General features: G+C 37.7%; 2 protein-coding genes and 1 long non-coding RNA gene across 5 annotated transcripts in view; all 3 read right to left on the bottom strand.

Annotated features, from left to right (window-relative positions):
- Positions 1-3,722, bottom strand: part of LOC132841151 (uncharacterized) — an 89,834-nt gene extending 86,112 nt beyond the window's left edge. The window contains exon 1 of the long non-coding RNA XR_009647866.1: positions 3,358-3,722. This is a non-coding gene — a long non-coding RNA (uncharacterized LOC132841151). The remainder of the gene's footprint in view (positions 1-3,357) is intronic.
- Positions 3,723-16,319: 12,597 nt separating this feature from the next.
- ubash3ba (ubiquitin associated and SH3 domain containing Ba) lies at positions 16,320-61,450 on the bottom strand. 2 transcript variants are annotated; one of them, XM_060862633.1, is made up of 15 exons: positions 60,975-61,450; positions 32,922-32,975; positions 31,237-31,423; positions 29,667-29,865; positions 29,281-29,331; positions 27,544-27,713; positions 25,571-25,779; positions 25,315-25,465; positions 24,813-24,933; positions 23,735-23,857; positions 22,955-23,047; positions 22,655-22,799; positions 22,199-22,305; positions 21,851-21,960; positions 16,320-21,077 (listed from the first exon to the last, which is right to left on the bottom strand). In XM_060862633.1, the coding sequence occupies exons 1-15, from the start codon at positions 61,103-61,105 to the stop codon at positions 20,940-20,942; spliced, it is 1,989 nt and encodes a 662-aa protein (XP_060718616.1). In that variant the 5' UTR covers positions 61,106-61,450; the 3' UTR covers positions 16,320-20,939. The 2 variants fall into 2 exon arrangements, with proteins under 2 accessions (XP_060718616.1, XP_060718617.1); XM_060862634.1 differs by lacking the exon at positions 29,281-29,331.
- Positions 61,451-65,927: 4,477 nt separating this feature from the next.
- Positions 65,928-72,089, bottom strand: part of f11r.1 (F11 receptor, tandem duplicate 1) — a 9,066-nt gene continuing 2,904 nt past the window's right edge. The window contains exons 2-10 of one of the 2 annotated variants that reach the window (XM_060863141.1): positions 71,926-71,985; positions 71,415-71,531; positions 71,097-71,237; positions 70,043-70,245; positions 69,796-69,898; positions 69,595-69,702; positions 69,472-69,484; positions 69,315-69,372; positions 65,928-66,885 (exon numbers count right to left, since the gene is read on the bottom strand). In XM_060863141.1, coding sequence (XP_060719124.1) covers positions 66,850-66,885; positions 69,315-69,372; positions 69,472-69,484; positions 69,595-69,702; positions 69,796-69,898; positions 70,043-70,245; positions 71,097-71,237; positions 71,415-71,531; positions 71,926-71,985 — 839 coding nt within the window. In that variant the 3' untranslated portion in view covers positions 65,928-66,849. The other variant, XM_060863142.1, reaches the window with a different exon arrangement.

The following is a 72,089-nucleotide window of genomic DNA, read 5'->3' as shown; positions in this document are numbered from 1 at the left end:
GATGTTGAAGTAGTTGTAGTAGTTCAAAAATTCAGTAGTTTTCTCAGTGCCAGCACTTACCCACTGGCAAAGAAAGTCTACCAGTTTGACCAGCTTGGTGTTTTGGTGGATGGTAGCTCTTCAGACTTCAGATATTTCAGCAGGTTGACCGAATGATAGTGCCAAATCTAATCTCATCTCATTCACAGACTGAATACATGCCAACTAATTCCAGGGAAAAACACCTCATTTTCTAAATTGCTTTTTTGCACATTGTGTACTTTTTAACTAAAAGAGATTTATTCTCTGTCTTTGTTTATACATTAAGAGATTTTTTGTAAAAGAAGATGATAAAATTTAGCTAACAACTAAAGCTAACTAACTACACTTTGAGCTGAAAAGAGCTCAATAACAGTTTCAATCACTTCCAAATGTTAATTAAAACAGCTGCCTGACATTTTATCAGTATATTTATGTAGACAATCTGGTCTTTTTAGTAGACTCATTCAGTTGAGAGGATTTTTTACTATCCAACTATTAAAGAAGCAGCTTTAACATACATTTATTCACTGATTAATTCATCTTCAGTACAGTCTTGCTAAAATTGTATTAGCAACTGCCCTGGATACCGATCACTGATCCTATTTCTTTTCCAAAGACCAATCACTGATCTCCATTCTCCCAACCTCCAAAAAAATCGTTGATATTCACCTTCACCCCCCAAAAAATAACTGATACTCATTATTTCCCAAACACCAATCACTGATCCCCATTCTTCCAAACAGAAATAAAAAATCACTGATCCCCATCCCCCAAAAAATCACTGATCCCCATTGTTTCCCAAACACCAATAACTGATCCCCATTCTTTCTATAAAAAAAAAGAAGAAGAAAAGATAATTACTGATCAACATTCTTCTCCAAAGATTAATCACTTATCCTCATTCTTTCCCCAAGCACCAATCACTGATCCCCTTCTGTTCCCAAAGACTAATCACTGAGCCTCACTATTGTCCCACTTGCATGAATAAGCAGATTTCTAGTGACCATTTGAGAACGCATTAGCTACTTTCTTAATTTCTAAGTGAACTATATTTTATCTTGATAATTAATCGGAGCCTGTGCCATCCAACAACTACTGGAATTAATAGAATAAAATATATTTTGTGTAAATTATAAAAACTATACTCCATTACTCAGTGTATAAAGTTCTAAAACTAATCCTAAACTAATCTGTATAAAACTAGCAACTGAAAAGGTCATTAGTTAGACTAGCTGAACAACAGCTTTGCTGCTCCAATGTTCAGATGTAGCTAAGCCAAACTCTGGCACACATAATCTCTGGTTTTGTGTCAGCTTTCTCAAATGTCAGTTTTCAACACTGACAGTTTCATAAATGCAAAGCTGATTCTGTGAAAATCTCAGCACAGCTACAGTATTTACTTTTTTTCTGGTTTAACAGGGCGGTAAAAGGGGTGGGTTTTGTAGGGCTGGAGACATTTCTGAAGTGTATATTTCTAAAATTTGTATGAGGTAAAAACTCTAGGTATTTCTAATCCATTGTCTATTCTCTAAATAACATTTATTTGTAGACCTATCACTTATTATAGAAATATAAACCATGACCTTTAAAGCAAGTTTTTGTGATATAAAAAAAATTAAACCAATATAAATCATTTCACCCTTAATGTGAAGTTACAACCTATACGAATGAAGTGAAAAACAATCAGAAACTATTTTAGGGAAAAATAAGGGGTACCATAACCTAGTTGTATAAGTATGCACACCCCTAAACTAATACTTTGTTTTAGCACTGTTTTAATTTTATTACACCAATATTAAATTGCCATTATTTTCCATCTCTTTCTAAAGATCCATCAAATATTAAGGATGTCTATTGTTCACAGCCTGCTTCATGTCAGCCCACAGATTTTTGGTTGGATTTAGGTGTGGGCTGTGGCTAGGATTTTTAAAACTATTTCATATTATGCTTTGGGTCATTGTCATGCTGAAAGATGAACAGACATCGGAAGGATTTGCACTAAAATCTTTGTTATTTAAAATTTACTTTTTGTAGCTGTTTGTGATTCTTAGTATTTCACCTTGGTAGAAGCCCCAGTTCTGGCTTAAGAAAAGCAGCCGTAAAGCACGATGCTGCCACCACCATGCTACAGTGGGTCTGGTGTTCTTTTGGTGTTAACTTGTGGAATTATGGAATTATTATATATTATACATGCAACAAGGCTTGGGGTGATTTATTTAAGCTTTGATGTTTTCTATGAGAAGGGCTTCCATCCAGCCACCCTACCCCATAGCCTAGACATGTGAAGAATATGAGAGATTGTTATCATCTCTACAGAGTAATCAGTACTTGTCAGATATGACTGCAGCTCCTTTAATGTTGAAGTAGGTCTCTTGGCAGCCTCCCTGATAAGTTTTTGGCTTGTACTTTTATCAATTTTGGAGATCCATCCTGTTCCTGGTGATGTCACTGTAGTGCTCCATTTGTTGAAAATGGCCTTTACAATGTTTCATGGCACATCAAATTCTTTTACACTCCTTTCCTGATCGATACATTTCAACAAGTCAGATACCATGCATGCTTTGTAAGCTCTTTGTAGAGAGAATCTCACAGAAATGCCTGATTGTTATTCAAGGGAAATCAGAATAATTTCATTGATGATAGCTTTATGATAATTACTATTGAACATGAGATTGAATGTCACGTCCCCAATAATACCAGGGTTGGCTCAGTTTTCTAACCTCTAATGTACCTTCTAATGTTTTTCTTTGTTATTTAAATAGAAAATGGAAAAAATTCTGATATGATTTATTTGCTTTCATTTTTTTTACATTACAAAAACCTGCCATTTCAACATTGGTGTGTAGACTTTTTATATTCACTGTACATACACATTCTTTTGATGGCTGGGACAAGCTGACTCTTGGGACTTTGCTTTTGTATCATTATCCTGTTCAGACTAATCCCTCTTTCACATCTATTTGAATGCTCTGCCCCAATATGCCCAGACAAATGTAGTTATTCATATAATCTGGCATGACTGCATATCTTTGTTAGGTTAGCTGTAGATTTAAACACTTGTAGACATGAATTAATAATGACAAATATTGCAAATCATTCAACTTAAATAGACATTCACTCGGTCAACGAGTTTATAATGAGCAGGAACATTAACACTTTCATTACGTCTAACTTTAGAAGCTCTGATTGCCCAATAATAAAGTGAAAAGCTGTTCTTAGAAAAAGCGTCCTGATGTTAGTCTCAGCTTCCATCTCATACACACACACATACACACACACAGTTAGAGTTTGACTTCAACCGACACTCACCCTCAGGACTTTAAAATTTTCACTCACCTTCTTCTTTCTTCCCAACAAAGTTGCCTCTCCATGTTCATTTTTTTCCTCTGCACTTTTTGGGCACACCCACAGACATATGTTAAGCTCCACACCTTCTCATTGTTTCTTCAGCTTCTTGCTTATTTTTTATTACTTTCTGAGTTGAGTTTGTCAGCCTTATCCTGTTCCTGTTTCTGTCACATCAGCCACCTTCTCACAGAATCAGCCATTTGAAAGAACAAAAGAAGGAGAAGGAGAAAAAAGAGAGAGAAGAGTGAGGAGAGAAACAGCCTGCCACTTTTCCACACACACATACACACACGCTCTCTCCTGGTGCAGGACTCCTTCTACTTTCACCCTTTCTCACTCCCCTCCTCTCTCTCTCTCTCTCTCTCTCTCTCTCTCTCTCTCTCTCTCTCTCTCTCTTCCTGCCCTCCCCTTAGTCAGTCAGCCTGCTCCGTCCAAAGTCTAACTAATGCTTGCATTTTGTGTGTGTGTGTGGGAAGAAAAACAATCAAACACAGGATTGTACAAACTAGATTTATATACGTGTGTGTGTGTGTGTGTGTGTCTTTAAAGGAATGAGGTCTTGCTACTAAGCAGCTTTCTTTGTTGTAATGAGTCCATAATGTAGTATCCATGAGAATTTGAGCAGAATTTAAAACCTGTAACAGACAGGAAGTGTTTGTGCGAATTACTTATACCTTTTTCATCACTTAAAAAACTCCAAGAATTTGAACTGCTCTCTCTCTCCATAAGGTAGACTGGAGACTTGTTTCATAACCCTTAGAAGTCTAAACATAGTTCATATATTCATTCATTTTCTCTCTCTCTCTCTCTCTCTCTCTCTCTCTCTCTCTCTCTCTCTCTCTCTCTCTCTCTCTCTCTCTCTCTCTCTCTCCAATTTAGCAAATTAATATGCCTTTTTTCCGAGACCACAAACTCTAGACAGCTGCGTCATCCTCATCCACGGAGCGAGATTATTTTGGTTATGAATAAATCTCTTAATCTTCTCCCATAACTAATGCATCCCACACATAATCTCCTCACATACCCTCACGTATATTACACAACATCACAACGTTTTAGAAATATAAAAATGCTTAGAATTCATCAGCAGTGTGTTTAGAGTTTGGGAGAACTGTGAGAATATCTTCATGCTAGTAATAAGATTTTTAGAAAAGACTATGCCTCCATATTACGTAAGTCAAAGACAGATTTCACAGCATCACACAGAATATCAGTTTAATTCCATAGTGAAAAAGAAACAGTCATCAGTCCTCTATTGTGTCATACTGTAGTTCCATATCTGCCTTAGGTAAAATTTATAATTTACATCCTGAATGTACTGTATATATTCCTGTAACTCTGCTTATGGGCAATTTTCATTGTTACAGTAAAAGTGTTCTACATATAAAATTGAATGCACTGGAATTTCATTCAGAAAGAGAAGAGAAAAAAAAAATAAAGAAATAAAGATGAAAAGAAAGAGATTTCTTCTAGACAGGTATGGAGAGATTTATTTTAAGTGTGATCACACCCTTTCTGTTTATCTGTCACTCTTTATCTGATCTTCAGTAAGATTTGGCCGTAAAGACGTTTACCGTTTGAACAGTTTAGACTTATGAACCGCCTGGAAATTCCCATCATTTCCTATTTGCGTCTATCATTTACTGACACTTGCTTTTGCTGTTTAGAATTATATCATAATCATGCACACAATCTTTTATCCATGACATCTTGAGATGTTTCTCAAGCTATTTCTGTCTGTCCTGGTTGTACATTTAAAAAAAAATAATACTTGCCTATTTGTTTGCTTGCTGTAAGTTCAGATTAACTCCACTGATGGACCCTTAACCTTCAGCTCTACGCTTAATCATCCTGCTTCACTTATAAGCTGATTTTGATTAAAGACTCTATAAAATAAGATTGTGTAAACACTCAGTCTGTGGTTTTTCACTGCTTCTCATAAGAAAACAATTCCGTCAGTCTCTAAATACTGATAAAATTGGGTTTCGAATAGCTTGGAATATTTTTTCACATAAAGAATTATTGTGCTGTTCTGAATTCAAACTTCTTGCATATCCCAAAAAAAATACTGTACAGTCGGCTCATCTCCATCGTGACAAATTGTTTACTATTAATCTGAGTTTTGGAAATGGACTGACAGGCGATTTGTTCATGCTTAAACCTCCATCAAAAAAAAAAAAAAAGATGGATGATTATCGTGAATTTCCATTAAAAAAAGTCATTGTAGTTGAATGCATTTTTTATCTAATCATTATGTTGAATCTTTTGAAATTGTAAGACGTTTACCATTTGACCTTCAATATCTATTCCAGATTAAAACCCCTTCATACCTTGCACAAATATATGGTTTCTGTGTTCCATGTCTCTTTACTTTTCTGCTTTTTTTTTTTTGCACACCTATTAATATTTTATATATTGTGTATATTTTATAAGCCTCACTGTAATGTTCTGTATATATGTTTTCTCCAGCACTGAGCATACTTGGCAATAAGGCACATTCTGAGCCTCTGTTCTGAGCCGTGCTGGGGTTAGAAAATCGGGAAGGATAAAACTACCTGTTTCTGATTATATATATAAATGATATTTGTGATATAGAAGGTGTTGCAGATAAGCTGCAGGTTTCTGTTTTGTTTGTTGCTGACTGGGAGACTGGATTGAAACAGTCACACTTGTGGGATATACTGTAGATGAACTATGATGAGCTATAATGGCTCTCCCTGGTGAACGTATTGACCCGTTAACTGCTATTTTATGTAACAGTTAAATGAGAACACCGTGTGTGTGTGTGTGTGTGTGTGTGTGTGTGTGTGTGTGTGATGTGAAATGTTTTCTGATGCATGTCCTAGAAATCCCTCAGTCTAATACATGCAGCAACATCAACACACAGATAGGAGAGAGCTCTGCATATAATCTCTTCTTTTTTTCTGACCCAGATTTTCTCTCTCTCTCTCTCTCTCTCTCTCTCTCTCTCTCTTTCTCTCTCCCTCTCTCTCTTTCTCATACACAAGGATTTATTCTAAAAGCATATGACCCATGGTGCTTACTTCTGAATGCCAAAATTGTATAACAATTTCTGTATTTCAGAATGCAATGATTTTATTTATTTGTTTGTTTGTTTGTTTGTTTGTTTGTTTGTTTGACCAACAATAAAACCAACAAACCCATACATATAACTAGATCTGCACCACATAGCCACCTCTGTCTTTACTTTATAGCGCATATGCTACAGGCGGTCAGTGTGCACATGCTGGGCACAGCTGTCTCCAGAGGGTAAAAGAGAGAAAGACCAAGTTCTGCAAATAGCTCTACTAATCCAGAAAGCAGACAGAACGTTCTATTTTCTTGCTTCACACTGAAGCGGCTTTGCCGTTTTGTAATAATGATCAATGCCTGGGAATGACACAGTAAGACTTAATGTAAAATATAATCCCAACATCAATTTAACTTTGTTTGATTTATTAGCAGTCAATTAAATGGATTTGAGGCTTCTTTGGCTTCTTGTGTACTATATACTTTAAGAGACAGAAGCGAATAGTGATACTGTTGACTCTATACTGTTATAAACCAGCCATGTATAATTCTTGTCCAGTATATTATTATTATTATTATTATTATTATTATTATTATTATTATTATTATTATTATTATTATTATTAATAGTAGTAGTCTGTTATTCCAGGAATACTTTATAGTTACAGCCCACTCTGATACTATTGGAACCACAAGGCAAATTCAATTGCTTTTGTGTAGACTGTAGATCAAAAGATGAATAGGAAAAGAGAGCTTAAAATTTCAATATATAGGTGTGTTAAACATAACAACATTTTGTACCAGACTACCCAGTTTTTAGGCAACCAAAATTTTTGGAATATGTGACTGGCAGGTGGTTCTTGTTCCCCAAGATTGTGTCATTTAATCTAAAATGACACAATCTTGGTTTTGTTTAAACAATAAAAAGCTTTCAATATGTACTCGTGGATTTAGCCTTCAGTTTCATCTGTTAGGACTGAATTTGAGATTAAAAGGATAAGCCATGATGAAGATCGGGGAATCTTTCTATGGGAGAAATGTAAGCCGTTCTGAAGCTGAGAATAGACAGAACATTTATTAGAGGCATTGCAAAAACAGTGAGCATAAACAGTACAACAACTTGAAATGTCCTGAAAAAGAAAGAAACCACTGCTGTACTGAGCAACAGACACCAAACATTTTGGCCAAGGAACACGACAACAGCAAATTGAACAGATGCATCACAAACATCCTTCATTGGGCCAGAGTGAAGAGATCACAGCCTATCATTCGAAGAAGATATAGAGAGCAGATATATACAGTACCACAAGCTGCAAAACAATCATCTGTAATAACAATCAGAAGGCCAAGGAGTAATTTACAGTGAAATACAGAGATGAGCCAGAAAAGTTCTGGAACAAAGATTAACAAAGTGAAGGAAAGGCCAAAGTGTGGAGAAAGAAAGGATTTGCTCATGATCCAACACATACAAGCTCATCTGTCAAGCATGCTGAAGGTAGTGTCATGGATTAGGATTGCATGGCTGCTTCTGGAACAGACTCACTAATCTTTATTGATGATGGAACTCATGATGGTAGAAACAAAATGACTTCAGAAGTAATAAACGACAACTGAAAGAAACTGTGCTGAAAGCCTGGGAAAGCATCACAAAACACAAAACCAACAATTGAATATTGTCAGTGAGTCACAGGCTGATATGCAACCAAATATTAAACATTATTTACATTAAATGACTTCAAGATTCATATACTTTTTGCTTGCCTAAAATTAAGGGGGTCTGATATGAATGTTTTATGTTGTTTAACACAAGTGGATGTCTTTGGTGAAATGGTCTTGTTGTTTCGATAGTTTTGGTCAGGGACTGAATGTTAAATATAGTCATCACGTAGTTGTCACTTTGTCTTTGTCCGACTACGTGGACGCCTGCAACAACATATCAAGCTGTGGGCCACAGAGGGACTGATATCTTTTGTATTCTTTTCTCTTCGTATGCTTCAGGATCTCCAGGGTTGCCGCTTGTACTTTACTTATTTTTATATTCTTGTAGTGGAAAACAAGATGTTAGAAACAGGATGATCTGTACCATGTCAGTCAAATTGCCTGTCAAAATACATCAAGCACTCTAAATTTTGGATCTGCAGGATCTTCCCATCCTGCTTCAGTCACTCCACCCTGACTCTGTTATATCTCACTTGAATTACCAACCAATACTTTTCTCTCCGCTTCATTCATTGTCCACCTCTGCCTTTTCTCTTCTACACCGGGGCTCACTGGGTTTTTATTAAACATACACAAGCTTTGCTTCTGTTGCAGTGTTGCTCAAACACTATTATTAATGTAAATTATACAATCAAAGGCAACTCATTGACCCGACTCTAGCTGAGAAAGGGAAGATTTTTCACAGGTTTTTATTTTATGTTGTTTATGATTTTTAGAAAGAAAAAAAAAAGACAGAATGTTTAACACCAAAAGAACAAAGAAGTAAGTGTTTCATTCTGTGTAAAAAAAATTCAAAACAGATTTATGGCCCTAATCCAGAGTGATCTTGTGTGTGCTTTGCTCTTTGACTACCAGATGTGCTACACAGCATTCAAAAAGGATTAAGAGCAAGCTGAGAGAAAGTGCAGAATATCACAACTTGATGATCTTCTCCACTCTACTGCTGGCTTTTCTACACTCTAATTCTTTTTCCTCTGACATGAATGCTGCCAAGAAATCTAGAATGAACTTCCCTTCATCTTCCACTGATGCAAACTCGATTATGTCTCGAGCCGCCCCCGAATCCTCCTCCCTAACTGTTGATGGCTTTGCCACCGTATCTGAAGAGAAAATTAACAGGGCCCACCAATCTTTCCCTTCCACCTCTATTAATACCATTCATTCTCTATCTCGCATTCTCATTTCATTAAATATCATTTTGTCTCTTTCCAGAGGTTATAAAATTTACCGTCTGTCTGCTGGATCCTACCCCATCCTGTAAAAGCCTGCACTAGAGACCACGGAGATCAGTCATTTTCTGTTTGCCTTAAAATTACCCCAACCCAATCAGTGCTCGTGGCTGTTACTGAGCATCTCGCTACTAGATCAGCGAAACTGTCATTGATCCTTCTTGACCTTTCAGTGGCCTTTCAGTTGCCCAATCACAAGACTCTAGTGTTCCAGGTTAAAAGTGCTAAGCTTGCTAAGTGGAAAAACTGTCATATCAGGTGACCTCCACATCTGCTGCATGCAAACACTCAAGAGTCTCACAATGAGTGCTTGGTCCTCTTTCTATTCTTTATCCTCTATACAAACTATATTCATGAAATAATATCGTCACCCGGTTTTTCAACATCTATCACTGTTATGCAGATGACACAGAACTCATGATGCTGATGCTTCTGCAGTGGATCTCACCAATCCGTGGCGGCATCTCAGCATGGATGACAGCTCATCAGCTGAAACTAAATCCTGTCTATGATCACACCATCTGTCGAGAAACAAAAACCTGGGTGTAATTCTGGACAACCCGCTATCATTCTCTGCTTGTGGTGCAAACTTGTCACAATCATGAAGGTTTCTCTTCCACAATAACCAAGAAGATCTAGGCTTTCCAGGCTGCAGAGTCTCTTGTCGTATGAAGACTGGATAACTACCTGCCCCTGGCATTTTTTCCTCTGTGTGCCATTGGACTGTTAATTCGATTTCCCACATTATCCCATTGCTTCATTCCCTCCACCGGCTCCTTATAGCTGATTGAGTCAAATTTAAAAGACAAATGAATGACTAAAAATCCTTCATGAATTATGAAAGATTCTACTGAACACACAAATTGGTCAGTGAATCACATTCATCGTGGGAGACACAGTTACTATATTGTAGATTGTAGTTTGACATCAGAGAATTGCACAGGTTTGTGGAGTGTAGTGAAGCAGCTTCAGGTAATGTGCTTTCTTTAATCTAAAATGGGCAGTTGAAGATACAAATCCATAGGTCTGTGCCTATGAGTCTTGATCTTGACTGGAACGTGATGTGGGCTTCTGCTGTTGTCGTCCATCTGCCTCAAGTTTCGATGTGTCATGTAAGTTCTGAGAAGCTTTTATTCTCACCATGGTCATAAACAATGATCATCTGACTTGTAGTCTTCTGTGCATCTCAAAGCAATCTGACATCTACTTTACAGTTACAGTTAGTGAATGTTGCAGACACCCTTAAAGTGACTTACTTTTATCTCAATTATAAAATTTATACAACTGAGCAGTTGAAGGTTAAGGGCATTGCTCAAGGGCCCAGCAGCGGCAGCTTAGTGGTGCTGCAATTTGAACTCACAACCTTCCAATCCGTATAAGTCGTAAAGACTGATCTAACTACTGCAGAGATCTCCTATGACCTCTAGCATCAACAAGGCATTTCTGCCCACAGACCTACATGATGCTGGATGTTCTTTCTTTTCTGTATAATCTCTCTAGGCTGTTGTGAGTTTATAAAAAGAAACCAGATCAGCAGTTTCTGAAATACTCAACTCAGAACATCTGGCACCAGCAACCACAGCATTATCAAAATCACTGAGATTGCATTTTTTTACTTGTTCTGATTTCTGATGTTTGATATGAAACTTAACTGCAGCTCTATGTGATGTTGTGTAGCTGTATGTGATAATACGTTGCTCTGCTGCCATTTGATTGGCTGATCGGATAATTGAATCATTCGAGAAGGTACACACGTGTTCATATTAAAGTGGACTGTAAAATCAAACTAATTCTAATATTACTTTTATTATCATTTAAGGGAAAACTTATATTCAACTTATATGCCCATATTCAAATGATCTAGTTATAAAACTATAAACCGAGTTATCAAAGCTAATATACGGAGGAAAGTTGACAGGAACGGAAAACCTCCCCCTTTTCTTTTCTCCCCTTTTCTCGTCATGTGTCTTCATTGTCCATGTCCCTCTGAAGACAAGACGTCTGTGGCTATTTCTCATTTTGTCTTACAGCCTCTTCCTCTCTCTCTCGATTTCTATCCCACCCCTCTCCTCTTTCTTTCTCCCTATCACTCGCTTCCTATTTTCTCTTTCACATCAGCCCACATGCTCTCTTAATCTTTCATCTCTTATATTTGTTTCTATTTCTCTCATCTTCCTTTCTTATTCCCATTCCTTTGTTTTGCTTTCTCGTTTTAACGCCTGTCACTTTATGACTCTTTTCTCTCACTTATGCCAGCAGTATTTTCTTACAGTAGTTTACACAATTACACTGATTTTAGTTTGAATCTGAAGTTTATTATCTACAAGAAGAATGGAGGAACCTCACTGTTTTTTTTTTCTTTGCCTTTTTTTCAGATAAACACAAAGAAATACAGACATAAAAGAGTCCCAGCTGAAGTTAGAGACAACAAACAGCACTTCTGCTCACTATCAGCTTCAATATAAGAATTTTAGCGTTGTTTTACGTTTCAGACAAAAACAAAACACCTGGTTTATCCTTTTTTTTCTTCTTTTTTTTACAGATTGATTGGGGAAACATTTCAAAATTTCAACTTTTAATGTAAAGTTCGGTCCTCATGGTAATAATGTCGGTGATTTCTGTCACAACCTGTTTTAAAACATACTGTATGCTAACGTGAAATCAGACAGTTTCTCTTGATATCTTCTTTTATTCCTCTTTTTGAGTGAATGTGTGTGTGTGTGTGTGCATCATGGGTATAAGTAAGTATCAGGGTGTGACAAAGTGGAGGATACCTCAAAGCTGCACACAGGCACCCGGCTGCTACCTAAGGCCAAAGGTCATGAGAAAAGCACGGAACAAAAGACCTCGTTCAGGGAATATTGCAGAGAAAGAAAGCGCTTTTATTCTGTGCATCCATGTCTGTGTTTTAGGAAAATAGAAGGAGCAATAATACCTTTATGTAGTAACATGGACATGTGATGGTTTGCTCTGAAAGAAAGTGTTGGCCCCAAGGTGATACAGGAAGACAAAAGCAAGAGCTTTTTCCTCTTAGAGGTAACACTAGTCAATCTCCCCTGAAGCACTCGCCATTTTTTAGAAAAAACACAGAGGAAAGGGAGTGTTCGCTCTCGTAGTGTATGCGCTCAAAGCTTGTCCATACAATAGTCCACACAATATTCATTAGCTGCATTTAGAAACAACAGAGAAAGATGACGTCTTTCTTTACAATGTACAATATGACAATAACTATGTTCAGCTCCAAAGGTTTTGGCACCCTTCACCTGTTTCAAAAATTGACGTACACTACTACGGTTAACATATTTACAATCCACATATGCACATTTTCTTGCCAAATGTCTTCAATTAATACTCTCCCTCCTTCTTACTATTTGTCATTAATATTGTTTGTGTCCTCCATATCACTTTGTGTCAATTTCATTGTATTGTCTAACTGACTGTCTCCTGTACACATGACAATTTTTCTTTTATTCTTGAACGTTGAATGAATATAGTGATGCATCTACTAAAGAGAATAATTATACAAAATCTCTTTTATATTTTTGATATTCTTGGGTCTGTGCAAGTCGACTTCGCTCATCAATTCAAAGCTTTTATTAAGGGTTAGCAATTAGCGGTTAATGATGAATGCAAAACATGTTTGTTTGTTTATTATGGTTCATTATGTTGTTGATTTACATACAGCCATGTTTGGAACTCTTGGCACCTCTTTCCACTAATTATCAACGCCTGGACCACCATCCTTCTCGGTTTTCAGTAACATTGATCTTAGTCGCGAAACCTTGATTTTCTGTTTTTGTTTATTTCTCTCTTGACTTGGCTCAAGTATGTTTGACTCAGCATTTTGTTCAAAACTCTGTCTCGGGTCAAACTTCAACCCCCTGGCACAAGCAGCTAGGATTTGGACTGAAATATCTTGCTAAATTCATGATATCATGATGCCATCACTGAGTAATATCTTTTCTTTCTGTGAAGTCTCTCTTTTTCACCCAAACAAACAAACAAATAAATAAACAAAGTAATAAATAAATAAATAAATAAATAAATAAATAAATAAATAAGATTAAAATTGTAGATTTCACTTTGAGTTATTTGTGCTATAGGTGATGTGATGGATATCTTGGAATTACATTTGGAAATTCCCAAACGCCCACCAGCCGTCTCAATCAATTTTCCTTTTTGACCCTGTCACATTTAATCTCTCTCACACACACACACACACACACACAGATAATCTTTGCTTTAACCAGTGAGATCACAGAAAAGATCTAGAGCAAGACCACAACTCATAGATCAAACACCATCATGGGTTGCACCAGAGGGTCGTGTGTGGGTGTGTGTGTATGTATGTATGTGTAGGTATCGGAATGGGGGGGGGGAATTGGGGACATTAGCAGATCAGAAACTCACCTATTAAAAAGAACCCAGAGGATTTTTTCAGATCTGCCAAAAGCCGCAGGATGAACCAGTTTTAATTTTTACTGCATTGGACTTCTACACATAACCGAGTCTTCTATACAAATACAAATGAGTACTGTTTGTGTAAAATGTGTAATTGTGTAATATATAATATAATGTGTAATATGTATGTGTGTGTTTGTTATTATTATTATCATTGTTGTTCTTGTTAGTAGTAGTTATATCATGTTCAGAAACAATTTTGAATGGTTTTATTATTACACACACATTTCCATTAAAGTGGAGTAGCAACGTAGCATCTAAAAATAGATAGGATTTACTTTGAGGGCACTATAACTATATATACAGTATTCAGGCATTTTTCCAAGTTTTCAGAATTTCAACATTTCCACATCCCTGCTTTAAATGATGCCTTTTAAATATATCAAGTGTAATACTTTATCAGGCATTGTCTATAAATGCATGTAGCGCATGCCAACACGTGCAGTAAGGTAGTCTACAGCAGAAATGGGCCATTGCATTGTTACTGGATTTGCATTGACACCTAGCGGCCAGTCGGAATATTGCAAGTGTCGAGGGATATTCACGAGTCTCCTCCAATGTAGATGTTTAAAGATTTCTAACATGACAGAAAAATTATATACATGTATATAAATATATGATATATATATATATATATATATATATATATATATATATATATATATATATATATATATATATGATTATATTACACTATATATATATATATATATATATATATATATATATATATATATATATATAAACAGTTTTTTAAGGACATGAGCTGTGCATGTGTTTATTATTTGGTTTGGGCAAATGCTATAAAAATTTCCCCTCCCATTATTGATCATGTGTCTTTCCCACCTAGCAACTACCAAAAACGGAGTATGAACACAATCTTCCCCAAAACATGGAAACCAGCCAACCACATCACTCCAAACTGCTGCGTCACGTGATAGAGTAACTCTCTCACAGCCGCCAACTCACAGATGCTTGTGATTGGCTAGTGTCAGTGTGATTGACAAGGAACAGTGCATATAGTCCCTCCCCCTCCATTCCTTGTCTTGTGCCACTCCAAAATCTTTTTAAAACGTGATTCAACCTCACAGCAGTAGGGTCCCTGGTATGAGCTCAGATTACTGTTTGTGTGGAGTTTCACGTGTCCTTTCTGTGTCTCTGTGGTTTTGCTCTGGGTTCTTCAAGTTCCTCCAACTATCCAGGAACAAACCATAAGGTAGACTGGAGACTGTAAATTGTCTTCAGTGTAAATGTTTCATAACCCTTAGAAGTCTAAACATAGTTCATATAATCATATATTCTCTCTCTCTCTTTTTCTCTCTCTCCCTTTCTCTCCCCCCCCCCCCCCTTCTCTTTCTCTCTCTACCTCTACCTCCTGAGGTATCAGTGATTCTGACTCCTTCCTTATGCCCTACTTATGGCCAAAGTCTCATCGCTTGGAGCTCCACATGTACAGCCTGCTATACATGGGACCGCTGTGGATGGTACCACTTACAAACCATGAAGACATCAGTGAACCGTTAATAACTTCAACAAGACAAAACATTGCATTTTTAACCGTAGGGTTCAATTCAATTCAATTCAAATTGATTTGTATGGCGCTTTTTACAACTGACATTGTCTCAAAGCAGCTTTACAGAACATAAACATAGAACAAAAGGTTATTATAAAGAATAGTATAAAAGATTAATATCATAAAAATTCAAGATTAATGTTAGATATATTTAAATGTGTATGTATTTATGAGCAAGTCTGAGGCGACTCAGGTGGCAGTGACGAGAAAAAACTCCCTTGAATGGTAACGGAAGAAATGATGAGAGGAACCAGACTCAAAGGGGAACCTCATCCTCATATGGGTGACACTGGAAGGTGTGATTATAAATATACAGTCTGACAAATGAGAGACGCAGTGGAGAGTACACAGTTATACAGTAGAAGGGATATTAATTATCACACTACACAGTGTCTCCCAGATGATGGCTTCTCTTGTGAGTGTTGTTCTTCTAAAGATTTTTCCTACATGCTGTATCAGGGAGTTTTTCTATGAAACCGTTACCTCTGGTTTGCTCGTTAGATCAATGATGAATGTTCATTTTGAATGGAAATTTTCTCTCCTGAATTTATATATTTCTGTAAAGCTGCTTTGCAACAATGTCCATGTTGAAAGAGCTATACAAATTATTTTGTATTGGAGTTATTTTGGATGTTTTGACATTTGTTCTTAATTCAGTTATATTTGGCATAATATCAGCAAAAGTCTCACTCCACTACATTATCTACAGTACATTTCATTTTACCAGTAATATGTGAGCAAAATTTATGTACATTTATGTTATGTACAAAAAACAATGTTTTGAAAAGGATCTACCACATTATTTTACCATTAGTTATACAGCCATAGTACAATATTGACAATATAACAATAAAACCTTTTTTTTTTGTTGCCATCTTAGCTTACTAATGGGGTTGTTAGAAAGCTAAGCCAACATAACTAAACATCACATCACTTCGTATGGTGATAAAACATTTATTTTTTCAAACATTGTTAATATCTTTTTTTAAGCAGATAAGTCGCAAAATAATCTGAAACAATTTACAAAGATAATCCTTTGCAGCAAAATAGAACAATCTTCTGATACACATCCGTGGAATGCATAAGAATCAAAGTAATAATTTACTTACATAGAACACAACTTGCAGTATACTTGTGTGTACTTGTTTCAAGTAAAGAAGTTACCTGTAAGAAGGGAATCGTGTGTTTTCATGCATGGAGTGGTTGTGGAGAAGAGCTACATGAAGGTCAGAGGCTGCGCTTTAATGGCCGTGAGTAAGAAGATCGGCTTAAGCTGCATGTTACTGAATATAAATATATGGCTTACACACAAAAGTTGAACTGAGCTCACGTGGTTATCGATGATCATCAATCTTTGAACTGAGCTCACGTGGTCATCATCATCCATTTGCCAAATCATTCATTTGTTTAAGAACTTTACTCAACTGTACCTACAACCTTACTGTTGTTTTTAGGTTTTTGTTCAACAGCCACGTTTTTTCCCCACTTCCCAGACAACACACTGAACAAAGTTGGTTTCAGTTTGTCTTCTTGTGTGTTGTTTACTTTTAAATACTAAATGCAGACCAAACAGGTAAAGCTTTATTAAAGTTTCTTTTCTGCTTCTGTTTTAAACCCACGCTTGTCATCCGTGTTTGCTTTCTCTCGGAAATTGTATTAGCTGAATGCTTGGTTGGAAAAAGGAATAGTTCACATTAACATGTTTGCAAAAGAATGGTTTCTAAATATACCTAAGATTACAGAGCAGGGATCATCATCCTATAAATTAATTTAGCAGATATACAGTAAAGGAGTATTTAAAAAATAATGGAACAGAAATGATTACAATGGCCATCATTCAGCAACTTTTTCTAACCATGAAATCATTTGTTGTAGCCAATCACATTCATTTAAGTAAACAATTTAGCTGAAAGTAGCTCATCAGACCAGAGACTAATTATGAGGCTATAGACATTAGGACTGAAAAGTGGAGGGTTTTCACAAACTTTCAGACACCCAAATCCCTGCAAGGCTTAATATATAATTTTCTAAAAGTGTAATAATTTAAAGTATAGTTCTAGTTTTGAAAGAATTATCCAGGCTTTATATTGATTAATATACTGACTAGGGGTTGAGGTAGCTCTGTGGATAAGATGATGTACTACTGCTTAGAAGTTCAGGAAATCCCACCTCTGCTACTGCTGGACCCACGAGCGAGGCCTATAATCCTTGATGGCTCAGGAGAATAAATGTAAACTACTCTACATAAGTATATCTGCCAAATCCTGAAAATGTCGATTTAATTCACGGTCTTTTGGTCTGGTTCAATAACAAGGCATGGTTTGTCAATAAAAATAAATAAATCATGAGGAAAAATAGTGACATAGTGGTAAATGTATCATCTCTGAAATATACAAAATATAGCCACTTTAAATTGTCTTATTTTTTTGCCAGAAACGAATCATTAATACATGAACATTAAATGGTTAAAGGCAGACTTATGTCATGTTAGTTATCTTTATCTTCCAAAGTAAGGAATTTCATGTAACTCAACAATTAAAAATGTTAGTCGAATAACCCTGATATAAAATATTGAATTTTTTAATAAATTTCATGCACATCCTAGCTGACCACATTAAGTTATACTGTCGACTAGCAGGCTAGTCAGCAACCTGACTGTATAAACTGGGTAGAAAATAAGTCCTACTATATATTAATAAAAAAAATTGAGAATCCGAGTTTATCTCATGCGATTATGCAGGGAACTTGACACGGGAGCGTTAAAACAGCAGAAAGGACGAATCTTAGCAAACTCTGAGGCATCCTCTTTCACGATCAAGTGCCTGGTTGATTTTATTAGCATTAAGGAGCCGAGCCGTTAGCACTTCCTACAACTCGTTTTAACCTACAGAGATACGAATGATGTGTGAATCCTGCCATTTTGTAATAACAAATCACTTGTTTGGCAATTTGATGTATCTAGGCATTGAGTATCATTTTCATCTCAGGTAGAAAGCACACACACACTTCACTGAATGCACACACAGCTTCACAGGAGGAAGTATGAATGTAGCCAATTCCTCATAGTTTAACTGGGAAAAAGATGAACATCATTTTGAAGACATTACGTTCTATAGAAGACAAAAAACAATTAGCTTGAGGCTCAAATCACAACTGAATAACAGTTAAGAATACAAAGTTTAAAAAAAATGCATGCCTCTGATTATAAGAATAAGTTTGATAAATTATGCATAACCATCCACTAAACTGAAACCATAATTGGTACGTCAAACAGATTTACAAAATTCATGGAAAAAAAAAAAAAAAAAAAAGATAAAATGTTATATGGAGAACATATAGACTTGGTATGTTGTTCAACCTGATGTTCACACATAATCTAGTTTAAGACCCAACAACAAAGCTACACAAACGGATCAGGAAAAAGTGTGACTTGCGAAGGCTGATGTGTATAAGGACAAAATAGGGTGGAGATTAGAAGAGAACAGTTGCTACAGTTTAATTCTTCTGCTTTTAAACCAGAGAGAAAAGCAAAAAAAACTTTATATGAAGCACCAGAAAAGAAATCCTAGCAGTTATGCTACGAATAGATAAATAAATGCATGAAATATTGTGTTTTGATGTGTGCTACTATGTACAGACGTGTACTTGTTTGTGGACTACTTTCCAAGTTCCTGGACAAATTTTAAGGCTTCCTGATTGACCTGTTGCTTGTACAGGGCTTATCAAGCATGTACATACCATCATATACACCATCATATACACACATAAAAAAAAAAAAAAAAAGTCTGAGTCTGTTACCAAGAACTGCTTTCAGTATTTCAGCATTTTAACCGAACCTTAGTGATCTTTTGCAGACAAGATTAAATTATTATGTCGTTATGTGTTATGTTATGTATAGAACCAATGGCGTGAGTATGATAAAGTATAACAGACAAAGAATATATATATATATATTCTGTATATACACTATACAGCCAAAGGCAGTGGACTCCATCACACCTATATGTGCTTGTTAAACATCCCTCTACTAAGGGTACTTTCCAGTAGAATCTGGAGCATGGCTGTGAGGGTTTGTGTTTATTCAGCCACAAGAGCATTAGTGAGAACAGGTAAAGATGTCAGGTGAAGAAGTCTGGCACACAGTCAGCATTCCAGTTCATCCCAAAAGGGGTAGAGGTCAGGTTTTTCCACTGCAACCAAGTCTTCATTTTGCTTGCTTTGTGCACAGGGGTACTGTCATGCTGTAGTGGGTTTCAGTTTGCTCTTAGTTTCAGTAAAGCATCATAATGCTACAGCACACAAAGCCATGCTATACAGCTGTGCTTTCAACTTTGTGGCAATAGTTTAGGAACGTATCACATGGGTGTGATGGTACACATTTTCTTGGCCATGTAGAGTACACACACTGACGTAAATGGGGTGTGTGAACAGGGTACTTTATGATGACACAGTTTCAGTATAATTGCTGATGAATTAAAAGCAAAGCTTGATGGTCAACTCAGACTTATTGACTTGTGTTTGGTTCTCAAAATAGTGCCCAGGGTCCATGATTTGTACTTTTTTTTACAGCGATGGAAATAACTCACTATAATCAAAGATAAATAGATTTATTATTGAGTTCTTAAAGCTACTGTAACTTGTTTGAATGGCTATTTGAATTGAATGGGTTTAGTCCAAACATCAATAAGTCAATCTATAAGTTTTAGAAAGAGAAAGCACCAAGGCTGCAATAAATTGCCAAAACATTGTGCATGTTTTTTAATAATTAATCTTAGTGGAATAGTTGGATTTAAGCACACAGGAGGCATGAAATTTATTTTATAGTTAATGGGGAGCCTGGCTGAAAGTTTGAGAACCCCTGGTGTATTTATATTTTGCATGCAAAGTGTTTAACTGCTAAAATAAGCCCTATACCAACTTCATCCTGAGGCGGAATCTGTGTCGGAGATGTCGTGTCAGCTTCTTTCCAAAGATCCTACTCCTTCCTGATTGTCACGCTTGAGTTTCGTCTTTTGTGCTTGATTTCCGCTGACGACATATTTGAAAAGTAGCCTGGAAGCTTGATGCAAAACACTTTCCTCACAGTGTGTCTGGTGGCGGCCATGTTCCCTTTGCTGCATCAGTTTGTTCTGTCCAGGAGGGCGGCCATCTTGGAAGCGTCGGTTTGATTCGAAGCATTCGATGCAGCTACCGTGAAACGTTTGCTGAGGTGAGAAACCCGTGGGAATCATCAGCTACTCTATGTGGCAGCGTTGAACTAGTTTCACGCAAGTCCATGACAGTGAAGCAGTAAACTCGCCCTCTAATAAGGGCATGACATAAATGTATGAGCATAGTTATGGACAGACATGGTTGCTGCAACACAGGAGACGTACATGATCAGAATGAAATAGTGCAGCAGAGACACGGCTGTATGGAAGCCTGGGTTTGCTCTGTGTAAGATCTAATGGTGCAGGAGCGCCACAGAGTGGAAGAAGAGAGCGAGTGACAGCGTGTTTCTGAGCTGCCTTTGGCAAGAAGAGCTAAAAGGCAGGCTAACCAAAAGGAAGCGGAGCCTGTCAGTCCTGCAGCAGAGTTTCCCGCCAGTTGAAGCTGTGATTGGGCCCATGAGTAAGGGGCAGGATGGGTGGGTCTACGAGTTGCCACACCCCTGTCTCGCCCATCTCTTCACAGGCACAGAAACCTAAGTAAGGAATCTGCAGAAATGGAGAAAGCTTAAGTGCGATTGTAGACAAATTTGTTTATAAAAATAATAATAAAAATAAATAAAAAAATTATAAATAAAAAAAAGTACATTATTTTATACTATTTATTAACCATAATGATTTATCATACTGTTTCATAAATAGTTTAATCCCCTTCATTTTTCCTTTTGGAATCAGAGTTAGAAATAATCCCATATAGCATTCACAGAGTCTTCACAATACGCAGCATTTGGTCACAACAGACACATCTCATGTTTAAACCATGAGCACTGATTCATATAGCAGACGTTCTCCTTGCTCATATTTGGTACACAAATTTGGTGCATCAGTGCCTTCTAGTGGTTTAGTCCACAGGGCCAATTCTTTTGTATGCTGCATGACAAAACCAAGATAAAAATGACTTGCATCTTTTATGATTTATTATAATACTATGAAGCATAGTTAGTCTAGAGTAAAAGATTTCATGCTTTCGTTAATATTAATGTGCACCTTATACTACTTTGTAATACACTATTATTAAAACAACTTAGACTTTTGTGATTTTTTTTTTATTTGTTTTTGTGAAAAGACAAAAGCGTTTTAGTTTATGAGACAGATCCATGAGGGCAGTGTTGATGACAAACATTCTGACTGTAGGAACAGCACATCTAGGCTAAAAACATCCTTTGGTTTGTTAAGATTATTTGTAACAATACACAAAAACTGAGAAATGCTGTACATTTATTTCGAAAAAATAAGGAAAGGGAAAAGGTTTTGTAACTGACCTTTCTGACCACTTGGACAAAGTCTTTGGAGTTCTGTGGGCTGAGGCCCTGCATCTGGCGTGTACAGGCCTCTAAAGACGACGCGTGGGCCACTATCAGCACTGTGTTGTCTGTTCACAAAACCACATGGAAAACATAAATCTAGAAACACACCCACTTAAGCAGTTCAAAGCTGGTTACTTTAGCTTTTATACATTTGTCTGTAATACAACAGGAAATATGTCCTGAATAGAGCTTGTAATGTCAGTATGGCTTTGAATTTTTTGATTGCATCTTGATTTTATTACAGTAAGAATATTGAATTAATTATCTGTATCCAGGACAGAAAAGAACAGCAGTTCTCCTTACCCAGAGCTTTACACTCGGCTAGGATTTCCCGAGTCACTTGGAAACTGCGCGTGATGTACGTGTCGTACGACTCGGACACGGTCAGCTTGCTGATGGGAATATGAGGTCTAGACGCAAAAGATAAAGTTTTCAACCAGACATCACAAAGACACTGCCCTATCACAACCAGCCTCCACTACTGAGTCATCCAGACAAAGCACGGATCTTCATCAGCATTACCCCAGGCTTAAAGCTGGATGGTCAGTACTCTATACTACATTAAATATTTAGAGATTAGGTCTAGCTTGTTTTGTTTTTAAATTGATAAGACGACACTTTGTTTTTAATCTTCTTTGTGCTGTATATTACCTCTTATACGTGGGGGGGGGGGGGGGTTTCCCCTGTCGGTCCCCTTTGGCCCGTTTTTGCCACAGAGTGTATGATTGGGAATGAATATGAGAATAAGTGAATAAGAACCTGTAGGTTGTGTCGACGCTAAAGTTAGCAGCTGCTAGTTCTGTAGGTGGAATCCAGGCAGGTAAGGACAAACCCGATACCCATTTAGTCCACTCGAAGAGTCCAGGTTCGACTCGTATTTTAGTTTTCCCGTCCTGCTGAAGCCCTGAGAGAAATAGGGGACGGAGGGTGGGGATGAGTAAGCGAATGGCACCAAGATCCTTTTAAAAGCAAAAGGGGTGAAATAGTAACAGAGGAAATAACCAAAGTGCATCGTCATTGTGGAGTGACGGACAGTGAAAGAGATAATGGCAAGTGTACCTCGGAGGATATTATGGGCTGTCTGAACACATCGCAAGGAGGGTGAGCAGTACACAAAGTCGATCACTGTGTGACTCTCAAACAGGGCCTCTCCTATAAAGGGCAAAAGAAAACCCAGTATCAATCTTTTTTCAACATCATAGTCATATTTTCATTACAGTTAATTACAGTTCTAGCTTTCCTTGATGAAAGACTGCAGAGATTTTAGTCACTAAACTACATGTAATATTAAATGTCTTCCATTTTTCTGAATAGGCATTAATTTCCATCTTTAATTCCACCTCCATATCACTTTACAAATGCCTTTTTCCCCCCAATCGATGGCTTCCTGATGTGCGCTGTGCCTTCAAGGGCATATTTATTAACATTACTCTACACTACATTGGAAAATCTTAATAACTGTAATTAATCGCTCCCACTCGAGTGATCTCTGTGGGGTGCATTTCAACACAAAAATAATGTTGCTGCAACTGAGAAAGGTTGTCATTGATAAGCTGTCAAGATTGAAATACGGCAGCTGCAACCACAAAGCTTCAACGTTAGTTTAGTTAACCAGCCTGGAGAAGGATGGTGGTATTTGGGTACATCATCAATGCACAAGCAACCACAGTGTCACCTGGCACACAATGTTGATATTACTGCTACATTATATATTTTCCTACAAAGAGCTCCTACTGCATGCTAATGACATTTATTCAAGAGCATTCTGCACAAACTAACAGGAAATGAAAGCATTTTGATCTTTCAGGCTGATACTGAGTGTTTCTGTATAGTACTGACCCACTAATCGAGCCTGTGTGGCGCCAAACACAGTGATAGGACAGTCCTTATCATACTCCCTGTACCCTCCACTCCGCCCTGGAAGACTACTTGGCATATTGAGGTTGGATCGGATATAACGACCTGCAACAGATTTGCACAAAAGAACACGTTATCATTAACAACAAGCACAAAGAACAAAAACGTGTTCCTCAGCTGGATCTCTTATCCACATTAATGCTGGATATACACCGATCAGCCATCGTTAAGCCATCACAAATAAATATTGTACATTTCCCCAGTGTTCTGCCAAAACAGCTCTGACCCATCGAGGCATGGTCTCCACAAAGGTCTCTGAAGGTGTGCTGTGGTATTTGACACCAAGATGTTAGCAGTTGTGAGGTGGAGGTAGTCTCTATGGAACAGACCCCATAGATGCTTTATCTGAATGAAATCTGGAGAACGTGGAGGCCAAGTCAACACCATGATTTCTTCGACATGTTCCTAAACAATGTTTGCGGTGTGACAGGGCTCAATAAGGGGTGTACTTGGTCTGCAGCAATGTTTTGGCATGTTGTACAGTACATGTCAAAGTAACAGCTACATGAACGCCAGGACCCAAGATTTCCCAACAGAACACTTCCCCAGGAGACTAAATAACTAGTTAATTAAATTAAAATGGATAAAAACTTTAGAGCTTCAAGTTAATGTTTTGAAAACAACCTTAAACGGTCAGGTTCATTTGATTTTAGCTGCTGAGTTATGTTCATTCATTGTGCTAAATTCTCTGTAAAATGTTAGATATTGTCTCAACTTACTATAAGTTTTTTTCCCCACTTTTCTCGTTTCTACAGTAAGAACTTCATCACAGATTAATAAAAGAAATATTTAAAAGACTAATAACATTACCATAAGTAATATATTCTGTTGTATAGGACTGACCTGAGAATTAGAGGGGGACATAAATAACAGGGGGACATTCACAGGAAATGGTGTTACGGATATACAATTAAGAAACAAAGAAAGGGCAACTGTCAACAGTGGACAAGCTCATCAGCAGGATGAATACAAGCGAACATCCTTTGACCCCTGAACCGACCTTTGGCATCGAAGCACTGGGTAATCCAGTGTTTTCCAAACACCACGTCCATCCTCTCACCATGGCGACACACAAACAGTGTTCTTTTGGGCAGTTGAGACTGACTATTGGTCCGCAGCATCTAAAAATGAAGACAGGAAGAGTCAAACTGACTGTTATACAATAGTGTAAGTAAAGGACTTTTTATATAATAGATTTCTTTAGGTTTGATTTTCTGACTTCTCTGTTTTAGGAAAAGATCAAATAGTCAAATATCTAATTAACTTTCGAACGATTCAAGACAATCGATTTTCTACATAATTTAAGTAAACAAAAGACAAACATATGCTTTAAATGATTTTCTCAGTCAGAAACCCTCTGACAGAAACTTCTCACAATCTTAATAAGCTGGTTATGTACCTGATAGTTTCATGGAGTTCCTCATTACGCATGCTACAACGGAAATATTTGACAATATTTACACATCTTTGTGTACACTAGGGGTGAATCATTTGTTTCTTACCTGCATCGGATGACATACGACACTCAAAGGAAGTTGTTCCATTGAGCTGTGGTCATCCAGGAGACGTCCGTCCAGCTGTCCATCAAAAAAAGGCCCGCCTACTGCACCACTGCTTACAATAGGCGAGGTGCAGTTGAGAAAAGAATGGGACCTGTCAAAAAAAAAACAAAAAAAAAAAAAAACAGAAACTATGTACATGCAAGCACTCGGTACCCGTTCACATTCTTCTAATAAGTGCTTAAAAATACTCTCTCACCCATGAAGCACCCATGTGTCACACTCATCTGCTCGGCTGACATAGTTCTCAGGCAGAAGGCCAGAAAGCCCAGTGCCCATAGATGTGCCATAAACCCATCCCTCACTGGCACTAGCCTGCTCCACTGGGGACATGAAGATGAAGTCTCCTGGCACCAGTTCTAGCTCATCCTCATTCTGTGGAGTGTATGGATACATCACCCGCAATGTCTATATGGCAAAAAGGAACACACAGGTCATGTAGAGGGACCATTATGTGCAGAAGGGAAATTAGTAGCCATAGTACACCGGAGTAACAGATGTCAAGTCTGGGAATGCCTAATTGTTTTTTATTTACAGCTGAGTGTCAGACAACTAGGATCAACAATCAGAAAAAGAAAAACAACACAAGCTTTCATTTGATGTAGATTATGTTTACACTTTAAATGCTTAACTACGATGCCTTTAAATTAGTATGCAGACTCAATATCTCAAGGACAAAACACCAAACCCCATAGTCACAACACTGGTTAATGACTTGCTAACTTGTGTTACATAATCATATACTCATAGCTACCACTTATCCTAATCAGTTACATTTCTGCTACCGAAACAGCGGCCTGGGCTGTACATTGGAGCTTTTACTGCTCATGATCCTGCGAGTCGAACGTATATGTTATCAGGCAAATTACTTAACATTAATAAATCAGTTTGCATACACTTTTCAACTTGAACTTCTTTGCTGAATAGGAAAAATCTCCAGCATCGAATCAAAAGAGACAAACTCAAAGATGGAGAGCGTTATGTGCAATCTGTTCACAAAAACTCAAGTAAATATTCAACAGGGAAGCGAGAACTCATTTCATTAGTAGCCTAAAAATAATCACGCTTGTACACATCCATTCATTTAAATTCTGTACAGCTTCTACTACAAATGTTAATAGGGAACCACCAAATGACTCATTGTGCAAGGCAGGGGACACTGTAAAAGAAGTGGCATCCCAATACAGAGTACACACACATACCCATTCACACACTATGACCTATTTAGAGATGTCAATCTCTATATAATATTATACATGGCTTTGGACCAGGGAAGTACCTGATAATATCCCAGAAGCACATGGAGAACATGCAAGCTCCATGCACGCAGCACAGAGGCAGGAATTGAACCTCCAACAGCAAAGGTGAAAGGTAAGCATGATAACCACTAACATACCATCCCCATATGCTCCTAACCAATCACCAAAAAAATTATAGATCATATTAATGATTTAGTGTTTATCAGGACTACTCCACTAACAGGTTGTTAGACAATTTAACTCCTTACAAGCTGAAAAAAGCTTTAAAAAAATCCTGAACAGCTTTAGGTTGATGGTGTCCTAAGCACTTTTGTACGTTGTTCTGGATAAGGGCGTCTGCCAAATGTAAATGTAAGCTACTTCATTAAAAATGTAGTAGCGTTTGACCTTGTACCTGGTGCAGAAATGGAGATAAATGGATAGCTTCACTGCAGTGTTACAATACAGTACACTTACTGATTCCAAGTGATTATAAAAGAGCTGAGTGTTTTGCATTGAGATTCAAGATTTATTTAATAATATTTGCTAACGTATTTTGAGTACCAACATCGGACTTCCAGAATTTTCCTTTATCAGCTAACTGCTTGCCCTTTATTATAAAGACCTAGTATGAATACCGGTATTGGTTGCATCTGAGGTTATGCTTCAGAACCACAACATGGTCTCATCTGGAGATATCACAGACACACCAAGACATCGAAGTGCTATAAATGTATGGTGCAGACTGCCAAAAGTTGTGAGACAGATCTGGCTGAAATAGAACACTGACCGGAAAGGCTAACCTCTTTCGTCTATCCAAGCTGATCTATAGATAGAAGTGAGCAAAGAGGGAAACGGATAACACACTAAAAGCACCTTCATGATAGCAGATAAAGTTCTAATAAATGCTTCAGGTCTGGGAAGGGACTTATACCTCGTGATTGGCGAATCGGATGTCCCGTGAGAACAGAACGGCGAGCCAATCACAGCCCAGAGACACATCCACTCCCCTAGCCAGCTTTTCCAATGAGCTGAGGTGATTAGTTGGGAAATGGTAGGCCAGAGTGACATGAAGCTGTTTCTTATGTGGCTCCACATGGGCGTCTGTGTGGTAAAGAGGAGCAATTAAAAAAAATCATTTAAAAAAAAAAAAAAGAATATTTCTATGTAAGCATCAGAAGTTTCTAGGTGTTTAATTCAGATAAATACTGTATATAATAATATTTTATGACAACAATGCAACATATTGATTTTGTGATGATCCTCCCAGTCAAATTAAGAACACAGTCAAGAAGTGTCACATATACTTTACAGCTGAGTGAAATTCTTTTTTTGCACATATCCCAACTTTTGGAAGTTAGGGTCAGAGCACAGGGTCAGCTATGATACAGCACCCCTGGAGGGGTGAAGGTTAAGGGTCTTGCTCAAGGGCCCAACAGTGGCAGCTTGGCAGTGCTGGGGCTTGAATCACAGATCCTTAGATCCACAACCCGGAGCTTTAACCTCCTGACCCACCACTGTCATTAAACCTGTGTAAAACATCATGACCTTTATGTATATGTACTACTCAGTGATGCTGAAGATGTCTCAACGTGAGCAGCCTAAATAACCATAAGATTACTTAGTAACCAGGAAGTTGGCTTCGAACTGCATTTAATACAAATAGAGTTGCTACCACTGCTTACAATTATAGTTGCTGTGATAGCTTTAGGTCTAGATTTTCCACAAGGAGCTTTTTACCAAAGTCTCAACAGTGAAGAGTTGATAACGTCTGCTAAATATTCTGCTAAATAATCATGCAATAACTAGGAGGAATTTCCTGGTTATATAACCGCAATTTTTTTAAACATATAGTACACAGTTAAAGAAGGCGAATGATTTATAATCGCACTGTTCAGTTTCTCTTCCGAGTCTGGTTCCTCTCAAGGTTTCATCTTCATATTGTCTCAGGGAGGTTTTAATCACCACCGTCGCCTCTGGCTTGGCCAGGTATAAAGTGATAAATTTATAAATATGTCTATCCTGATTTCTGTCAAGCTGCTTTGTTAAATAGTCCATTTTTTAAAATATCAATACAAATAAAATGTAAGTAAACCAAATTGAATGCACGTATCGTTGTATATCTATTTCCATCATTTCCATATTAACAATTTACAAGACAGGTTTAGAAAAATTTGTTTGTGGTTATTTAAGTAATGAATAAATCACCATGCAAAGCAGAGTTACTGTTACCACCTCACAGTTGATTATTTTCCAGTAACAGGAAACGGGTGATATCCTTCTTGTACCACAATAGTCTGCAATATCCTCTTTAACTGCTTATAGTTACATTTAATGTTGTGGTAAAACGTCTGCGTTTTTGATTTGTAACGCTATAAACAATAATTTCAAGCTATAGCCTCTCTTTTTTTCTTGACATTAATAAGACAAACAAAACACAGCAGGTCAAGTTACAAATAAGTTCTGAACACTTTCCTGAGGACGAATTTCTTACTGACTTTTAGAACGTTTTCATAAGACTCCATATAAGTTATATGCATCCTTATGCACAGCTTCTTTCATATTAGTGATTGTACATATTCAAATTTAAACATTCATAAACGCTGTGATATTTAACCCATAAGATATGACAGAATTATTATATTTTAAGTATAACGGTATACACATTTACCAGCAATAATGAGACTCTGGATCTCATTCCCGTCATGCTTATCCACCACACCTTAGTAGGAACACAAAGCATAAGCCAGAACTTTTTTGTTTGTCTGTTTCCATAAATATTATCTACATTGCTACAGGCATAAAAATAAAGATGTAATATGTAGTAAGCCTCATCTTGATGTGATGGATGGAGATCTGAGACAACAGAGAGCATCAAACTTGACCCCATAAAGTCAAACATTCAGACTTCAGAGTCTTTAGTCTATGTCAATAGACCTAATAAAAACCCTCAAATGTGACAGAATATTTTTAAGATTCAATGACCTGACCAACTTCCACCAATCCATCACATATTTACAACAAAATGAACATTTTTACACAGTTAAATACACTCACCTGCTTTGACGGTAGCCTCAGAGGCAAAATCAGACGCAAAGCCCTTCAGGACTTCAGCTACCTTCTCATCAACAAAGAGGCCAATGAAGTTGGAGGAGATGTAGAGCTCCAGTGGAAGGGGGGAAGGAAAACGACCTCGCCACTGTCCCACGACAGTCTGCAACGCCTCACACAGTGCCTCGGCCTTAGCGTCTGTACACTGGATGCACAAACACAAAAATATGCATATAGTAAATACACAGAAAATCTACACAAATGTTTCATATAAATAATAAATAACTTTTAATTAAAATAAAGAAAATTACAATTTTTATTTTACCATTTATGAAAAAAATAGATTACAATTATTGGCAGCCCTGCAATTAGTACTTTGTGCAAATTTCCTTTGTCAACCTGACAAACAACTTTTCATTGGTTTTGGGTGTATGTTTTGAATTATTCTCCCACTGAAAGATCCAAACACTTCATTTAACATCTTTTTAAGATTAACACTTCTTTTAAAATCTTCTGATACTTCATGCTTTGTACAATGCCATGTTGTTTAATGGACTAAGAGAATTGAGCCTTGGTCGCCTTATATTTTGTGAAATAGGATATCATGGATGACTGATTATGAGATGTTCAGTAAACTTACAAATAAAATATCAATTAGAACATGTGCAACTTGCATTTTGCTCATTATTTTATAATAAATAATAGTAGCAGAGTTTAATTAACAATATTTTTTATTCATTTATTTTCTTTAAAAAATTGTTTTTCAATTTTCCACCTTTTTTCTTTTTTTAGAATTCTGTAGCTGGCTGTATTAATGTGTAGTGCAGGTACAGTGAGAGTGGGGCCATGGTCCCATTCAAGGCTTCAAGTCCCATTCAGTGTGTGGTGTCAGTATGATTATTTTTCTGCTCCAAGACAGAGCCGCCCCATCTCAAATCTGATCAGGGAGGCTCCGATGGAATACACACAATAGCCAATGAGAGCAAGCAGCATGGGAAGTCTTACCAACCTGATGTTTCTGTGAAATCTTGTGTCTGTGAAATCAGCAACGTGAAATCATTACTACAAACCTCAGGTGTGGTGTCAAATCGACTAGTGAGTGCATTCGGAGGATTATAATATTAAAAATTTGTCTCCCACATTTTTAAATTCTGTTAAGATTTGAAAATTGTCTAGTGTGCAGCCAGCCTAAAAGTTCATGGACACCTTATCTATCATTCATACTCTATGTAAGCTTTCCCTGAACAACTGCCACAAATTTACTAGAATGTCTTTGAATTATTTCCATTTCACTTTAGCAAAGAGGACCAAACCTGTTCTGGCATGACAATGCTCCTGTGCACAAAGTAAAGTCCATAAAGACATGCTGTGCCAAGGCTGTACTGGAGGACTCGAGCCCTGACCTCAACCTCACTGAAAACTTTAGGGATTAACTTGAACATCGTTTACATGCCAGTTATCCTCATCCAACATCAGTGCCTGATCTCACTATCGTTCTTGGTCATGTGTCCACATACCTTTCTAGTGTATTTCATTTGAATAAATCTTTTTAAAAGCAACAGTAAATGAGTCTGACCATGAAGAACTGGCAGAGAGTGATGTGGGGGAAGATGTTATGAGCTTTGTTCTTGCCACACATGGTGCGACTCTGCTGCCAGAACTGAGTAAGCTGATGGAGCAGCGGCCCGCTCGGGCGTAGGTACAACACAAACTCCCTTGGTAAGGGGTCATCAAGAAATGGGTCATCCACATGAGAGAATAACCTGCAAGCAGAAAGAGAATATGCAACTACTGGATTAATATATTAAAAAATGAATTTTACAGTTTTGGCAGACGCCTGTTTTGCGGTGTCCATTAAATTAAATTTGTGTCACACTTCACAGTGGCTCATAAGTAAGGATTCTAGAATTTTTACATTTTCATAAACATTTCTGTTTTTACCTGTTCTATTAGGTGCAACATAACACAAAATATCCCAAAAATGCTCCATACATGTTTATGTCTTCAATGTAAATAGACATAGAAAATCTATTTCTGCTCTCTGAGATGCCCCAAGTGCTTGCCCATAAGCATCTGAAATTTAAAGGCGTTATCGTCAACCACTACAAGTCGGTGTAAGATTATAAAACAGCGGTAAAAATGTCTCACACTGAAATCCAACAGTGTCCTAAATACATTTACATCAGAATTGCAGATATAATATCATTTATTTGTTTAAACTGATGGAAAATATCCAGCGTACTGGTAAAACGTTTTTAAACTATCTGTGAAATTCACAGGATTTTTCACTCATTTCATGAACGTAAGAGAAGCAGTGCATCTCAGCAGAGGGCAGTAGAAAGCCAGGAAACAAAGGAAACGCAGGTAGAACTTTAAAAATGAACTGTGACAGCTACAGTGATAGGGACCTCTGTTAGGATTTTATTGATTTTGCTGCAGAAAATCTGAAATCTGAACTGAGCTCAACAACAGCATCCAAAAAGTTTTGACTGACGTTATTCAAATCCTGCTTCATGTACAAGTTATGACTCAAAATTCCACTGAGCAATCATTAGTAGTAACGTTCTGGGCAAACGGATGAAGGACCGGTTTCTGAGGAAGACGCTTACATAGATCTAAGTGATTTAAATGGAAAGAAATTTCTGGAAAGAATCCTCATAAGGGACACTTAGCAGTGCAAATGATACAACATGAGGGAAAATTAGCTGGTGAATTAGCTTGTGAGGCTGTCTTATTACATTTTCTTGATTAAACTTCTGATCTAGACACATTTCTACAACTTTACCCTTATTAAAATATGCAGTATCGATGAATAGACAAATATACAATTGCAAAACATGCCTACATCCCTCTGCTAAACAGCTAGTAAACTACCTGCTAGTATGCTAGCTTACATTTGTTACAGGTGCTTTAATAAGACTTTAATATCAGATTCTTGATTTACTTCATCATAGTCTATTATATATCATATTACAATGCATGTTCATTATTAACATTAAACAATAATTCTAGGTTTCTAGAAAAAAATTCACATAGACTTTGTTGATAAAAAAATGTTCTGGTAATTTTATGTAAGGTATGATAGTTAGCTGTGTCATAATACAAGTTACACTTCTCTCTATGCAAGTACATGATTAGCACTCATTGCTAACCATGTCTGTGTTTACTGCTGTGTTTAACAACAAATCGTACATCAGAAACAATCCTCTAAGATGTGATCATCATTTTGAAAATCTGTTTCTGGGTTCTGAGATTACTCACCAGTCACAGGCCGCTTGTACATTTCTGCCACCGGTCGAAACCAGCGCTTTTAGCCTGAGGAGAGAAAGAGAAAGAGAAAGAGAGAGATAGAGAGAGATAGAGAGACATAGATAGAGAGAGAGAGAGAGAGAGATCAGTTCCATTCCTGTGCTGGTCACAAAATCAATAGTCTCTTTTCCGGAGGATGTTTATCAGAACACAAGTGCTCAGGAAGTTAAGATAAGATAACAGGCATACCTCTGTCTGAGTAAGAGTATGATACAAATCCAAACATGAAGTCACCATCACCATCACACTCATTTATATAAGAATTTATACTCTTCGATCTGTACTGAACACTCACTTCAAGGTTACACTAATAAAACGATGCCATACGGTTTGTTCTTTAAAGTCAGACCCAGGGATTTTATTTTATTTATTATTAAGTACTTCGATAGTCACATTTAATGAAAATACAATTAAACATCTATGTAAATGTTAAATGCTGGTATGCAATAGGCTCTGTACACAGGAGGAAAAAAAATAAATAATATAAACCACCAACATCCAACCAATCAGGACAAAGGCACCTTCATAGTTTTCAGTAAGGGGTAAGAGACTGAGATTGAGACTGAGAAGTGACTCATTTTAAGCTTTATCTATTGCCAGGTCTCAAACCTGGCAGCAGAAAACATGATTTGAACTGGAAATATCCTGGGATTTTGCAGAATTCATAATCAGCCCCTTTTTTTTTTGCGACCACAGAAATAAACACAAAGAGAAATTTTCATTTTTTGTGATTTGGGCCAAGACACATCATGTAATGTCATCTCAACACACATTCAGCCAAAGTTCACTTCAGTTCATGTGCATTGAGCTGCAGCTATTATAGAAAGTGTGTCTTCACTGGTAGGAGTTAAACCCTGTGCTTGCAATTCAATAGTTAAAGCACTAAAGAATCTCACATCGTACCTTCAAGCTTTTTTGGCAGCAACAAATCACAAAAAACCTCCTGAAATCTTGCAGGGACTGAATAATGTCTTCAGTTTTCACACAAGCTCCTGAATCACAGCCACACACCAACCCCAAAGCCTCAACAATCCATCCCAATAATATACACTGGGGTACCAGCTGCTTTTCCTTTTACATAATCCACATTTGTGTCCAAATATGCTGATAGTGTGCACAAACAAAATGTTTTCAAGTTATGTTCTTGTCTGTCCACAGCATAGTGGTTAAGGTGTTGGGCTACCAATTTTAAGGTTGTTAGTTCGATTCCTACGTCCACCAAGCTGCCACTGCTGGGCCCCTGAGCAAGGCCCTTAACCCTCAAATGCTCATTTTTTTTTTTAAAAAAAAAAAAAAAAAAAAAAAAAAAAACCCTGAGATAAAATGTAAGTCGCTCTGTATAAGGTTGTCTGCTAAAAGCTGTAAATATAAATGCAAATCGTCAGGGGTTCCGAAGTCTTAATAAGCCTCGCAAAGCCACTGACTTTTATACAAGTCTTTTTCAAACCAAGCACTATGTGAAGTACACTATGTGTCCTTGTTACCAAGCTTAATCATCTTGTGATAATCATCATCCTGGTTTATCTACTGAGTTTTTGTTGCTTTTTTTGCTTTGCTCTTGCCTTGCCTAATTCACACTGTTTGCCAATCACCTCAACATTACAGAAGTTAAAAAGGCTAAATTGTCTATTTGGAGACATGCGACTACAGCATCTTTGTCCACTAATCTAGTTTGCAATCCAGAACTAGATTTGTAAAGTTCATTGCAACAAACTTTGATGTTGGCTTTGTTGAGGCAAGTATTAGCAAAGGCTGGTGCTTTTTGGAGGCGAGTGGACATAAAACATATGAAATCTAGTGGAGCGATAGGGTGCCAAAAAATTTGGAGGCAAGTGGAGACGAGCATGTGACGTCATCCAAAAACCTGTGACGTAATTCCCCTCCTTGGGCTGAGTGTTTTGATATGCCACATGTCCATGTTGTGCTAATGTTTTTTGTTTTCAAGTGACGTCAAGTGATGTCACGTGAAAACAAAAAACAGTTCTTATTGTGCCCATGTTGTGCAAATTTTTTAATGTTATGCAAAAAAAATTTTCTGATCACGTGCCGTCATAAGAATACCCGTGAGGAAGTTCCCCTCATTGTTCTGAGTGTTTTGATAGGTCACATGTCCATGTTGTAAAAAGTTTTTTGATTTTGCATATTTTGGGGCGGGGCTGCGGCACAACCAAAAGGCCAGTCGGTACACCAATTTAAAACTTTGTTCAGAGTATCACCCTAAAGGAGCTGGCCGAGTTTGGTGTAGACAGTTCGAAAGCTTGCCGAGTTATAAACCTCCAAAATTTATAATGGGAGTCTATGGGGAAAAAAGGCCACTTTGAGACCCGGTACCGGAAGTACCGGTACTCAGATCGCTTAGAAAAGTAATAGCAAAAAAATTCAGACCAGGTTGTACAACATATCCGAATTTGGTCCATGTGGCACAAAAGCCCTAGGAGGAGTTACTCTTGATAAATTTTTTTTTTAACTTCACTTGATGAAGCTTAAATAGGCTACAAAGCCTACAAAGCCAACATGATAAAAGTCTAATCCAAAAAAAAAAAAAACTACTACGTGAGAGAGTAAATACTATTATTTATTTATTTGTCTATAAAGACCACATAAAAAGTTTCTTCTTAAGTAAAACCGCTCGAGTTTTTTTCGATTCACCTTAACAGCTTTATTTTATAAAGGTCAATACTTCCGGACAGCAGTATGTACATATTTTAGTTGATAATATCAGTGGAGCGTAGAACAGATGTCGTTTCACACATAAAGCTGTCACGAGAACAAAAGACAGAGAGTGACTTTAGGTTTATTTACATAATCAGAAAATCTATAAAAAGGCTTAAATTTTTGTCTTAATCTGAAAATGAAACAGAACAGAAGCATCAGTCAAATTCTGCACTGTGACATTACAGGACATAGCTGACTCATATAGGAAAGCCAATCTCTGAAAAATGATCCAATTTCTAAGTTAACTGATCCAGGTGATTGGATTGGCTGAGCACAGGATTTTATTTTAAATTTTTTTTTTTTTTTTTGCGCTTAAAGCCGTTTTGAAGCCGTGAGCATTTCTGCTAAAAAAAAAAAAAAAAAAAAAAAATAGGAGGGGTGATTGTGCTCTGAGTGATGTGAAAAGAGTGCTGACCACAAAGGAAATGTGTCAGAGGGTGAAATCTTTTTCATAAACTCATGAAATAAGCTATAGTATCTGAGTAGAGCATAGCGGGGTTTCTAAAAAGGGTGTAATTAGGGCTGATGTGACACATATGGTCCACATTAGGATAGACACTCACACGTGTTCTCTCACACACACTTTTACACATGAGCACACACACAAGCACATACGGACACACAGAGACGGTTCGTGGTAGGCCAGAGGGGAAGACACAGCCCACACACACACACATCATCATCATCATCATCATCATCATCATCTCTTTCAAGTCTAGGCAGATCCATAATTATAACGGAAAAGGCAACATAAATATGAATCATACTTGAGCATGTGAACATATAAAGAGTACAGCATAATTGTCTGTAATACTCTCCTGTGAAAGATAATCGTGCTTGTCTGGGCAGTATAATTGCATATAATCCAATAGGAGGTTTCTCTAAACTGCCCATTTGCTCACAAGTCAGCTGACACCGAGCGTCTTTTTCTCTTCCTCACTTGCAGCTTATAAAATTACAGCCTCAAATCTAATTAGTGTCTTTTTATAAAAGCTCTAAAAATCATGTAGGCTCACCAGTGCTCAGGGGAGCCAGAGCAGCAGCAGCTCTGTAGATAAAGCTTACAGGACAGAATTACAGTGGGGAAAAATACATTTCCCATGATGCACTGCAGGCCATCTATAATGCTCATTGAACAACTGAACTATTTATATAATGTGGAAAGACTTGCAGGACTGAAACCTACACAGACCGAGGAATAGGCACAAAAAAAAAGAGGATAAAAACATACTCATACTATAACTATATGATATTACACTACATTACACAGAAATCCATAAAACATTAATTTGAACTATTCTACCCAGAATTCTACAGGAACACCCACAATTATGACATCTTGAACTACAACGTCCAGAATTCACAATTCAGTCCAGAGCAGCATGAAGTGAAGGAGAATATGTAGTCCACCCCACCCAAGGAGCAGTAATCTGGAGCGGTAACATGAGCTTTAATGGCAAGAGAAAAGAAGGCAGGCCAGGAATAAAACGATTTGGGAACACCACCGCTTAAAACTTGCATTGGTCTACACACACACACACACACACACACACACAAACACACACACCATAACCCGATGCACAATACTCGTAGAACAAAAGACAGGAAATGTTTTGTAATCAGAATAACACACCACCCGCATTCAGATCGTTTCTCACCACAAATGAAAAAAAAGTCAGTATAGAAGACTGAAAAAAACTCTACTGTATGTACTTTTACTTTGACTAGATAATGTGAAGCTTTTAGCCTGCTCTCTCAGCCCAGTCTGGTGTCTGTCAAAAGTGCACCATGTTATTGATTTAATCACGAGCAATGTGCTCATTGACAGCAGGCAGAAATGCACGGTGAGTCATGATCATCAGCTCTTTTGTCCATGTGGTTCAATATGAGGATAGATACAACATGATATGATCTCTAAGGTTATTACAAAAAAGAAAAAGAAAACCATCTACCCCTTGTAAAAATGTCACATTTGGGATTCATGGCATATTTTGATGGATTCTTTTTAACTTTCATAGAAGACAAAATGAACGTTATAAAATGAGCGACATTTTTCTTAGACTATTACATTAGTAGACTGGTTCCCTAGTTCACTACCTAACTTCTTATAAGTGGATTGTCTTTTGTTTTTTACTGGGAAAATAATGTTTTTGTATTGAGATATTATACTGACTAAACATACAGTGTGCAAACAATATTTTTAATGAAGAAATATACAACTAAAAAGATTCAGTTTTTTTATTTTTTCATTCTAAACCATTCAAAACATTCAGTTTCAGACAAAAATGCAAACTAAGTCACAAATTGCTATAACCAGACAATGTTAAAAACAAAATGTTTTGAATAAACCAATAGATCCCCAAAATATCTAAACTGTGTCACACACACAATCACGAACTCATTTACACAGAAAATTTAGAGATGCAAATCAGCCTTCAACAGATTTCTTTAGAGATGCAAATCAGCCTGCAACAGATTTCTTTAGGAAATCTTTTTTCTTTTAGGCTAGGAAGCTGAAGTAATCGAAGGAAACACCCAAAGCAAACCCCAATACTTGATGTGGAAGGCAGATGTGATAACCACTAATCGTATTGTGATGCATTGTAACACCCTCAACAACATTTTTGACACTTCAAATGTATAAAAATTATAGCATATGAAATTGCTTCCCAAACCAAAACCAAAATATATGCAGTCCATTTTTGACTCATAAACCTGCCCCACACTGGACCTGTCCGGGTGATCACCGATGGAAATCACGACCAGGCCCGGCTCTGAGGTTGTAACCGTCAGTAACCCTTCAGTAACAGGGAAAAACTAGCCTCTTGTATCTTTCATAAAGCTTTACCATCAGATCTGTTAACCGAGTCTGGCTAACCCTTACAGGGAGCACAAACTCTTTCTGACATAGCCTTGAGTACATAAGCCAGTTTACTTTGACAGGGTCTCAGCTGTGCCTGTTTTCTTGGTGCCAAGTCAAAATCATTTAAGATCATCTAAGGCGGTCGAATTTCCATTCGTCTGCACTCCTGTGGATTTCAACATGTAACCAGGGTGGAACGGTGCTCAAGGACTATGGGTAGCATTCCTGTTATTTGTAAACTGACTCTTTGTACGATATGAAGTGGAGCTCAGATACACACTTGAATATTCAATAAGTACAAAGTAAAAAAGCATCGTGTTCATTCGGAGATGCTTTTCTGCTCACCACTGGTGTAGAAAGTAGTCATGCGAGTTACCAAGTCACTAAGCTCGACCCAGTCTAGTCATTCTCCTCTGTCCTCTTTCATCATCATCTTTCTACCTACAAAATTGTCGCTCAGTGAAAGTTTATTTTTTCATGGCGTTCTGTTTAATTTCACTGCCAAGTTTAATTGTGTGTGAAAATGCCAGAAAATCAGCGGTTTCTAAAATACCAGACTCGAGGCAAGCTAGCCAGTATTAGTGTTTGCTAACTAGCTAGAAAAACATACGAAAAAGCAAATAGGACAGAGAAAAGACAGTTTAAATCAACACAACAATTTTCATTGCTGATCTACGACAAACTGTTGCTCCCACAGTTTCTTGAGAAAACATATTTTAACAAGATAATACCCCAAAAAATCCCTATGTCTTAAATATTCAGAATGTTCATCTCTGAACACAATGAATGCTGCAATCGAGACACTATGAGCCATCACTGATTGTGTAACTGCACATGATCTCCATTGATTCATTTTGTGTGGGCCTTTATTCAGACACTGTGGAAGCTTAGTCTGTATGTGTGTGTGTGTGTGTGTGTGTGTGTGTGTGTATGTATGCTGAAGCCACTCAGGTCAGAGTTCATGCTCAGTCGTTTCTATATTTAGCCAGGCATTCGCCAACTCTCCCTCAAGCACATCGTTCCATGCTGCCTCAATGCATTCTGGGATGGATGTAACGCCCCTGATACACGGCCATATGGCCAGATGTATAAAAACACACATTTTCAACCACCAAACTCAGACATACACAAATATGCACACGGTCAAAAAACTCATAGGAACATACAAACTATTACACATATGCATTTACGAACACACACCTATAGTTTCACATGCGAGAGCATGACGTACAGCTAAGGTTGATTTTACAGCCACATACTAGCACATTCTCCACCTTTCACACACACATTATTATACAGAAGCTACTGCTAGCAATGTTAACTGTGGTACATTGGATTTATTTATGGAACTGTCAAATAATCTTTTATTCTATCCACAGCACCATCTTATCTTGTCTGGTTTACAAATAAATATTATGCAAATCTAGAAATTCGACCCACTCTTATGAATAAATTTCATGTTGACACGCAATGTTGTCTTTTGACCGAAGAACCCAGAGAACTTCAGTTAGCAGTTAATGCTAAGTATAATTAACCCTTTTTACCAGCATGCTGGCTGTCGACTTATCTGATATTTTCGATCAGTATAAACAAATTCATTATTTTATTGACACAAGTCTGATATAAAATTAGTCAGAGCTCTGCTATCTTTCAGTCTGAGACGTGTTTTATTTTTTCACTCTGTTGGGGTTAGTGGTCGAAGAGAACAGCTATAAATGTTAGCGTTTGCGGCATCTCGGTACTGCGGCATACTTATGAAAAACTACAAAAGCACAGAGTGTCTACTTTTAAATGAGCTTTTAACCACTGTGGTGGAGTGTAACATGACAAAGAAATTCAGAAATATTTTACATGTACACCTTAAAAAGAGGTACAAATTCTTAGACTCTTGTTAAAAAAAAATTCAATTAATTTCAGTGATAAGAAAGATTTTTTTATGTCTTGCATTGAATTTTCAGTTGTTTACACTGATTATAAAGGTGCATATGTACGTTCATGCTTGGTCATGCAGTCGTATGACATTAGCATGCACTGCCTAATTTTATGCTTGAACAGCTAGCATAAACACCTGCTCCTGTTATGATTTCTATATCTGTCTGTAATATATTTTTTAAAGAATTTACTGGTTTTATCCCAAAGTATAGCTAATTTATCACCTAAACCAGACCAAACCAGTCCTGAGTAAAGCAAAAATACCGTTAAAGAATTAATGAATGTCGCAAAGACATTGCACAGAGCCGTGCCACATACTGTACGATGCACAAAATAAAAAAAAAATGAAAACAAACTCCACCCATTCCTGTGAATGTTCTTGTCCCACGAGTCCTGAAGGTTCCGATTCCAGACGCGCACCTCTAGGTGCTAGAACTACAAGAGAAGTATGCAACACATCTGACACTATTGTACCAAAATGTCCTCCTCATGACCTTGTAAGTTGACATTCTTTTCCTCTTTCACAAACTGCTTTACAAAAGTTCGAAGAACACAATTGTGTAGAAGGTCTATTTATGCTGTAGTGTTACAATTTCCCTTCACTGGAACTAAAACACCCAAACATGTTCAGGCATTACAATGCCCTGGTATACAGAGCGAGCTTCATGAAGACACGATGTGTGAAAGAAACTCTAGTGACATGAAAATGTTATTCCTATAAAATTCTGATAAAGCACCAGTCAGGTCAGCTGTGTGGCTTCTGTCTTCCTTGCACCTAGCTCCAGTATCCAGTATCCATAAGTATGGATTTGCCCCCCCCCCCCCCCTTCCCTGACCGCCTGTGATCAAACCCCCCACTATGAAGTCTAGCTGTGTTTATTGGATTATCCCAAATAAAGGGTGTGTGTCCATACATCTAGCTGCCTCAGCACCATGTTATTACAGAAATTCAATAATAGCTACATTTAATAAGCTACATTAAATTAGAAGGTTTTGTATGTAGTTGAAATGTGACAATGATGTTTCCAGTGATCTGGATCAGGGCAACAGTTTTAGAGAGACCCCGATCATAAAACAAGATCAAAACACAGTAATCTGTTCGAATTAAGAAAAGAAATGAAAGCTTGTTTACTTAAGCTTCACGTATACTGGAAGACTATTCCTTTAAACTATACAACTAAAGCACCTGCACCATAAAGACGTTACTGTATTGAGAATGATACTAAGTGTTATGGCCATGGAATTAATGTGACTAATAGCTTGCTCCATAGAGACACATCTTCATTAGGGGATTTACCAAGGACCTTAAAACTTAACAATGCCTGTTTGTGTGTGTGTGTGTGTGTAACAAGGAAAGAGTGAGCAACTATGGAGAGGCAGAATAGGCAGTCTCACACCACACCTGCCACCCACACAAACACTCAGACACACTGATCAAGATGTAATGTTTCCACTACACACAGATTTATGCTTACACTCCATATGAAGATCCGTACACACACACAGTGTACACGTACCTATAGACATCAAAAGAACAAGCACCGCCTACACAGACACTCACTCAGACACACACTCGCACAGACACACACGCACGCACAGACACACACGCACGCACAGACACACACGCACGCACAGACACACACGCACGCACGCACAGACACACACGCACGCACAGACACACACACACGCACAGACACAGGAGGTATACACATGACTACACATGAAAATCAACATATTCAACCATGTGGAGCCTCCGGCCCAAAAACAAGAACAACATGCTAATATATGTTCAGCTTTACCACAAATAGAACTTTATCAGGGTGTTGGTGTGTGTGGGCGTGTTTTACTATCCTGGTGGGGACTAAATGTCCCCCGTGAATAAAACTGCTTTTTAAATATAGGTTCAACAACAATAAAAGCAGCTTTAAAAAAAATTATCGCATCGATTAATCATTATGTCATTATAATGGAAAGTCTTCACAAAGATATTAAGACAGACGTGTGTGTGTGTGTGTGTGTGTGTGTGTGTGTGTGTGTGTGTGTATTTGAGTCTCCCTCCCTTCCTCTCCAGTCAGAACTCCAAGCAGGAACTCAATGACTTATTTATAAACTGCATTTCCTGCCCATGCAGTTGGGAAGGAATAGAAGGCTGTACTTATGCCTGTGTGTGTGTGTGTGTGTGTGCGCCTGTGTGTTTTCACTTAGCAGTGATACTCATGAACAGTTCATTTGTACTCATTTTGCATTATTTTGTCATTTCCCCCAGGTTTAAAAAAAAAAATAAAAAATTAGCTGCTGTTTTAATTTGCTATTTTTTTAATGTAGAGAACAGGAGGTAGATTTTCTGTGGCTGACCACACAAGCTGTGTGTGCTCGCTCGCCGTGTGTGTCCCCAGTCTCTTTCTCGGCCTGTCTGTCTGATTTTGGCAACCTCGAAGAGGAGACACCTACTTCCTGTTTAGTGAGAACTAAATCAGCATGCAGCCTTTCTCAGATGCTCTCCCTCACACGCGCACACACAGACGGATCTCCTCAAACCAACAACACTGCCCACATGTGGGTCAGTGAAAGCTGATGATCTCTAAGAAATATACAGTATGTGTCATTCAAAAATGAACAGGCTTAAGTTTAAATGTCAATCAACTTTAGCAAGCACTTGAAAGGACCTATTTTTGCCCAACTGAACTTCTCTTAGTGTGCCATCTTGTTTTATTTTCAGATTAGGTCAACAACATTAGCTCTGCCCTCTGGCAGGTGGCTGCCAAATTATTATTCTTTTTCATCTGTCTGACCGCCAGGCCCGGTGTGTATTCATGATGATCTTCCACTACAGCCAATTAGCTCATCACTGGCGTCTTTCCGTTTGAGGACATTCATCTCAACAGGACTGAAGTGCTCTGTGAAGTTCTATTCAGCACACAGTGAGCAGAAACTGCACCTCATCTCTTTTCACCCTTAACGTTTTCTCTCATATTTCCACATTCCCCGCTGACTAAACGATTATCAGAGTTTGTATTAAACGATTAAGTGTTTGGTGGTTTCCTTTAACACATTCACTGTTTATTGTTGGACCTGCTAATTTAGCTGGATTTCCATTTATATCTCACCTCTTCTGTTGTAAAGTGGATATGCAGTCACACAATATTCAGGGTTGGATTGCCTTTAGCACAATAGACTTGCCTCTGGGGTTGGAAGGTTCCCTCTGGGTACTTCAAATTTTCCTTTAGTCCAGTTTCTTCCCTTAGCCCAAAGTGAGGCATTGTAGGCTGCATGGTTCGGCTTAGTACTTAGCACCTCTGGGGTTGGGGGTTTCCTCTGGGTACTCCAGTTTCTTTCTTTAGTATAAACACAGGCATTTCTGTGGTGTGTTTGCAATTGTGACCTGTAATAGATAACCACCCCATCCAGGGTGTCCCCAGCATTGTGCCCCAAGTCCTCTGGGATAGGCTCCAGGCTCCCTTGTGTAGGATATGTAGTAAAGAGAATGGATGGATAAATAGATGAATGGGTGAACAGATGGGTAGCTGTACATCTATCCCAAGTGGGTAACCATGAATAACCATGCTACAAAACCTTCCCTTATGAAACCAGTGTCTGAATCTCTTGGAAGGTGAAGGCAAACACCAGCTATGTGTGCAATGCCTCAGGACTGGCCATCTCATTGACTTTATCTGACTCGGATATCCCATGTGCAGCAACAGACTACAGTTCTCAGGCAATCCAGTCGAGAGTGTGTGAGTGAATGTTGCGCAGACCCTTGTGTAAAACCCTTAACTGCATCCTGAGAACTAGTCCAGCAACTAGACTTTATATCCATGTTCCAGTAGCTATTAGTTTTACAAGCAGTTGCAGTCCAATGATCTTGCACATCTTGTGTGCATCACAGTGAGAACTCGCTGTCTGATGGTAGCTAAATGTCCACAGTAAAGTTATATTTTTGTCATGACACTTTTGTAATCAATTGTTAGTCGTGTATAATTGTCTGCATCCCAAACGAGGTTGATCACAATCCCCTTTTCTCCTGATGCCATCAATTTTCTGAAATCCACCAGTCCCTGTTCCAGAAAAAAGCTAGAGACATGATGCTGCCTCCACCATGCTTCACAGTCCACGATGGTGGTCTTCAAAACGAAAGCCTCACTCTTTTCACCCTTTACACTGAGACTCTCTTAATAGTCCTAGAAATGCCTAGGATGCTTTCTTCATTTACTGTGTTGTTACAGTATCTTGCGGTTCAGATTAAACTTAAGTTTGCTCATTCAGAGGCATAATTTAATGCGTCTTTCAAGAACAACATAGCATCTATGCTAATTTTAAATTCCTTGGACTGGATACACATTTTTCTGTATGGATGTTCATGGTACTTTCAGACGTACACTCCTAAAGAGAAACTGGACTTGTGGAGTTGTTTCGATTTTCCGATGGCATCAAAGGCAATTAACTATTAATTATAATAACTGGCCAATCAGAAGCGTCTAAAAAAAAAAAGTCACTGATGCCCTGATTAACTCAATAAGAGCAATGTGTAGTATTATGAGTATTTAGCCTAGTTTTGAGTACGTACCATTTTTCCTTCAGCTGTAAGAAGAGTAAAACAGGTTGTACGGTTATATAAAAATAATTCACATAACTGTAGATACACTGTAGATACTTTAGCAGGATATCATACTGCAGATACTGCAACAAGGTGCATAAAAGCACTGGAGAAATATGAGATCTAAAGATCCCGCTGAGCTTTCCTTTTTTTTTTTGTAGGTATTAAATGGCAGCAATATCCAACGACAGAATGAAATTATTTAGTTACATTCATTGCATGTGTGCTACATTGCAGCCAAAACTGAACATTGGATGATTGGCTAAATTCAATTTCATGCCAGACTATTTCTGAAAAGTCATTCATTGTTTTCTACAGAAACATAAAAATAAAACCAACAATATGGAAATAGCACATCTCCATTCTTCTTTTTTCGGCCCAGCAAAAACTTGTCTCTTTTTTTCTCACACCCACTCACATTCTCTCTCTTTTTCTTTCTCGCTCACACATACACACATACGCATATGCATGCACACAAACACACACACGCACACTGCTCTCAACCTTTCTCTTCTCGTGCCATTTCTTGCCTACAGAGAAAGTCAGCATGTGCCATCTCTGAGCGCTTGGCACCAGCTCGCTCCTAACTCCAGTTAACACCACATATTAATTGCTAGTCTCTTATGAAGAGACCTTCTCGCTGTCACATGCTAGCTGTCGAACAATTCTCTCTTTTCTTTCCCTTTTTTTTTTTTTTTTACATTCATTCACTTGGCCCAGCTCTCATTTTAACCATCCTATTTAATTCATTATGTTTTCAGAGCAAACACTGCTGGGGTGGGGTGGAGCTGCAGAGGGGTTTACTGAACCAAATGACCAAAATTGGCAATCTTTCCAAACCCACCCCATGACTAAACAAATCTAAAAATCCTACATTGTAATATATGCAGCTAGTAAAGTTTCAGATATGGGAGTGTAATCATTACAATAGAAACATTTGGTATCAAATGTTATAGTAACAATAATAATGCAAATGCAATTATTAAATTAAAAACTAGCATGAAATAAAAGAAGACTATAAACAAATGTATTAAAAGAGACAGTAGGAGTTATTGGCCAAAAAATTGTGTGTGTCTGTGTGTGTGTACATTTGCATGTGTACTTTTTATTTCCTGTACAAACAAAGAAGCTACACAGAAGTACACAGAATCTGTATATTAGATAAACGAACTCCTGCAGGCTAGCAGGAAAATGACCTTATTCTCATAGCTAACCCTAACCAGGCTAATAACACTAGATGTAAGCCACTTTAGAAAAAACAGGTTTTCCTAAATAAACAAATGTATATGTAAGATGATGAAAGATGTATGATGTAAGCTCTATTGTATATTGCAGCCTTCTGCTAGAACAATTAACTCCTGAACCTACAATACAAACTACACAATGCTCACAAGTTACACAATTTTCACTGGTAGGCACAATCCAGTGCTTCACACAATCTGGCAACATTTTGCCAGCTAAATTAAAAGAATGAGAGAGAGAGAGAGAGAGAGAGAGAGAGAGAGAACAGAGTTTTGCAGCATACAAGCTGAGTCTTATTAACATTTGATAATAAATATCCTGAGTTTACTATCCAGTAATAATGCTTTCACACCTATAGCGATAAAACGAGAGCTCATTCATATTCGGTGAGAGCTGGGCGACTTCCGTAGATCTGGGCAACAGTACCATTGGTGGTTAGACGCTGGCATGTCAGAAAACGTGACAAATTAGAGAAGGAAAATATGGTGTGCAGATAGTAGAGGCCACATGATGCTTGGCTAACAGCACTCACTGCTTCTTCTTCATCGCGTATATAGTATGATGCAGATATACACGGCTGAATTTACCACACAAAAGCTACCTACAAAATGTTTCATTTTAGCACCAAGAAAACTGATTTGGAATTCTAGCTGCCCCCCCCCACTAAGAAACTTTGTTACTATGGCAACCAGTGGCATACATTCTAGCTGGATAGAACACATGTTGATGATGTCCAAACATCACAGGCTAAGCTGCTCAGACAACAGTAACATGAACTAATCTACTGAATCGTTGAAAAGAATAAAAAAGGATTTTAAATTTTTTGTGCAACGATACGAGGGATTACTTAGCCATCTGCAGCCTCTTTGTTCAAGCACCCTAGTGGTGTAGACGCCGGCATCTCCAGTCTGACTATTGTGAAAAAACAACATACCTATGAGCTCAACAAAAGCAGCAGGTCATCTTTCAAAAGTGATAAATTTCCTATCCGCTTACGAAATCTGAGTTTCCTTAATTGTCATGTCGCTTTCGAAACCGTTCACAGCCACAACATACTTTTGTGTGTCTCAACAAGGCAACAATAAATGACAGCTGATGGGGGGATAAAATAATTATAGTTCATTTGGTTTATTTATTGAAATGAAACATTTTTTACTACATTTCCTTTTCTTCCGTTAAAGGGATTAGTCTCTGGTTTGCACCGTTTACGACAGTAAGAATTTAATTAACTTAGTAAAGAAACAGGAAATTCCCCTATTTTACCATCTAAACAAAAAGGTATAAACTTGCTCGGCTCTTCACAGGAGCTGAAAACAAAACCACAAATTCTTATCTGTAGCTTTCTTCTTCTGGCTTCATGAGTTTACATGCAGAATTTTACCAAGACCTGAAGAATTTCAGCTCGCACTCTTCGTTTTTCAGAACAGCTATGTTTTTGGTGTAAATTCGAAAGATTGTTAAAAATACTGACAGCATTTTCTTTGATCGAAGATAGAATTCTGCATTAATCCTATCCTCAGGAAATAGATTTCAATAAAGGTAAATCCCTGTGATTAAATTTATCGCAAAAGATTGTTGTATAAGGCAGTAAGTTTAGAAATGGTGTCTCCAATAGTGACAAGAACGCAATTAAAGCCGAACTGAAGCAGATGATGTAAGACAGAAGAAGAAAGTGTAAATGAAACACTTCTCTCACACGCTATGTTGTATCAGGTACTAAAACACACTACTTTCCTACACGAAAAGGTCACAAGTATATGAGGTGCTAGTACAGCGGTATCCTCAAGCAACTTGTGGGAACACCCTAGTCTAAAATGATAAAAGTGTGATTACGAATGAATCTCTCTCTAATCTTCAACATATTATTTAAGAAATGAAAATCATTTGCCGTGAGGCGATAGAAAGCTGACTCGTACGTGCCTCGACTCGACTCCTTCCTTCTTAAAAAGGTACAAGAGAACACAAAAAGTCAGCAAAATGTTTCCCACAGCTATATTTTCCTCTGTCACTGGGTGTTAAACGATAAATTGTAACCTTTAAAGCTTTCGTTTTCGTAAATGTTTTTTCTTATTTATTTAATAAAAATTATATATTCATTTAACAATTATATAATAATAAATAAATGTAAAAAGTAATAAATATATTGATGAATTCACATAAATCATATTTAAATTAAATTAAAAAGAGGCCATCTAAAATCCAAAATAAAACTTAAACAATAAAAAATCAAAAAAGTAAAGAAATAAAATGATTTCCTGAATAAGTGATAAATAAATAAAAATAAAACATAATGCAAAAATAGTAAACCTTGAGTAAATAATTAAATCAAAAATGTTGATTAAAATAAAAGTATAAATTCTAAGAACTTTTTGCCTAAACACATTAGAAGGATAACTAGCACTTGACTATGTTATGTTTGTTATTTTTCTATAGATTTATTGGGTTCTGTATGTCATTTCACTCCAAATAATAAGATAGATTTATTTAAATTCAATAAGGAGGATAAGGTTTGATACACAGGTCAAACATTCCATACACCTGCAAGTGACTAAACCTAAATCTGTATTACTGCAGCAAAAAAAAAACTTTTCTATCTGTTAGTTCTGTAGTGGTTTAAATTAAGTCAATTTTGACATTTGTATTCAATAATCAGCAAACTTCTGCTCGCTAAACAAAAAATGACCCGAGACAACCGACATGCACGGTCAAAAATTTAAATCTTTAATCTCTCTCTCTTTTTTGTTTTTTTTTTGTTTATTTGAACTAGTTTTCCATGGAGAGGTGTATTAAGACGCTTGAGGAAATCCCCGCCAAAACCTGAAACCAAAACACAAGCAAGCATTTGTCACATTTAAAATGCTGAACCATAAAAACAATAGCTTCCTAGAACAGGTTGGGCCTACGTAACGTACAGCCATGTGACCCGATGATGATGATGATGAGCGTTTATGGTCATGTGACCTGCTATAGGGAATAACACAGTGGTCATTTGTGGTCAGTGTGCGATAGTCAAACTCCAGATCACGTTTTTTGTTATAAATAAACATATATGCAAACAAGGAAGGAAGTGCTAGTTGAAGTGTTTCATAAATAAAATAAATAAAGGTCTTCACCGCCAACCTAAAACTGCTTAGTTTTTCATGACAAGGAGTTTACTTTTAGTTTATCCTGCACAAAAATGATCTGAGAGCATGTTACACAGAGGCTTATTAGACCATATGAACACTTTTTATTCTATTTATCTTTATTTAATGGCCAGTGTAAATTTATAGAATACCTTTCCGTCTATCAAATATATATCCATCTAGTTGTTTTGTGAGTGGATGCGTATACGTGCACGTGTGTACTTAAGAGTGTCAGCTCTAATCTCCAACTTAGCGCTCAGCACATATGGGTTTCTTTAAGTCGCAGCAGCTCTGGTGCACTTGAAAGGTCACAAACCACTTCCTCAGACAGGCCACTTCCTCTCAGCGGACAAACTGCTGCGAGTGTATACTGAGCCTGGTAGCGTAGGAGGACTGCTTGTGTGTAGGTAGTGTGTGTGTGTGTGTTTGTGTGTGTTGTTGAGCACAAGAAATCAAGTTCTTTCTTTTTCTCATTACCATGTAGGAAAACACCAAATTATTAATCTCACACTGCTAGCATGTTTTACTGAAAAAAAAAGTTGCAACAGAAAGTCATTTCAAGTCGGACTAGTTGAATCGCACACGCGTACTGAGTGTTTTATCATCTTTACTGATGACGAACTTTGATAAGTTTTTGAAGAAGCACACAAGAGGTGTGAAATTGCAAAAAAGGATCACAAAACAAGAAGCTTTGGAGTACAAGTGTGACAAGGGAAAAGCCTACAGATTAGGCGGCTCAGCATGACGCTGCTACACAAACCCTATCGAACTGACATGATCTCATCTGGGTCATCATATTAAATTAATTAATTTGTTAATTAATTCATTAACAGAGTTATATTTCTGAAACATTTTGAGACCGTACGGTTAAGGCTATGTCTTGAGCCAGGATTACGGTTTGTATTTTTTTCCTACAACTTCACATGAGACAAAACCTAATCGTTAAATTTAACCTCGGATTTTAATTTCAGTTCTGTGTTCAGCTACTAATAAAAAAAAATAAATGTGCATTCATGCTCACTTTGATTGAATCACTTTGATCAGTTTTTCCATTTCATCTGTTGTCAAAAAATAAGTTCTAAACCGTGGATATTTTCAGACTTACAGATTGTGTGTGTATTTAACTATTTTCTACCTAGATGGGTTTTTTTTTTGCTTCTAATTTACATCAGCGGTGCAGCAGCGTTCACACACAATGTTTCTCCATGTCCAGGCAGCGTTCTCACACGACTCTGTCTCTTACGTCAAGTGAATCAGGCTGCAACCAGAAGGTCAGTACAGCATCTATCAGTTCGAGTAAATGATTAATATAAACTGGTTGTATTTCCTAGTATGAACTGAAGCATGCACTGATAATAGTTAAGTATCTGCCTGTAAAACACATGTTTGATGTGTGATTTTTATACAGATAAATCTATGGTTTAAATTATTTCTATAAAATAACTCAATATAATAAAACATATGATATGTCCAGTATTTCTTATTAAATGATTAAAATAATCCAACCATTTTTTTAGAAATTTCAACTCTGAATCCTCGCTGTCTTGTTATATCTGCGGTCGTTCTTGCTGCTTTTTAGAATTTAATTTCAAAAGCAAAAAGAAAAAAAAATGACAATGTAATTTAAAGTTTGAAATTCATAAATAAACAAATTTGACAATATTGAAATTAAGTGTGTATGTGTGTGTATATATGTATGCATAAGAATGTGTGTTTATGCGTATGTATGTATGTATGTATGTATGTATGTATGTATACATATGTATGTGTTTTTGTGTGTGTATGAATGTATGTGTGTGCATGTATTTTTTTTATGTGTGTGTATGTATGTATGCATATACTGTATATTTATGTGTGCATGTGTTTGTACAGTATGTATGTATGTATGAGGGTGTGTGTGTGTATGTATGCATATATATGCATGTGTGCATGTGTTTGTACAGTATGCATGTATGTATGTATGTATGAGAGTGTGTGTGTGTGTGTGTGTATGTATGCATATATATGCATGTGTGCATGTGTTTGTACAGTATGCATGTATGTATGTATGAGGGTGTGTGTGTATGTATGCATATATATGCATGTGTGCATGTGTTTGTACAGTATGTATGTATGTGGGTGTGTGTGTATGTATGCATATATATGTATGTGTGCATGTGTTTGTACAGTATGCATGTATGTATGTATGAGGGTGTGTGTGTGTGTGTATGTATGCATATATATGCATGTGTGCATGTGTTTGTACAGTATGCATGTATGTATGTATGAGGGTGTGTGTGTGTGTGTATGTATGCATATATATGCATGTGTGCATGTGTTTGTACAGTATGTATGTATGTATGAGGGTGTGTGTGTATGTATGCATATATATGCATGTGTGCATGTGTTTGTACAGTATGTATGTATGTGGGTGTGTGTGTGTATGTATGCATATATATGCATGTGTGCATGTGTTTGTACAGTATGCATGTATGTATGTATGAGGGTGTGTGTGTGTGTGTGTGTATGTATGCATATATATGCATGTGTGCATGTGTTTGTACAGTATGCATGTATGTATGTATGAGGGTGTGTGTGTGTATGTATGCATATATATGCATGTGTGCATGCGTTTGTACAGTATGCATGTATGTATGTATGTATGTGGGTGTGTGTGTATGTATGCATATATATGTATGTGTGCATGTGTTTGTACAGTATGTATGTATGCATGAGAGTGTGTGTGTGTGTGTGTATTGACTTGTATTTTGCACCTATAAACAGAAACCTCACCAAACACAAACGGGACAATTTTTGCTACTTAGTTCATGTGAAGCAGACAGAAATCCACGATTAAATCAGCGAATCAGCTTGCAGGGTTTTTGCATGTTTTGGAAACTGAAATAAAATTCTAATTATGCCGTCTTATGGAACGTGAAAAATGAAGGAAATCTGTTAGTCCTGTTTGGCAGCTTCCATATGGTAAGTGCCTACAAGGCTTGTTTTTCTAATGAGAAAGTCACACCAAGAATGATGTGTAATCCCTCCCATTCACAAGGCACTGAATGATTTGAGGATAAAATGATGTAAATCATATGTGATGATTCTCACAGTCACCATGATCTTAACCAACGTCCAGTACAGTACAGTTCCAGAGACAATGAATGTATATTCTGTGCCAAGACTGTAGCTTGAAGTGGTAATATATACACAGACAGACACAGACACACAACAAACAGACAGACACACAACAAACAGATGACAGACAGACACACACACACACATATACAGACATACACAGACGGAGAGACAGACACGCACACAGGACACACACAGACACGCACACACAGACAGACACACATAGACAGACAGACACGCACACAGACACACATACAGACATGCACACATGACACACAGAGACAGACACAAAGAGAGACAGACAGAGAGACAGACAGAGAGACAGACAGAGAGTCTGTTTTTTTTTTTTTACTGTACACTTTTTTCCTTTATATGCTTGCTTACTCAAGTACATAATTAACACCCACGTACCTCATGCCTTCTATATGAGTCCTGCTTTGGATTTCCCACTTCCCCATATACTTCCTCTGAACACGTCATGTGATAAAGACACATCAGCTGTCTCACTATTAACCAGATTAACCAGGAGAAATAAACGAGGCTGAAAGTGCATAAATCATTAAAGCCCCAGAACAGATAGTACTGAGAAGAGTAGACACACAGCACCTGAATTTACACACAGGGTTTAAAATTTAAACAAATTCATGTAGAAATAGCTCAATGTTTAAGACACCAGCTGGATCTTTCTTGGAGAAAGCGATCCCATAATTCAACATAAGAATTAGACTAAAATTTCAAATCCCCCCGCATCAATTTTTCTGTACCGCTGATGCTACACAGAGCTGCAGGGAACACATGGACACCATGGACAGAGTGGCAACACATAAAAGGGCACAATCACACACACACTCACTCACTCATGCGCAGACATGCAGATACACACAGACACACACACATATGCATGCACCAACACGGACACACAAGCACACACGCATACAGACTAAACACACGCACACACAGACACGCAAACAGGCTCACGCACACACACGCACACACACACTTTAGAGATGCCGATAATGCTGAAATACACATCTTCAGACTGACAGATTAAAAGTGGATTTCCTGGGGGACACCCCCAAGCACTTTCATTTAAACTAACCTAAAAAAAAAAAAAAGAAACTTCAGAGTTTCAAGCTTCAGGATTATAATGTTGCTAAAGACAAATGAATAACACAAACAATAAGGATCTAAAGCACCAGTTTTCTTCTCTTCTCTTTCTTGCTAGTTCACCAGTTGGTCATATTTTACATCATCCAGCAGAGTTTCATGATGCAGTGATTATGAATATATTACAATGTCCAATGTTCTAATGCCATAGATTAACAGTAGACAAACCCATTGCCAGTGGCAGAAGGTAAAGAATTGCTAGCAGAAGGTAAAGACTGCATGCTAAATGTACTCAGACTAAATTAAACCCTTTCTACAGTTAACTGCACGTTGTATGATTACCCCACCCTCAGAAAGGTCTCTTCCCACTTCACAGGGCTCCCAAAGGAATTCTGAACAATCCTACCTGCTCTAGCACTTATTTCTGTTGACCTATAAATCTAAATAAAATGTTAACACTGTGATATAGTGAATCTCCTCATAGCCAGCACCTAGAAGCTGCTCACTGAGCTCTGCTGATGGACAGGAGATTCTCCGCTGTGCACAGCCGACACTTTTTGGCTTGATTAGATCAGATTCATGCAAGCAATTTAAATTAAATGTCACCGGAAAATTTTACAGGCCTACTCAGGCAAGGACCAGAGTACAGTCAGGCTTTCTGACTTATGTAACATATTTAAATGAAATAAGTGAGCCATTTCTAAACTCAACTCAAGGCTTACTCACACTTTCCTTGAACTCTCACATGAGCATGTTCTTCTCAAAATTTGTGTAACTGCCCGTCCGGGTACAGGAAACTTGGTGTTTTCAGTGTTTGGGTGTGTGCGTTTCTTAAAATGTGTACATACGCTGACCTTTTCCACATTTTGGTTATGAAAAGACTTTTTTCCACTGCGCATGAATAACGGTGACGTCGCCGTGACCTCATGACATCAGCACAATGTGGTTGTAGTGTCTCGTAGCATGTTCTCAGGAGAGAAAGGATCACGATGTCTGCGACGACCAATGAAGTGGACAAGAGGAACGATCTGAGGTTTAAAAATTTATTTTAGCAATACATTCATAAGTTTGGACAAATGACTAAACTGGCCAACCAAGAAAAGCTGTTTATATGTCCGGTTAATTGCTGTTTTTTCCGTTTGTTGCCTGAACGGGGAAATTTGTAGAAGTCAGATCTGTTATCCAGAGAACAAAAAGCACTACTGACTTTCACGAATAAACACAGCACGATATCTTTTCTTTGATGCCGAGTATAATATGCTTCGGTGGATTTAATTCTTTTTACCAGTACACACTGGTGTTCCGTTTCACCCGATTTTTCAAAAATGAATTTTAGTGGTTGGAAATAAACGCCTACAGGTTTTATATCCCCATTTACTTCAAAGATAGAAACATTTGTGTTCATCTTTTTTTTTTTTGTTGTTTTTTTTCCTATGAATATTTCCTAGTAGACGGCTCATACTTACATATATGTCCGTTAAGCACCGTTATGGAGTGACAAGACAAAGAAATTTAATGCTGAATACGGACACAAAAAAGCAGGCACTCTCACACTAGTACACGGAGTTAAGCACTACTTATTGTTATTATTCACGACTTGTTAAATGACAGTATCCGGGTTCATCTCGCAGCAGATAGCTGGCAAATATTTATTCGGGCTGTTAGTATGATGTATTACTTGGTGAAATTATTCAATTAAAATAAAAATATGAATTATGATCACATCCTACGTTTGAACTTTCGTCAAAAAAAAAAATATTTACGTGCTACAAAATGACGATTAAACAAAGGAACTAAATAGAAAAAAAACCTAAGAATGTGAATCTATTTTTTAAAAAAAAGACTCTAATAAGTCACTTGTATTTTCACGACCCCATTTACACTTATTTGATGCATTTTATATCTAGGCTGTATCATGATAAGTGTTTAACCCAAAGCATTTTCTCTTCTAGATGAAAATGTGATCTCTGTATTGTGTCTAAAATGCAAACGTGTTCAATTCACTACATAATCAATTTCCTGTGTTGTTCCTGGTTTCCAGCTGTTTCAGACAAAATATGCACATCATCATCAAAGACCACAAGTTTGCATGCTGTTTTTAATTTCCTTGAATAACATGTTGGAGTTTAGATACGTGTGATGAGTGGTTTCGGTTGTGCTACAGGCAAAATGTTTTTATAAAATGTAGTTTAAACGCCTCGAATCTTCTAAAACAAGTCTGTCTCTTCAAGCCAAACACGACAGCCAAAACACTTCCCAATACATCACGTCTACATTACATTTCAAATCACATTTAATCCACAACTGTACCTTTAAGAACATTAAAAAGGCATGCAAACAAAAAACTGAAAACAACACAGAACAAGAAGTCAGTGGTTGAATGTAACAAGCTGCTTCAGTCCAATTTCAATCCAGCTTTAATCAGAGGCATGTTAAACTTCTCTAAATGGGGTCTTGGATCTCACTGAAGTGGTTTGAACGACTGGATTTAAATCAGTTTGAAAAGTGTATTTAAACCTGATATGTTTACGTGAATATTTAAATTTGGAAATAATTCTGATACTTAAACTGCATTTAATGGCCAAGATTTAAGAGAGTCATATACATCACTGTATCACTGACAACAGGATATACACACACACAGCAGAATAATAATAATAATAATAATAATAATAATTGCAGACTGAATGTGGTGTAGGGGGGCACGGTGGCTTAGTGGTTAGCACGTTTGCCTCACACCTCCAGGGTTGGGGTTCGATTCCCGCCTCCACCTTGTGTGTGTGGAGTTTGCATGTTCTCCCCGTGCCTCGGGGGTTTCCTCCGGGTACTCCGGTTTCCTCCCCCGGTCCAAAGACATGCATGGTAGGTTGATTGGCATCTCTGGAAAATTGTCCCTAGTGTGTGATTGCGTGAGTGAATGAGTGTGTGTGCCCTGTGATGGGTTGGCACTCCGTCCAGGGTGTATCCTGCCTTGATGCCCGATGACGCCTGAGATAGGCACAGGCTCCCCGTGACCCGAGGTAGTTCAGATAAGTGGTAGAAGATGAATGAATGAATGTGGTGTACAGCATAAATCTGTGTGTTAAATAAGTTCATGTGCTTTAAGTCGTCTGCTGATTAAGATTACTTTTTGAGGAAGTGTGCACTACATTAGGAATAAAAGTTTAACAACAGAATGAAGTAAACCCAACACTAGAGAGTGTGTTGGAAGCTAAATATGTGACCGTGTTCATACACACACACACACACATTATATACACACACATTAGCAGCAGATCTTTTAAATCCTGTAAGCTGGAAAGCAAGTCAACTCCTTGAACTCTTTATCATGTTCCTCAAACCATTCCTGAACAGTGTTTGCAGTGATGTACTATCCTGCTGAAAGGGAATACCGTTGCCATGAAGAGGTGTACTTGGTGTGCAACATGAATGCCAGGACTGAGGATTTCCCAGCAGAACATTGCCCAATGCTTTACACTGCCTCCGCTGGCTTTCCTTCTTCCCACAATGTGTCCTGGTGCCATCCATCAGACCAGACGTGCTATCCTTCACTCTCCATACGCATCAATGCACCTCAGGCATCCATGACCCTGTCGCTCTTTCACCGGTTGTCCTTCCTTGAACCACTTTGGTAGTTACTAAGTTCTACTTTTTATAGAAACTTTCAAGGCAACTTATTCTTAAAAAGCAAACAAAACAATCAAAATTTATATATCTATAAACATCTAAAATGATATCTGGAAACTAACAAGAGCTGATAAAACACACCTATCCAGGTGCTGACTTTGTGCAATGGCATTATAATCCAAAAACTAACCATCATCATCATCATCATCATCATCATCCTTATCATCAACTGTGGTCTGAAATAAAATGATAAGAAGCAAGATGCGACTAGAGATTAAACCAAGACAAGCGTGTGTGTGTGTGTGTGTGTGTGTGTTGTAGTGATTTTGATAAATGACCAAACGCTTCCTCACTGACAGTAACATAATGGTGTGTTCATGGTTTGTTGGAGATGGCAACTTCCTCTGGTAAGGATAAAGATGGAGAGGCTTTGAAAGAGACAACTGCGTTTCAACGGTTTTTGAGGCGAAGGCACTTTTGGGAGTTTAGTTAACCTTAAAAAGACTTTACCCAGAAGGCATTTAAATCTTCAGTGCATTTATAAACCAGCTATATAATCATCTCTTTCTCTTCAAAGATAACTAGCAAGCTAATTAGCAAACATGCTAATGAGAATTTTAATGCCAAAGGTGTCACAACTTTTTCTGCGGAATAATACTGAGGTCCATCTGAGTAGCCATTAATTTAGCATAATCATTTAAATTGTGAATCTCCACACAAACAATGCATCTAGCTAATGATAGAACCAGTTACCCAACAGCCCACTGCACCACTGTGCCCCTGACATGAGGTTTAAACATGCACATTTCGCTTTAAAACATTTCCTCAACATCTTCTTTAAGTTATTACAGGCTGACTGGCTGCTTTTAAACAAAAATACAAAATGGACAGATCACATTCAAGGACTCCTTCAGTGTCTCATCACTCAGAAGCTAGTGAACTCAGAAGCTAGCTAAGTTAACTAGCATTTCACAAACTCCACAGTTAAATAAACAGCTGACTATTTTAACATCTTAATACTGAATACCGCAGTCGATCGTAATAGCAAATCAGCACGTTCCAGTCATGAATGAGGAAAGATGTATACAGCGGTCTGGGCGGAGTTTGTGTGATTCATAACACCCAAGCTTGGTGATATTTGTAGTTTTTTCGACTATTAACCTCAGGGAAATACTTAATCTGCGGTCTGAAAATGACTAATCTAAAATAAAATGTGAAGAAAAATGACTAATTTCACTAATACACCCTTTTATGGTAAATCCCCTATAGATTTTTAGGGCTTGAATCTGTATGTGTAAGTCATCAGTACAAACCTACCTATGAATATGAACGATACAACCAGAAAGAAAAGATATAGATCACTTAATAAAAATGATATTAATTTTTGGACTACAAAAATGAACACAAAATGTATAAGAAAAAAAAGAATACTGTACTTGAAATTTAACGTTTTCTAAATTTCCACAAAAAACAAGCAAATTCTGACTCACAAGAATCTCAAAAATCCTGAAGAGACTGATAAAGATACATTTACTGTTGCTTTTCTCTTCTTATTATTATGCTTCATTTCAATAAGAAAAATTAATTGAATAATAATTATTCTTATTGTGCTTCATGTCATTCTTGGTAAATGATTCCTCTCAGGTACAGAACTTTCTAACTGGGATGCATTCATTCATTCATTTTCGCTTTCCTATATGACCCACAATCCTGTTCATTGTGCTTCATCTCTACCAAACAATCCCAATGCGGCAGAGCTTTAATCCTTTAGTCTGTCCAGCTCTCTCATGTCCTCATCGGTACACGGTTTAACTTGTAGACGAATATAACACTCAACCGCAAACTTCTCTCAGGAATCAGAAAAGTGCTGCATTTTATATGAATGCACTACATGGCCAAAGCTATGAGGACAGCTGGCCATCGCACATATGTGGTTCTTCCTTAAACTTGTGTTGGAAGCACAAAATTGTCTAAAATGTCTTAAATTACTGTGGAATTCCAATTTCACTTCGCTTCAACTTAACCCTGATCCAGAATGACAATGCACCTGTGCACCAAGGTTAGCTTCATGAAGACATGGCTTAACAACATGGAAGGCGTCAGCTGACTTCCTCCTGAACCGACATCATTTGTTTGATGGAATATTTTAGACTGTGTCTCTGTATTCAGTGTATACACACTTTCACTGCACTTGAGTTTAACCGACCTTGAAATGCACTTCTCCACTGCCGGAAGCTAACGTGCTTCATCTGAAGCTAAGTAATGAAAATGGATGTGTGATTATAGAGATGATGGTCATGTTTTTGGTCTGTTCCCACACCCATCAATTACGTGTTTACAGACTGACTGATTCACCCCCAAAGGGGCACCTAGAACCGTGACAGAGCAAAAATACTACAGACTACCTGAAGGGTCCTACGATTAAACGATATGGCCTCAACTCTTTATTTATTTAGTTATTCATATTAAGGCTTGTTCTTTAGTAGCTACCCTAAACCTGTACACTTATAACAACATTCAAATATTTACAGCTATTATTCATCCTCACTTTATTACATATAGAGGTTTATTTATTCATTATGTATTTGATGTATGATGTATTGCTTTATTTATTATTCCCAGTTTAACCTGAAACATAAGTTTCATATCCCGGAGATCTGTCTATAAACACGTGTTTCATACAAGCTTTGAGATTCTTTTTATTTTACATCAACTAGAAGTGAATAAGCTTTAGCTTGATGCTCATCTGCTGCTTTTTAAAAATCCTTACAGTTTGATTTAATGACAGTAATAATTGTTTGTTTACATTTTTAATTCTATTTCAGTCTTCCGCTGTGTCAGGCCCAAACCTACTTTATGCAGTTTGTTCGTTTACATTAACGGCATTTAAGTGCTTTTAAGTCTCTATCGATAAATAAATTAACACTGGTTCAATGGTTTATTCACTACACTGTTAATAATAATAATAATAATAATAATAATAATAATAATATTTTGTCAGTAAATTTAACAATTAGCATATTCAAGGCAAAACCCATGTATGCAGGAATAAGTGACATGCAACTGTTATGAACAACTAGTTATCTAAATATTGCTGTCCTTATTTAAAGGATAGGTTACTTTAATGCGGTTAAAAATTATTCAAACAAACATAATTGATAGGTTGTTCAGGTTATATTATCAATAAGCTTTAATACAATGGTTAGTGATTCATAAATAATAATAATAATAATAATAATAATAATAATAATAATAATAATAATAATAATAATAATATGTATGAATCTTTCACTAATAATAATAATAATAATAATAATAATAAAGGCAGTAAAATATATTATGGCAGAATTTGATTAATGTATAACAGTTCATCTTTATGTTGTGCTCATAAAATAAATATTATACGAGTCCATATAGTTGAACGGTGTAATCTGGAAGGTGTAATAAAAAGTTTGACATCTCCAAATTTCAAAAATAAAATCAGAGCTGTAAGAAGATGCCAAACGAATTCATTAATGATGCATCTACTGTAGATGTGACTTGGGTTATGTAAAAATCCCCAGCACTTGAATAAGGAGTCACCACCAGTAGTGACCTATGGACACTTGTGACTGTGTGTGAGCTTGATGTTAGATGGCAGACACAGTGGAGTGAGATGATAGCAGTAGAGACGTGTTACTTACGCCCTGGTCTTGGGAAAGCCCATGCTGAGCAGCACGTCCAGGCTGGAGCCGTGTTTCAGGGTTCCTACGCGGTTCTGTCGCTGTCTCCGTGGAGTCACTTTGGCGTAAAGCTGCTCCTCTTTCCCTGCCATGGCTCAGTGGACATTCAGATCTGGATCACAACACCAACTGGATTAAGAGCTGTGATCAGAACCAAGCGCACATGAGTCAAGATGGACAATAGTCTCAATAGGCTTCCTGGTGATGGAGAGATCTCAAGCCATTGCAAAATAATAATAATAAGAAGAAGAATAAATAAATAAATCATCTAAATTAAGGGATCAGGGCTGGAGAGAGTTATATGATACACGCGATTTTGCTGAGCGCTGCGGAAGCTCGATGTATCTGTCTCGGCCCCCAGCAGCCGAACGCGTCAGTAGAAAATACAGACGCGATCATTTCCGAAGTGAATTTCTAGCCTCCGTGCTGCTCGCTTCGCTTCCTCTTTGCGATGACTTATTTATGAATGGGCGTTTAAGTTGAACTCGGAGTCAGCCAATCGTTGCGCTGCTCAGTGTGGCTCTGACTGCTAATAGGACGATTCCGTTTAAGGGCGGTGTAAAACGGGGGATCATCCGCTGATAGGAGGATGCCGCTGTCACTCAAACTCTATTTTTTTCGAATAGCATCATCATAACAGGCTGGTGTTGCTAAATCGAAAAAGTTAGCATTGTTCGACATTAGGAAGTTTCAAACCTTATAGAATTCATGTAGAAACAAAATTAAAACTGTATAAACTTTGAATATACATCTTATGACACACGTCAAACCCTACTATACCACCTATACCTAGACCTATATAGTCATTAAGCATTATAGTCATGATTTTTTTTTCATCAAACTTTTTGACTAGTAAGAATACAATACAAACCTCAAACTGTTTATAATGACGAGTTTACCAAAAAATTCCCCGTCAGAATAGATTTTTTTTTATTAATTAATATCCAACCTGCTAAGAAATACGTACAATAATATATCCAATCTTGGCCTTTATAGGTTTGAATTAAACCCATTCACTTTCACTCAAACAGACTAATACGTTTAAGAACTAACAATTAGTTTAATAAGGGATCGGATTTTTCGGAACAAACAAAATAAGCATGAACTTCTGGGGTTTCCTGGACCCCAATGTGCAAACCAAGACTACAGAGCATTTATGAAGCTATACAATAATGTCATTTTGTGACCTGTATTTTAGCACCAAGGAACAAATCATACAATCTGCAAGTACAACTGTTCAGCCACCTGCTTGTGTATTTGTGTCTCTTTCTCAACTTGCAATCCAATATCTGTAACCACACACCACTGACGGCTTAGAACGGTTATTTAAATCACATATAAACACTATGCTTCCAACACGTTTGCAATGCTTATAGTTATATATTCACAAGGAACAAATTCACACCCCAGAGCCTAGTATATATCTGTAGTTGAGTGAGAGACATGTGTGTGTGAGGAAGGAAGAAAGAGAGAGAGAGAGAGAGAGAGAGAGAGAGAGAGAGAGAGGGGGAGGAAGAGAGAGGGAGAGAGAGGGAGAGAGGGTATAGAATATAGGGTATATAGGGAGAGAATACCGTAAATCAGTAGAGGCTGATCAATCATATTTTAATTATTTACTAATGCTCAAATTTGCAAAATTGCAGCAATATGTTTGCCTGTACACTTCCAGTGCATGTGAGAGTGAGAGTCAGTTAGTCTAAGTTAAGTGTGATACAAGAAAAAGCTCAGTCCTACCTTAATCCTACATGATCCCAATGCTTTGCCATCCATGGAAGTTTGTACAAGTCACCTAGTTCATATCCATATAATACATTAAAATGAAGAAGACATACACAATTGTTCTCTATATACATCAATACTGATTCGCTAGGCCAAAGGAATATGGATACCTTGAGTCTAAAACTATGTTGGGAGAAAATATTGCACTTTATTTTTAAACAAAGGTGCTAGTTTTAGGAAGAGTATTTCAGGAAGAGATAGGCCTTCACCCTTCTTTGAAGACAGTGAGTGACTGAGCTATTCAGATGTCTAGTGCAAGTTCATTCCACCACCTAGGTGCCAAAACAGAGAAGATTCTCAACGTATACCTCCCTGAGAGATGGTGGGACCAGTCGAGCAGTGCCAGAAGATTTGACGGAGCGCGGTGAAGTGTGAGGAGTGATACGAGCTTTGAGGTAAAAGTGAGCTGGTCCATTTTTGGCTTTATAGGCAAGCATCAGTGTTTTGAATCTGATGTGTGCAATATTCTGGTGTGTGCCTGTATTCCCATCATAAACTTGGCCAGCTTACTCTTACTAACCTACTGTCAGGTTTATGGTGGACGAACAAGAAAAATGAATGCATTCATAAAGACCTAGCTAGCGAAATTTATACAGACATTTTATTCCCAGAGTAAATCTGATGAAGCATTGATATGAGATCTGAATAAGCTTTGTCCTGAATGTAATATAAAGCAGATTTAACTAATATAGTTAGTTTATGTTTGGTCATGTATAAACACTATTAAATAATTCATTAATAAATCTTACCATCATTAAAGGTAGGGTCTCCAATTTTTGAAAGCCAATGTTGACATCACCAAAACAAACAAATGGGTCAAATGGGTCCCCAAACAAACCCAAATGGGTCCCACCCCTGTAATTATAGCTCCGCCCACACATGCATACGTAACCCAGGCAACTAATGGAAAGAAATGTGTCTTTATCATAGCTCATAGATATCTATACACTAGATGTCGCCTTGGGGTCCTAAAAATGCGTCAAAACCACCGCCATCTTTGTACGGTGCTCCTTTACCTCAAATGCATGGACGACGCTGGACTTCTGTGCTGCATATGGTTGTTCGAAAAGAAAGAAAGAAATCTAAAAACCAGACAGCAAGGGATTACATTTCACAAGCGAGAATGTGTTTTATGATATTGAATGCTAGGAAATTATATTTCTTGTTCCGTTAGTTTGTTTTAGTCCTTGGTTAAAGACCACAGCTGATCCATGCTAGTTACCCTTTAGTTTTTGACAGTTAGGAAAACAGACAATGTTTGTAGATTCCGAAGCTCTTAATAAGGACGTTAAAAAGTGACCCATGCTTTTTTGCTTAAAGGTGAAGACCCAACTTTATGTATGTTCTGTAAGATTCCCTTATCTGTCAAACATATTTTATTAGATTGTCCTGGACTTAACAAAAGCAGAATGCTCTTTTATCAAGTTACTTCACTTAGACATATTTAATGACATTATGCCTAAAGGTTTCGGATTTTTTTATCGTATGTTAATTAAAATAAAAATGACTTGTATCTCACCCCCCCATATTTGTGTTTTTGTAATTGAATTTTGCCATGAAAATAGCTTTTGATTGCTGACATGGTATTAAATAAAATAATCTGAATCTGTTTGTAGATTCCCAAGTGATAAACAGAGACGTCAGTCATGGACAAGTTGCAGGGACACTAAACACTTTTTTTTAAATGCTTAATTCAGCTGACAGTCCTGCAAAGATGTCACCAGTTAGGTTGGCAGTTCAGTCTCAAAGTCAAACTTTGTGGGGTTTTTTTGTTTATGTGACTTTAGTATATACTTATTTAATGTGGCAAAGGTATTGCGGGAAAAGAATAAATAAAAGATTGAACAGTCTTTGGCACCTCAACTATCTAACTTTCACATTATGTTCCTCTCAAATTTGTGATTTGCTTCCACCTGCAAATTGCTTTGTGTCTCATATTTATTAAACCAATACAATTTAAATGTTTAAATGAACATGTATAGTCACACCATTGTAGCAGTGTTACATGCAGTAGGCTATAAGGTCAGTAGTGATTGTTCATTTGAAGTTTACTCAAGTGGAAGAATGTAACTAATAAACTTACACCTACTAGCACTATGTATTATATTGTGAAAAAGTAGATTGTCTTCATATCAAAACCTTAGATTTTCTCTGGACTTAATGATAAATACATGTCTGACCTTTGGAAAGAACCAAAAAAAACTAGAAATCGCATTCATGACGATTTATGGTGATTTTATTTCTTTGCCTACATTGACGCTAATGCATTAAGAAGAGGGGGTCCCCCGTACCAAGATGGCGGCTCAGTTGACACATTCGCTCCAATGTACTGCCCTATACAAGGCGACATCTAGTGTATATATCTATGATCATAGCTGAAGGGAAGAACAATACGATTGCAGATAAACAAACAAGCAAAAATGACACACAAGCATAATCATGCAAAGGACGACATATATTAGTTCTGTGTAACAAAGCAAAACCAACGTTACTCACCTATCGAGAAGGAAAAAAGCGCCTCGACGTCTTTAGTAAAGTTGGCCGCATATTCACAGATTGGAGTTTCCCGAGTCAATAAATCCTGAGCTAAACGCTGTTACTACACAAAACACGGTTGTAGCTGCGTCTCTACATTACTACGATAGAAAAGAGGTGTTATTTGTGTAGTAACAGCGTTTAGCTCAGGAGTTATTGACTCAGGAAACTCCAATCTGTGAATATGTGACCAACTTCCTGCTCCTTCAGTTCTCTCCAGCGCTGGAAAGCTGATCCTATATTAACACGGTCCTACTTCTTGCCTTATCGTAAGTCTTTCTTCTCTTTCTTTCTTTGTTTTTATCCTCCATGTCAATGTTAAAACCGCTTTCTGCTAATGTCACACATGCGCAGTGAACACTCTCTCCGCCCATATTGACAAGACCCGCCCCTTTCTGCTCATTAGCTACACATTTGTTTTGTTTTTTGTTTATTTTTCGGCCCGACTCAGTTTTCTGAAGCATTTCGGAGACCCTACCTTCAATACACATTTGTATATGTGAAAATTAAGCAAGAGTTACACAAGATATAAAATGAGACTGTACTGCACCCTGCTGGATATGAATAATAAACACTTAAATAATACAGAGACACTACAAATTTATTAATAAAACCATTTATTAAAAAAAAAACACACACAATATGACTAATATAACCAAGTTTCAAAGGATTTTTTTTTTGTACTTTAGATAAAACTTGTGCACATGAGATATCATCAGAGCATGACAGAGTTTAAAGCTTAAAGGATGATCATTCTGCCAGGCCACCAAATTCTGGTTACACAGGCATTATGAGCTTGTTTTTTTTACTGTGTGGCTCAAATAAAATCACAAAATCTAAAAAGACTAAATGCATTTACATATTTATGGGGAAAAAACAACCAAACTAGACAAGTTCAGCTGAAAAAAATTCATCCAAGTAAACAGAATAGATCATGTTCCTTCACATAAATAAGATAGTAGAATTGCAGTTGACTACCTTGTCTCATTTTAAATATACCAGGTAAGTCAAGTTAAGGTTGAAAGAGATTATACATGTTCTCACCCACATACACACATACACCTGTACAATGTCAAAGACTTTATGTTAAAACAACCATATGTCTCATGAAAGGAAAAGGTTTTTCCTCAAAAAAAAAAAAAAAAGTTCATTTACAAAATGAAAAAAGAAAGAAAAAGAAACAAATGAAACTGTATATTTCAACAAAATAGAGAAGAAGCTCATTCTTTTCAACTGTTGCAATTTGAAAATCCAGGATTGTCATTTTTAATTCTGTATTATTCCAGGAAAATTTCCATAAACTTTAGTGATCTTATTGTCGGTCCATGACATCATTTGGTAAGGTGCAAAAAGATGATTCAGTGGTCTGTTCGAAAGCACACAGCTACCTTAGAGTTGAGGCAAAGAGTTCAGAATGACAAGAAGCAGTCATTAATTCACACAAACACACATCCCAGAGCTGAAGCTGAGAGAAAAGTCGTACAGAAAGAAAAAAAATTGTTTAGATCCGTGCAATCCGAGGCTACACCACAAAGGACTGCTTCTGTCTGAACTCCCCCTGAAACACGCACACACACATACACACATAATTAGAATTTAACTCCATTTCTATTTCAGCTACAAGCATATTATAAGTGTATAGAAAAGTTTAGCGTAACATATACCAGGAATTCCCAATAAAATTAACGAACAAATAAATGAATAAAAATTACAGACCCCCTGAGGACTGCAGCTTTATAACAGGAACGTAATCCGACAATGTAAATATTATACAAAACAGGCAACCATTATATTCATATACTATACCAATGAATCCTTTTTGTTCTTGACCTTTTCAGCCAAAGAACCTGAACTGAACCAGTTACAGAGCATTAAAACATTCTCCCTCGTTCCCTCTGCAACAGTGCAATAAATAACAGCATGAAGACTCAGGTCAGGAGCTTCAGGTAATGTTCACTTCGAACATCAGAATAGGAAAAAATGTAATCTGTGATGGGAGAGATTTGAGTATTTCAGAAAATACTAGGATGTCTAGAGATTACACAATAGTGCAAAAAAAAAACTAAAAATTACAGTGAGTGTGTTTTCTGTGGGCAGAAACAGCTTGCTGATGTAGAGAGAGAGAGAGGTTAGAGAATGGCCAGAGTGCACCAAGCTAAAGAACTCAAATACCCTCTCTTTATACCTACGCTGAGCAGAAAAGCATCTCAGAACATTCAACATGCTGAACCTTCAGTCAGATGAGCTCTTAATAGCAGAACTGAAAGCTGAGGCTACACTGCATAACTGAACAGCTTTAACTGCTAGCTTTGGTGAGTCTGTGCCCATTGTATCCTCAGATTCCTGTTCCTGATTGACAGTTAAACATACATTCACCGATTTAGATCAGTGTGTAAACACTATACAGCATTAACATCAAAATCGCAGAAGCTCAGCAGTTTCCAGCCCACCTGGCACCTACAACCATGCTGTCAAAGTCACCCTGCTGTTTCACATGATCAGCACCTGAAGCTCTTGACCTCTATCTGTAAGATTCCATGCACTGCAAAGCCACTCACTGGCTGATAGTAATAATAAATTAAAGCTGCAAGCAGCATTTCCCGGGTTCAAGCGTTTAAGGCCTTTGGATTGACATGACAATATACGTCATGTCATGCTACAGAGGGTGCCACAACATATATCATGTGAAGTACTCACCCGTCCAGTTTTCCATAAAATAAACAAAGTCATATCCATTAGAGATGAGCCGGATACTCGGCTGAAACGACTATCCGGTACGGATAAAGCACTTCTGCCGAGTACGAGTATTATACGAGTAATACGAGTCAATATCTGTGCTCGGATTGTATGAAAATCATCATTGGCTAGCTGATTGTGTCAGCGTTCTGTGATAGGCTAGTCACAGCGCCCCTCCCCTACAGTGATAGGCTAGTCACAGCGCCCCTCCCCTACAGTGATAGGCTAGTCACAGCGCCCCTCCCCTATACACATACAGATGTATTGTGTTGCTGTGTCTCGCTCTGCTTACTCACGGTCACACACAGAACAGCTCTCTGTCTCTCCCTCAGTCACTCGGGTTTTTTTTCCGTTAACGTTTAGGGTTTCTTCAGCTTTTTACTTCGGGTTGTAACGTTAATAATACGTACTTACTAACCAGTAGAGTTCTGGTAAACGTGGGTTCGTTCAGACGTGGTGCTTGCTTGGTAGAATGCGACTCGCATTGCGTCTCTGCCTGTCGGAGATTTTTTTCTTTTTTTAAACCTTCAGCTGTCTCTAACCAGTAACCAGACACTGAGTGTCTGACACGTTTTTGCTGTATTTCATAAAAACATAGGTAAGCTAGTGGTATAAATATTGCAAATTAATTACTACCCCCGCCCAGTTAAAGCCCCGCCCATTTCAAGACAAGCCCCACCTACTTCCGGGTTAGGCCCCACCCACTCTGAGTCAGAACCAGAATCAGAATCTTTGCCTTAAAGTCAGCACAAAATTGGGTTTTTGGACTGTTGGGGGCGCTAGAGAGCTTTTTTTTAAAAATGGCTGTTTTTAGTGATTTTTCCGTTATAGCGCTTTTTCCGTTATAGTGCTTTCCGTTAAAGCACTTGAGATTTGGACATATGGGTTTTAGGGGTTTAGGGGTTATGGGGACAAACACGTTTTGGGGTGCTGAAGCTGAGATTTTGGCCCTGAGTAACTGTGACCGGTACTACCATCTGACCAAGTTTGAGCTCTCTAGGCCTTACGGTTTGGGCTGCACGACCGTTTCTAGGGCGGAATAATAATAATAATAATAATAAAATATTATTAATAATAATAATAATAATCCTAACAAAAACAATAGGTTTCCAGCGCTTCACGCTTGAACCCTAATAATTAATGTTCACAATAATTGCTTAGCATAATAAAAGCCCTTCCCCCCCAACACACACACTGAAGTACACTTTACATCCTAGAGGCTTAACTAACATTACACTACAAAGTACTTACATCATCCACGTCACGATAATCCTGTGAAGGCTGTGTATACACTGTTGTTTTGGGCTTGCTGTTTATACAACACAAAGTTTTTAACAGTAAATGGATAAGCTCTTGGATGCGATACAGGTGACTGAAATGAAAATCGTGAGCAAAGAAAATCACTTACCTATCAGACATTTCTGAGGAGGTTTATAAAAAGGAGTGGGGAAAAAAGTGTGTGTTAATTTAAAAAAAGGGTGTATTTAGAATATTGTACAGGATAAATAAATATGCAGACATGAGAACTTACTGGGCAGATATCCCTTCTTCTTGGCGTACCACAGGCCGAAACAAAGCAACGCGATAGCAAGCAGTGCTACAATAACGCCGGCCGCAATACCTCCTGCGTTCAGATCACCTACGAATCAAATCAAAATGAAAATCATTACTTACAATGGAGTAGTCCTTGATATATAAAGCACTTTATATGATGACTGAAAGTTTTACTCACGAACATCCATGGTCGTGGCTGGACCACGCTGAGGACCCCCCTGTCCGTTGGAAGCTTCGCAGAAATAACTCCCACTGTCTGCCTTACTCACACTGGGAAACTCCTGTTTTTTACACACACACACACACACACACACACACACACACACACACACACACCTGTCAGGATGTCTGTATAGCTGATAAACCATGGTGCTACCTGTGTTTTATTTGGAAAGGGAACCTAATAGTAAGGACATCAAACTGACCAGGTTGCCATTCTGAGGGTTCAGTTTGTATGTCAAGTTCTTAAAGTTGGGGAACTTGCTGGGGTCTTCAGGCATTGGGGTGCCATTTTTGTACCATTTATAGGTGGAGGGAGGAGAGCCATCCTTATCGGAACAAGTCATTAGGACTCTCCTGCCTGTCGTGGCTGAGGTGGGGATCTGGCTGGTCGGCACTGACGGAGGAACTGCAGAGAGAATCTTCACTGTTAAATTGTCATGACTTTACTTTTAATACTTAGAAAGCTAAAGCAATTTATAACACCTTGAGAGAGAGAGAGAGAGAGAGAGAGAGAGAGAGAGAGAAAACTTGAAAACTTATCCATCTTTAAAAATTGTTCTCATTTCATTAGTATCTAACCACAAAGCCTGTTAAATCAGTTCTGACACTCAGTCAACCAGGCAGTTAGTTTACCAACCTGTCCAACAACATTAACAAGCCAAAAGTTTAAATGTTGCACTCAAAGGTATGATCGCTTGATCAAATTTGCTCATAGCTGACAGTACTGTGTGTTTAAAGCCACAACGATAAACATACCGATTGTGCAGTAAACTTTTTATCAAGCTCCAGTCAAAAACAATTAATCAACAATTGACCAATCAGATTAGAGAATTGTTGATTAATTGTTTTTGACTGGAGCTTGATAAATACCTCCTAAGAGGGGGGGTGAGAGAGGGGGAGGGAGAGAGGGAGGGGGTGAGAGTGGGGGGGTGAGATAGAGGGAGAGAGCAGGGGAGGGGGGTGGTGAGATAGAGGGAGGGAGAGAGGGGGGGAGAGATGGAGGGAGAGGGGGGGAGAGGGAGCGAGAGAGGGGGAAGAGAGGGGAGAGAGGGAGGGAGAGAGAGAGAGAGGGAAAGAGGGAGAGTGAGAGAGGGAGAGAGAGGGGGGGTGAGACAGAGAGGGGGGGATAGAGGGAGAGACAGAGAGAGAGAGGGAGAGAGAGGGGGTGAGACAGAGGGAGAGGGAGAGAAAGAGAGGGAGAGAAAATTTAATCAAATCAAAAGAATAGATTTTCTGATTAAAGAAATAAAAGCTTACCGAGCACTGTTAGTTTAACCATAACTTCTGCGTAGCCGCCACTACCAGACACTTCACAGTAGTAATCTCCAGTGTTTAGTCTCGTTGCTTTCTCGATCCTCAAGCCGCCTATGTACTGAGTCATGGATCCTTTAAACTTATCTGAAGACAGCAGAAAAAAAAAGTAAAAAAAATGTGTATGTATATTTTAGTCACACAAACGTCTCTCTCAAAATAGTTTGTGTAAAAACTTTATCTTCATATAATAAGGACATAAAATACATTTTTATCACTAAAATAAATGGATTCATAAATGGATTCATTGGTTCTGACGCCTACCTGTAATCTGGCCATCGAAGTAGATGAAGGACTGTGAGCCTTTCAAGTTGCTAAATTTCCATTCCACTCGAGGTGCTGAACCAAAATCGGCAGAGAAATCGCATTTTAAATCGGCTCCTGAGAACACACAAAGAGATCCTGGTTCATTCTGAGATTTATCCCAAACAAAGCTAAATGAAAGAGCTTCTATACAGCAACTAAAAAGCCAGGAAAGCCGCCCTGAAGCAAATGGTATTCAAAGGACCCATGGTTCTTCTCCTACTTTCCATGAACAAAGTACACAAATTGTACTCGCTATATGAGCACTTACACCTTGCTTGTCTAAATAGAACACACAAAAAACACACAACAACTAAAAAGACCTGACTTGAAGACTTGAACATATCCCAAACCAGAGCTGCTCATTAATCGAGAACAGAGATATGAACCGTACAACAATGCAGTTTATTATTAACAAATAAATAAACAAAACAAAAAGAAAGTGAAAAGTGGAAGAAAAAAACATACTCACCATTGTTCTCTTTGACCGCAATATTCGGCGTAGTCGTGCTGGCAGTAAAGGCATGCAGGCCTGAGAAAGACACATTGAGTTCATTTTATAAATTTGAAATATTCTCTTTTAATCACAAACGGATTATTTCGGATTATTTTCTGTTTATTTAAATCACGGCACGT

This window comes from Tachysurus vachellii, chromosome 26 (genome assembly GCF_030014155.1).
Source record: "Tachysurus vachellii isolate PV-2020 chromosome 26, HZAU_Pvac_v1, whole genome shotgun sequence".
Lineage (NCBI taxonomy): Eukaryota > Metazoa > Chordata > Actinopteri > Siluriformes > Bagridae > Tachysurus > Tachysurus vachellii.
This window is presented reverse-complemented; position numbering and strand designations above follow the sequence as displayed.

Coding starts and splice junctions, on each gene's coding strand:
- ubash3ba (XM_060862633.1), bottom strand. CDS start 61,105: ATGGCAGGGAAAGAGGAGCAGCTTTACGCCAAAGTGACTCCACGGAGA. Junction 29,866..31,236: donor CTCTCTGCCAGTTCTTCATG/GTCAGACTCATT, acceptor TTGTGCATCCAG/TGTACAGACGCTAAGGCCGA. Junction 23,858..24,812: donor CCAGTGCTTCGATGCCAAAG/GTCGGTTCAGGG, acceptor AATCTGTTGCAG/GTCGTTATATCCGATCCAAC.